The 70,680-nt window shown below is 36.2% G+C and overlaps 8 protein-coding genes across 14 annotated transcripts in view; 3 read left to right on the top strand and 5 right to left on the bottom strand.

Moving 5' to 3' along the window:
• The window catches only part of LOC114733331 (aspartyl protease family protein 1), a 3,797-nt gene extending 3,288 nt beyond the window's left edge, over positions 1-509 (bottom strand). Inside the window, exon 1 of the mRNA XM_028920775.1 lies at positions 1-509. This exon is cut by the window's left edge and continues 99 nt beyond it. Coding sequence (XP_028776608.1) covers positions 1-209 — 209 coding nt within the window. The 5' untranslated portion in view covers positions 210-509.
• Positions 510-3,871: 3,362 nt separating this feature from the next.
• On the bottom strand, positions 3,872-4,717 carry LOC114733332 (uncharacterized). The gene is made up of 2 exons (XM_028920776.1): positions 4,641-4,717; positions 3,872-4,519 (listed from the first exon to the last, which is right to left on the bottom strand). The coding sequence occupies exons 1-2, from the start codon at positions 4,641-4,643 to the stop codon at positions 4,199-4,201; spliced, it is 324 nt and encodes a 107-aa protein (XP_028776609.1). The 5' UTR covers positions 4,644-4,717; the 3' UTR covers positions 3,872-4,198.
• Positions 4,718-8,160: 3,443 nt separating this feature from the next.
• LOC114733322 (phospholipase D delta) lies at positions 8,161-14,329 on the bottom strand. Its single transcript, XM_028920767.1, has 10 exons — positions 13,258-14,329; positions 12,988-13,104; positions 12,411-12,605; positions 11,117-11,422; positions 10,931-10,999; positions 10,574-10,721; positions 10,286-10,434; positions 9,973-10,125; positions 9,337-9,537; positions 8,161-8,626 (listed from the first exon to the last, which is right to left on the bottom strand). Exons 1-10 carry the CDS (start codon positions 14,170-14,172, stop codon positions 8,330-8,332), a joined length of 2,550 nt encoding a protein of 849 aa, XP_028776600.1. The 5' UTR covers positions 14,173-14,329; the 3' UTR covers positions 8,161-8,329.
• Positions 14,330-23,080: 8,751 nt separating this feature from the next.
• LOC114733327 (uncharacterized) lies at positions 23,081-25,476 on the bottom strand. Its single transcript, XM_028920772.1, has 3 exons — positions 25,124-25,476; positions 23,424-25,013; positions 23,081-23,309 (listed from the first exon to the last, which is right to left on the bottom strand). The coding sequence occupies exons 1-3, from the start codon at positions 25,474-25,476 to the stop codon at positions 23,081-23,083; spliced, it is 2,172 nt and encodes a 723-aa protein (XP_028776605.1).
• A 2,877-nt stretch (positions 25,477-28,353) lies between these two features.
• On the bottom strand, positions 28,354-36,723 carry LOC114733323 (DNA-directed RNA polymerase II subunit 1). The gene is given in 16 exon segments (XM_028920768.1): positions 28,354-28,995; positions 29,099-29,152; positions 29,351-29,422; positions 29,709-29,935; positions 29,937-31,969; positions 31,972-32,788; positions 32,879-33,137; positions 33,471-33,757; positions 33,847-34,182; positions 34,266-34,407; positions 34,498-34,718; positions 34,851-35,012; positions 35,177-35,335; positions 35,416-35,715; positions 36,224-36,487; positions 36,640-36,723. Coding segments are annotated over 16 exon segments (5,520 nt in total). The 3' UTR covers positions 28,354-28,892.
• A 2,708-nt stretch (positions 36,724-39,431) lies between these two features.
• LOC114733352 (protein DECREASED SIZE EXCLUSION LIMIT 1) lies at positions 39,432-45,173 on the top strand. 4 transcript variants are annotated; one of them, XM_028920812.1, is made up of 13 exons: positions 39,432-39,778; positions 40,075-40,160; positions 40,301-40,372; positions 40,491-40,547; positions 40,803-41,011; positions 41,534-41,586; positions 41,694-41,787; positions 42,088-42,154; positions 42,725-42,807; positions 42,887-42,978; positions 43,771-43,877; positions 44,628-44,691; positions 44,803-45,173. In XM_028920812.1, the coding sequence occupies exons 2-13, from the start codon at positions 40,135-40,137 to the stop codon at positions 44,905-44,907; spliced, it is 1,029 nt and encodes a 342-aa protein (XP_028776645.1). In that variant the 5' UTR covers positions 39,432-39,778; positions 40,075-40,134; the 3' UTR covers positions 44,908-45,173. The 4 variants fall into 4 exon arrangements, with proteins under 4 accessions (XP_028776645.1, XP_028776642.1, XP_028776644.1 ...); XM_028920809.1 differs by having other exon boundaries at positions 39,432-39,932; positions 40,075-40,137; XM_028920811.1 differs by lacking the exon at positions 39,432-39,778 and adding an exon at positions 39,847-39,932.
• Positions 45,174-46,084: 911 nt separating this feature from the next.
• Positions 46,085-61,674, top strand: LOC114733333 (ATP-dependent DNA helicase homolog RECG, chloroplastic). 4 transcript variants are annotated; one of them, XM_028920779.1, is made up of 19 exons: positions 46,098-46,694; positions 46,816-46,869; positions 47,372-47,505; positions 47,594-47,720; positions 49,055-49,358; positions 49,440-49,606; positions 49,705-49,817; positions 50,793-51,027; positions 51,909-52,072; positions 53,457-53,538; positions 54,497-54,586; positions 54,950-55,183; positions 55,853-55,924; positions 56,498-56,650; positions 56,726-56,869; positions 57,330-57,494; positions 58,606-58,689; positions 59,457-60,029; positions 61,318-61,674. In XM_028920779.1, exons 2-19 carry the CDS (start codon positions 46,831-46,833, stop codon positions 61,408-61,410), a joined length of 2,973 nt encoding a protein of 990 aa, XP_028776612.1. In that variant the 5' UTR covers positions 46,098-46,694; positions 46,816-46,830; the 3' UTR covers positions 61,411-61,674. The 4 variants fall into 4 exon arrangements, with proteins under 4 accessions (XP_028776613.1, XP_028776612.1, XP_028776610.1 ...); XM_028920777.1 differs by having other exon boundaries at positions 49,055-49,606; XM_028920778.1 differs by having other exon boundaries at positions 46,099-46,694; positions 47,403-47,505; positions 49,055-49,606.
• A 5,004-nt stretch (positions 61,675-66,678) lies between these two features.
• Positions 66,679-70,143, top strand: LOC114733334 (homeobox-leucine zipper protein ATHB-17-like). The gene is made up of 4 exons (XM_028920781.1): positions 66,679-66,911; positions 67,402-67,580; positions 67,878-67,957; positions 69,707-70,143. Exons 1-4 carry the CDS (start codon positions 66,821-66,823, stop codon positions 69,963-69,965), a joined length of 609 nt encoding a protein of 202 aa, XP_028776614.1. The 5' UTR covers positions 66,679-66,820; the 3' UTR covers positions 69,966-70,143.
• The last annotated feature ends 537 nt before the right edge of the window (positions 70,144-70,680 follow it).

Genomic DNA, 70,680 nt, shown 5'->3' with positions numbered 1-70,680 from the left:
CGATTAGCCAGCTTCGCGTAGTACTCTAAAGTCCCCTTCTCAGGCCAGCCATCCTCCGGAGAGAGCTTTCCAGCGCTGGTCTCCGACCACTTCTTGACAGGCTCGGAGAAACGGTGGTGCATCGTGAAAGTGAAGATGCGAGCATGGCAGCAAGCATAGAAGCTCCAAAATGAAAGCAAGACAAGGATCGTTCTACCCAATATAATCATTTTTTCGTCAATGAGAGAGCCAAAACGGCAAAATGACCGAAATCGAGACCATAGATCTTGGAAGAGAACGCGAATTAAGTTCAACTAAAGAGAATTAGGGTTTGGCGTATGAGGATTTCGCACAAAAAGAGAGGATCTTGGGATCTTGAGAGTGAGCGGGCGTAAGATCTTTTAAGTGCTCCACCGTGAAGAACAGTGAGGAGTCAAGCTAGCGTTGCGTAGGCAGGTATCTTCAACGCGAACACGTGCGTGGACCCCAACGCTTCTTTTTTGACAGTTGATAACGGTCGGCGGCTTGGCGGGCATCAGGGTTACATTACCGTTGTCTTTTCCGGATTCCTTTTGATTTATCGATACGCGGCATTCCCGTCCAGGCTAGGCTATGGGTGTGTTTGGATTAGCGGTGGAGAAGTAATTTTTTTTTTAATCTCACTTTTACAAAAATCAGATTAGATAAAAGCAACTTCTTTGAACTTATTGTATAAATCCGTTTTAGTCACAGAAGTCAGATTGTAAAAATGTGATTCCAAACACATCCCAAATAAAAAAAACTCGTTTTGCCAGTAAAGAAGTCAGTTTGAAGGTCCAGATGTGATTTCAAACACACCCTATGTTTGCCTTCATCCTGGGGTTCAAAAACGTGGTTTTCTCGGAAGTGAAACCTCGTTTTGGACCACAAATCACAAATATACAGATTGGTATAAACTTGTACTTACCATATAAATGGTATACAAAGTAAATGGTATACAAACATTGGGTCTGTTTTTTTTTTTTTAATACTTACCGTATACATGGTAAGGAAATTAATTATTTTAAATTTTACAACATGATTATAGATAATAAAATTAAGTAAATTTTCAACATTAAAAATGTATCTTGATTGAAAATTCTCTTAATATTTGCAATTAATAAGGGTGTATTAGGCAAAATATCATAAGTTTAGAAAATAAAATGAATTAAAATTGTATATTTATATATCAAAATGAATGGAGATAATACTCTCTGCAGTGTTTTTGTTGTCCTGCGCGTCCTAGTCAAAATAAAAATGGGATTTGGTAAATAGTAAAAGACTGTGAGACTGTAAATATAGGTGCATCTAAATTTACAAGTCCTGGGACATATAGGGCTGAAGTTATCCTGCCTTAAAAACCTTCCCGGCAGACAATTTGCCATTGTTACCCTACTGGTGATAATCAAACAATGATTTGTTTCCCTGGAAATATTTGCAGGGGTAGATTCTATTTAAAAAGAAAAAAAAAAAGAATACTTTTATTCTTTTAATACACCCATTCATTGATCTTGATGAGGATAACAATTGGCTCATGATGAGAAAAATTATTCTACACAAAAATACATTCAAACTCTACTCAGCTCACGGTATATACATATCAGCACTCGAATAATATGCTAATTATTATTCTCTACAAAAATATTTAAAAAAAAAACATATCTTGATCCCTCTCAATTGGTATATCCTTTGCAAGTGTGTTCTTCTTCCTTAAAACAACTCCGGTGGATCCTTATCTACTGCACAAAGTATGAGAATGAGCCATATTTTTCATGGCTTAATGTAAATAATACAACTGGTTATAGATTTTATATTGATATATTGACAGCTGATCAGTTTCCGCCACTTTCGAGAATATCAGATCTTAGTTGGAGATCAGGCAGAGGTAAATGCATATTTATCAGAGAGTTTGGTGCGTGAAAATGATGAGATAATGTCCATTTGATGAAGAAACTCAACGTCATGAATCAATGGGTTTTCTGTTCTGCGTGGTGGGGAGCCTGAGTAACAAGAAGGTAAGCATCCTGTACTGCACAGTAATTCCTTTTCATTTGAATTCTGCAGAAACATATATGGATTTTCATTTTATTATATCCATAAATAATTCCCCTGTTTTCTTATGTTCATTAAATTCTTTTAGGATATATAATTGATGATCATTTTGATGATTAATCTAATCTAATCTAAACAAGAACCTTTTCTGAGATCATGTTAAGAACTCCACTTTCTGTCTTGGCATTTGCCTGGCTGGTAAAGAAAGAAGACAAAATCAGAATCATACCCACTGAAGAATTATGAAAGACAAATCTCAGTGCTAAGATATGTGAGTAACCATCAAGTAGTTAAAAGAAGCCAGAAAAATTATACTTTTGATTGCAGTTTCACACTTATGAACAATATTGCTTGCATATTGACCTTGTGCCTATCTTTTCCCTTTTTACTATCTGAATTTGAATTGTGTAATCTATATCCACGGCCCAAAAAAAAATAAAAACCTAGTTGATTGAAATGAGAAGGAACAAACCTGTGTGTGGTGCATCTGAGGGGTTTGAGGAACTCAGGAATTGCAGGAGAAAGCTTTCTGGGTTTAGGGCAGAGGGGTTTATCACATTCATATCCTTTTGATCCAAGCTCTTCTTTCTCTGTACTTGAACCACAGAGATTGCTTTTGACAGCTTGACGATGCATGTTATATTTCTCTCGTACGTGTGTGTATATGTATATATATGTATGTATGTGTATATACCTTGCTAGCTAGTTTACAATAGGCTAAAGAAAAAGCTCGATCTCTAATCAATTTATTAGCCACACACCGATGGATATTCATTAGAGATCAGAAGTTGATTTATATAAGAGGGGCATGTTCAAGTTTCAAGTGGGGAAGAAGAAGAGAGTGATGTGTAATTTTCTTGGCTGAGAGTGGATATAGCTTTTCTCTTTGACGACCATGTGGCACTCATTTCCTTATTCTTCTCCATTTCTCGTGTTTTCCCTATATTTATTTCATCCATTACTCCATTCCAACTTCCCTTTTCTCATTTCAACATGTTTTTTCTTTTTTATAATTTTGAGTTCTTAAACTGCAAAGATAAAATTATAAACCAAATTGAAATATAAATACCAAAAAAATAATTTTCTATTAATAAATACTCGTAATCGTTTACATGCATGCGTGTCAAATTTCCAAGGGTGTTTGGATAACCATTATTGACTACAAGATCTGTGAATTTCACAAGCAGAATCACAGGGGTGTTTGGAGGAGAGACTAGGTCAAATATTTGCCTTGCCTCATAATGCGGCCCAATTTTCTTATTCACGACTTGGCCCAACCCAAGTTGATACTGTTCTCGATTGGGCCGATTTAGGCTCTTTTTGGGCCATCGAGCAGATTCAGAGTAGTGCTAGGTTTTATGGTCTTATCATTAAAAAAAACTTGTAAATTTCAATTATAAACATTTTTTTTACTTTAATTCTCAACTTAATTACGTGAAACCGTATGTGTAAATCTTCTATTTTAATCCATCCCTTTACCATCATAAGGTATATTTGCTAAGTTTTTATATTTTAATCTATAAAACATTTTATGAAATGTTAAGGTAAGAATAACTAATATGTTTTTTCTCGAAATACTCTTAACAAATAAAAAAAGTATTACCTCCAATTCTAATTATAAGATCTTATTTATAATATATAAATAAGGTCTTATAATTAGGACCAGAGCTAGTATTTGACTTTAAGTTGTGTGGATGTGGTATGATTGAGAGAGAGATCAGAGGAGAGAGAGACCATGAGACCAAAGAACTAAATGAATGAGTTGGTATGATTTTATTGAACAGTGCATACGTGATGGACATGCTGTAACGTGAATCTATCCTTTAAAACTTTATTTTACTCTATAAAACTTTCAGAAAATATATACAATTACGTTCTCCCTCATCAGGCACACTTAAAGTCTGGCCTGGAAGACGCGATCACACGCGCGCACAAAGTCATTCACGAGCAATCGAGCATTAATAAATCACATACCTAGCTAAGTGCAAACTCAGATATGTTAATCCCACTATACATATATATATATATATATATATATATATATATATGCTGCTTCACAACTTTTGCTAGCTCTCATCACGCGTGGCAACGCCCCATATGTATACATATGTCTTAACAATTCTTCGCTCTCTTCTCATTAGGGGTTGCCTTAGTTTGAACCTGTGAGCCACAACATGGGTTGCTGGTGAATCATCTCCGTTATGTTCATCAAGTGATGGCCCCAGTGCAGCCGGTGTACTACCTCCACCACCTGCAAAGGCTGAGGCTGAGCATCGCCCCCATGCTCCTGAATGATCTCCACCGCCTCGATAGGGTGAGCAACCCCGTGATGTCGGTGAAGGATCTCGCGATGATCACGGTGGTTCCGGTGGATAAGCTTGGCCGCCGAGATAAGGTGAGCTGTGCATAGAAGGCCGACGACAAGAGGAGTCATCACGATCACGAGAGCCACCATGATCACCGGGATAGCCTTATCATCAAGACAAGAAAGAGAGTGAGTAAAAATCAGGTACAGAAGGAAATAATTATAGTACTACTAAATTCAGCATATTTGAGATATATGTACGATACGAGAGGGTCTCAAAACTTACCATAGTCACCGGAGTTTTTCAAGAGAATGGCTAGGTTTTGGAACTGTGAGATATCAGTTTCTGTCTGTGACTGAAATATAATGAAGTTCACCAATATAATACGTGTATATTAACATTAATTGCTCGTTGGTGGGGTTAGGTGGCACAGTAGGGTGAGTTTTTATTCCATTGCACATGCACAATAAAGCAGCGCTTACTCCTCACTTCCTATATATGAATAGCTATAAAATCGAGACATTATGATCTTTGACTTGATAACCCTATCAAATAACTGTTTCCTAGGAGAAACTCCGAGAGGATTTAAGTTCAATGTACGTTCAGTAGAAAGAGAGTTTTTCTACCCTTAGTACAGTTCATCACCTCATTAAATTGATTATATAAATATATAATTTTACTTCTAATATTATTGTATATGCTGTACTCTTGAAAAGTTATTGACTTTTAATATAGAGTTAATAAGATTTAAAATTTTTTTTTAATTCTTATAAAATAGTCAATGTTGGAAATAACTTATAGGTAGGATTATATAAAAGTATATAATAATTTTTTATAGGAGAGCAAGTTGATGATGATGGATTGAATGTGCAGATTTTTAAAGTTCATGAACTCATTTGTATCTCAATCTTTAAATTTTAACTTGGTATAACTCAATCTTTAAATTTTAACTTGTTCTAACTTAGCCCATAAACTTTTACTTAATGTAACCCAATCCTATGATCATTTAAAATTTTAATCCACTAGTTTCATAAAATATATAATTTTCTACAATACAGAAACTAAATTTTTAATTGATTTAAATTATATAGAGACTAAGTTACATTGAATGAAGGTTTAAAAATCTGATTTATAAACACGCCAAAATCATAAAAATTGAGTTGCATTTAATTAAAGTTTAAAAACTGAGTTATATTAATAATGAGATGTGCCATGAGTAGACAAATGGAGAGAGAGGTACCACAATATAGTTGGAAGTTGGAAGTAAATGCTGATGAAGTTGTCAAGTTGTTGAGAAGTACATATAGACAGGCGATACATGTGAAATGTCCGCCTGGGACATGACTGGGGATAATTAGTGATGAATTTTGCTATTTATGAGCATAAAAAGGAACTGTTTAAGTCAACCAGGGAAGGAAATTGTCTCATCACCCCCTCCATCTAAAGTACAGTGTGTGTGTGTATGCAAGTTGCAAACTTGCAACCAGCTTTTCGAAGTAACTGAGTGAGAATCTTGATTGACGTGGTAGTTGACTTTTATTTTTCCTCATTTATAAATCAAAATTTTCGCGTAAATAAATAATTTTATCATTTATTTATTGTTACATAAATTTTGTTTTTAAGAAATACATTGTACATTAAACAAGAATAAAATTAAAAAGTAGTCAACTTTTAAGATAACCCTAAAGTTAATGACCTTTATATAGGTTTTTTCCTAATGAAATACTTTATTGGAAGTGATTTATATGATACAATTGAATTGAATGATTGATTAAATATTGTATCAAAAAAGATAATAATAAAGCAAATACGCAATAATGTCAACAAATGTAATCTGTAATTTTCTCTAAATCTTGCGGTGATGAATTAAAGCATAATCAGATGTAATACTCCTCTTATCTTATTTATACAGTAAAAAGAAAAAAATATTTTTTTAATTCTATTTATATGGATGTACAAAATTACCCTTTATTTATTGTTATATTGATTTTATTTACATGAGGTATAATGTATTCTTCCAGTCTTAAATATAATACCCTTTTTGTATTGTAAATTACACTACAAAAGGGATCTTATATTTAGGACCAGAAGAGTATATTAAATAGGGATAAAGTTAAAAAGTTGTTGAATTTTAAATAAGAGTTAATGAAGTTTAAAGTTTTTCTAAGTCTGTGTAAAATATATTGAAAGTGACTTATAAATCAGATTAGAAAAATATTTAATAACCATTTATGTAATTAATGAGCAGTTTTAGATGAGAAATAATATCATGAAAGTTACACATAACAAGATTAGATGCCTGCTCATTCCGTGGAAAAATGGACATATATGGCCCACGCATGGTCCCCATCATTTATAGTCATGCCCTTCTTTTTTTTTTCCCTCTTTGGCCAACTTGTGCCGAAATTGAAACCATCTAAATCTAACTTCGGTTATCTATATTTAAAGCTTTTAATTTATATTTTTGGATAACAAATTCATTTTTTTCACATAGATTGCACATAAGCATCCATTCAAAATAGTTGCAACCAGTCAAATTCATATAGTTTTAATTTTTGACGAATAAAATTTCTAATTAAGCAGGTATTTTTTAATCAAAATTTCCTTAATTTTATATGAATTAAAATAAAAAAATTAAAAATTTAAAGTAAGATAATATTAAATATAAACTATCCAATTTTAAGGCAATTCAGATTTTGTGATTATTACCAATGAGCACCTAAACTCATTCTTAAATAATGAGTTCATTATTTAAAAAATATAAGTTAAAAACTTTAATTTTAAACCATAAAAACGGTGTGTTAGATTTCTAGCCCTAGTTCCACCTTATAGTCTTTTTTATTTTTAAAAAAATCTATAATCCTCTAATTATCATTGAAAACACAAATCATTAGCAATAAATTAAAGTATATTTTTAGTTTTTTTTAACCCTAAATAATGTTTTAATTTAGTTAGTTTCATCCTTTCAATCTGAGAATCATTAACAAAAAATGATCTTAATAAATCTTGAATGTGGATAAATCATTCTTAAATATTAACATTTTAAATTTATTTTTTAAAACAACCATAATTGTTTAAAAAACACCATTTAAAACAAACAATATTAAGATTAAATGACTAAAAATATTTTTTTAAAAATTAAATTATCAAAATTGAAATTTTATGTAAAGCTAAAAGAATAAAACAACAAACTTTTAAATGTTAAAACAAAAAACAATAATTTTATCGGCATTAAATCGAAAGATCTTCCAACCAATATTTTTCTGTGAACCAAAAAGTTTACCAGTATCACGGATGAATCGAGATGAATTAACAATTAAAATCCCATCCATCAATGCTCACCCTGTCTGGTCTTGCCGGGACCACCTAATGCAATATTCGACTGAAATTCAGGACAATTTTTTTTTTCAAAAAAAAAAATCCCAATCTTCATACATAACTTGTATTTTAAACAAAGTCAATACAAGATGAATCCAGTCTTCGCCCCATATGCCTATGGTTTAGGAAATTATAAATGATGAAATTTTGATCTATAATCTATAATTAAAGACATTTGTTTCAAACTAAACTGTTAAGATATACTTCAATGTTCTCAGCTCAATATTCATAACATAGACAACTACTCACCACCCCCCCCCCCGGGGTTCAGGGTGCTTTAAGAGAGAGTAAAACAGCCATGGACTGGTTAGATACCCACGTACTCCAATCAGACAATAAAAGAAAAGAATATATTACTACTATAAAATTATGGAAAAATAATTGACAGTATTTTTTTGGGGGGGGGGGGAGGGGAAGATACGGCCAATGAAAAACTCTACACATTATATCATGCCAGTGTCATCTCTGTCTATGAATGACTACCAGGTTAGAGATTCACGTTGAAAAATAAGAACTTATTCACCCCCTTTCTCCCTCATTCCTCTTTGCCATTTACCAATCTGAAGCAATCATTTATGAACAAGAACTCTAGAAAACTATGTTGTTAGAATATCAGGAATTCTAGGGAAATGAGATCCCATAACTTTCCCGCCAACGTCCACAAAAGCCTCATATTCCGGCAAAGGGCTGACCTTCCCATCAGCATCTACTTGTACAGGATACTTCAAAATATGTCCCTGCAATAATGAGAAGTTTTCTGACGCGTATCTTCTCCAATTCTCTTCCGCAGTGGAGTTCACCTTACGCACACATTCCAAACTCTCTGGTTCTTCAAAATCTGAGTCTAACAACCCAAGATGCTCCGCCCACAGTGACATTCTGTAACCATAAATCTGCAGCCACCAAAAACATGAATTCATCCATCTCATACTATGCAACACAGAACTGAAGGCACGATATGGTGTGGACACAAGGTTTTAACTACTACAAGGTGAGGCCCCATGTATTGTAGATGTAAGGAACGAGGCACACTCTTCAAAACTTGTGAACAGTAAAGTTTGTTCCAGATTTTTTATTTTATTTTTGAGATTAATGATATTGATACATGAATTTAGAAAAGTCATGTCAAATACAATAAGTATTCATTCTTAAAAAAATCAGTACTTCGTCGATCTCATGAAAAGGAACATCATATGGTAAGGTGTTGGAGATTCCAGGTTGACCTTTGAGGCATCAAATAATCACCTATTCTCCACTCATGGATGAAGGAAGGACATGTTCCAGATATACCAATATCATGAAAAATGAGAGAAATCCAGGGTTATAACAATGAAAAGTCCACCCAGCCAAGATCTTATTTTTGCTCATCTATAACGTCATCCAGTAATTTAGTAAATCAGAGAAAGTAATCATTCAGTACAAGATAAAGGTGGATCCCAGCTTTGCTTGTGTATAACATAATATGTATGTACTATGATTTTCATAAATTGAGGAAACGTGGTTATTTGGTATGAGTTATGTGATTTTTAGGTCATTGATGAGGCGTGCAATTTGTAACTAGTAAAAGAAGGGGTCAGAAAAAATATCTTTGCCAAACACAAACCTGACCACGTGGATGTCTTTTCCTAGCAAACCACGTGTGATGAGGTTGATATGCACCCATAACTATCTCAGTATCTTTTGTGCCAGCCATAGACCTTTGATTTATATTAGCAGATCCCACCATAACATACTCATCATCAACAATCATCCCCTTAGCATGCACATAAATCATAAATCGGTGATACTTATGTGAATCGGAGACCTGATAATAAAAATTTGATTACAGTTAGTTCTTGAACTGCAACAAAATTTAAGTTTGTTAACTAAACAAGGATTTCACCATGTCATGCACCTTCATATAACCAAGTAAAAATTATTTGACAAGCATGCCAAGGACATAGCTGCTGAATGCAGTAACCAAGCCCATTGAAAACTAGCATATTTATGCCAGAGCTCCTTCTTCGTAAAAGCATAACCACAGTGAAAACAAAATCTAGCACCCTTTACAGCCAAATTTGGGAAAAGATGCATGCTGGGTGAAATCAAAAGAAGTAAATGCATTTGTCCTTTTTTCATATCGTGAAAACCAATGACATATGGTTAACATATCTAAGAACTTCATCTTCAGGAGAAGAAAGAAAAAGTCATCATGTGCTTAGTGCATTGACTAGATGAACATTGTGTTTGAAATAATTACCAAAGCACCGTTTGAACTGGAGTTCTCTTCATGGAATTCTTCCCGGTTTCCAAGGCAATAGAAGTTGAGGTAATCTTGTGGATGCAAATCAACAAGTTGCATTGATTTCAATTCTCTTGCAACAACATCATACATCATTTTCATTGTCTGGCTCTGAATACAGCAAAGGTAGAGCTGAGAATACATAATTGCCATTGCCTATCGCTGTTAATTTTAAGATCTTTAAAGCATTATACACTTCATGCTTGTATACACCATAGAATTCCATCTTTGGACAAGTTTCTAAACTTTACACCTCATGTAGTCGTAATACCTGCCAAAAGAGGATTTCTTGCATTGCTGCTGAATTAGGGTCACCCTCTGGCCACATTGGTAAAACAATATACACTGCAAATCTCTCCTTGGCTCTGATTTTACTAGCAATTTTGAGTGCCAGTTCCATTGGGATGAGATTATCAGCTCCTGCAAATATGACAACATATGACTAGGCAACAATTAAAATCAAGTAATACAGACAAAAAATTTAAACTGCTAGAAATGGCTAAGCTGTGTTTTAAAAGAAAGAAGCACCATAGACAACCATTGTACATTTTAAGACTACCTGCATCCTTATAAGATGGCCAAGCATAAGATGATCCAAGAAAATATTGGTTTTCAATATAGATAAAGTGTTGAGCAGATCTGATCGCTTGAATATATCCTGTTTGAATGCTTTTATCTATTATTAAATTTTTAGCGCAGGTAAGATTCTGCATCAAAATAAACTCGTTAGAAGCTGTGGTACATGATTCATATCACTCTAGTACCTAATATATTAAACTTCATATATAGGTCCCTAAACTGGATATACAGGTCTTTATCACAAGCAAGTGATAGAGAGTACTTGAGTAAGAATATTTTCAGTTATCTGTACAATAGGATGAGTTTGAAAGGAAAGAAATGGCAGTAATACGTAAACCTGGGACTGAGCAATATCGACCCTTTTGGGAAACCCTTTCAGAGATCCTGAGTCGATGGAGCGGAATATCTGTAAAATCATATAACTGAATAAGAATTGGGAAGTGTGTTAAAAACGAAAGATCCCCCAAAACAAAAACTGATTAACTTACTGTAACATAAATCAGCCAAACTAGTGTTTTCTAACCTGAACGTGCCAGTTATCAGTATCATCTTCGCTGTTGACCCATAGTAGAGGATTATCTCCTGGAACAGTTGTGCTACCATCCTTTGATCGAGGCAAGGAAGGACTTAATATCCATGAGATGCGTTCTATTTTCAGCAAAGCATCATCATGCCAATGGGAAGCCTTTTTGAAAAGTATTCCAAACTCTTTCCACTTTGTTGCTTTTCTCCAACGCTGCTCAAAATTAAGAAGAACATCATATGCGGCAGGCCCATCGATCCTGCAATGCAAATCATGCCATGGTTGCCTAGGAGCCCTTGTTCCAGCCTATCAAAAACATAATATATATAAGCCGCCACCATAAATTGAATGATATAAAAAAAAATTTTTTGAGAGAAAAATTAAAAATTCAGTTTATTAGGATCATATAAAACACTATGGCCAATGCATGCTAATTACAAAAAATGACTGTAAAATAGAATAAAACTTTTTGCAGAGTATGATAATGTCTAGGCAATAGAAAGTATTAGGCTATAAGGTAATATCAAACAGTACTGCATAATTGGAGATAACATTTATGAAAAGTGCACAACTCATTCCTTCCCACTCTCTCCTCTGATCAAGACCTACACAGCTGACATCTCAAACTGTTCTATTGCTTCATTTATTTAGAGAGAAAAAAACTAGAAGAAGAAGAAGGTTAAGTTACGAATTTCAATTTAGATTTGCATTTGAGAAATAGGATATAATTCACAACTTCCACGTTCCAGCGGTGGTCAAAATATGAATAATGGAGTGTAAAAACAATTTTTGTGCAATATAATCAGTGTAGGCAGTCCAGCTAGTAACTAGGGGTTTGCTGCTACGCTGTGGATAGCCGTAACACAAATTCTATTGAGAAGTCTATATACTTATTCACCAAAACATAGATAATGGAGAGTTTGGACTACACCTTTCTTACTTTCTAAATGCTACCTCCGGTCCTTAATATAAAAACTAATTTAACATTCAATTTAGTCCTAAATACAAGATCCCAATTCACTTTGTCTCTCATATTTGTTCATTTTTTCCAAAATAGTCTTTGTAGTAGTTTCATATATTAAAGATTCCATCAAATGATAGTTCTAACTAATACACATGATTAACAAGGTATTCTAAGAAAGATAACACCTATTTATTATAAATAACTAACTAAACAAACTTTCTTAATCTACTCAAATTAGTCAACTAACTCTTGTATTAAAGACTGGAGGTCGTAGAAGAAATATATGTAATGCTCAATGTATAAATATGTCCAACTGGGCTGACAACTTACTGAAAATGTAGGATTGTGAAAATCACCCGAAAATATAGTATCAAGATCACGAAATAGTCGATGCTCAGGTGTGTCATAGCGACCATCACATAGATCAAGCCCTCCTAGAAAAGCAGTTATCTTACGGTTATTACCAAAAGCCTGTGTGTCCACGAGGACGCATTTTTGGTGATGTGTGAAAATAGTTCCAACAACCTGTATGAATTCACACAAGCAATTATACAAAGTGTCTCTAAAGACGATTTAACAAAGATCGCTAATGAATTAAAGATATTAGCAAGTAGAGAAGTGAATAGGAATGTCAGAGTAAAAGAACATATTTTTGTCAAAACAGAGAACGAGTGAGTAGAAGGAAAATTTGAGATACATTCTCCATAAACCAGTTTACATTTACAAATACAGGGAATTTAAAAACCACAAAGAAATGGAAAATTGACACCTGAAAAAATTAGCTCATAAATCTTACTTTCACACCATATGCAGGAGATATTAAGTTTAAGCAACTAAGGAATTAATATCGTACAAAGTAAACCAAAAATAAAAGGTAAATCAAATTACTGAACGTCGAAACCATTACTTGTTGCTTCATGTAACTCAATTTGCTGCTAGCATACCGAGGTGCCAGAACACACATAATAGAAGAATGTTTAAAAAATTTCCTGGTTTCTTCATCATGTGTCTGCATTACTCCAGCCTGCACTGAAAGCTCGATTAACTTAGGACTCAATTCAAAAGTACTTCAGTACACTCGCTCAAATATGAACTAGCAAATAAAAGAAACACAAAAAATGCACTTTAAAATGGTATAACGTCTTATCAAAATTGAATTTGCGGGTCAGAGTCTCACCGACTTGAAGAACAACTTGTCATGGGAAGTCTTATCATCCCAAATCAGCAAGAGAACTCGCACCCCTTCTTCAGATTTGTATTTGAGCAGTTCTCCGAGAGTTAAATCCCCACCTCGTGGCAAAGGCCTGCTAGGTTCCCTCACAATCCTTACTTTGTGGTAGATTGACCAACCCACGAGATAAACCATATGATGAGCCTCAGATATAGCATAACAAATATCCTCCCAACATGTTCCATGCTTGTAAACCTCTCCCCCCTCTAGCTTTATCTCAGGTAGGATGCCATTAGGAACATGGGCATCTTGGTACAACCTCACCGAGCTTCCCTTCCGCAGAGGAAAATACGTTTGCATCACGCCCTTGTGTTCTGGATCAGCCGCAATGCCTCGTCGGTACAACAAGTTCTCTTCCACGGCTACGAACTTCATTTCTATACGAAGAGCAGTGTCTGGCTTGGTAGGCTTACCGGAAGAACCAAGAATGGGGAACCATCCGGCGATAAACTCACCGGAGGCAATTCTATGTGCAGGAATATTCACAGTTCCCACAACCTGAGCACCAAATACGTCGTCGTCTTTGACTCGAAATTCCAAATGCTCCACGGGGTGCGCCAAGGGGATACTGAACCGCTCGTTCCACTGAGGGTTCGGCATATTCTTTATCACACGCGTGCGAGCAACAGTAGACTGCGGCACCGAGACGGTGACGTATGAGTCGCTAGTGATAATCCTCCGGCGACGGCGGGTCTTCACGTCGTCAACGGAATGGAACTTGACAGTGTCACAGGCGGTGACACAACGGCGGAAATGCTGAGAGAAAACATCCATGTTGGGCAAGTTTCGAGCCTCAAAGATGGTCAAGTCCAGGTCGCCGTGAAGATAAATTATCCCCGTCTCGCCGCCGTTCTCCGACATTGTTCTGGCGCAGTTTGATTCAAACACTGAACCGATAACCAAAACGAAACCACGTGGGATTCTAAATGCTGACAAACGCTGTGAATGCGGTTTCTGGGTTCCGGATTACATCGCTTCCACGTCGCGGGCACGTTGCGCCTCGGTGGCGCCATCACTCGTTTTTGAGGATTTTTTAAAAACTTATCTGCCGGTTTCGATGCACAGTATTTATTTAAATTTTTTAATACCGCATTTTATTTTTGTGACGTTACATGAAAGAATTAGTCTTCTTTTTTTTTTTTTACTACGTAAGCTGTGAATTTATGTGTCTGAAAATTTTTTTAATTCCTTTTAGATATAATCCTGATAAAAGGAAAAAGTTAAGTTGCCATGATGATATTCTTTTTTATTTCACACGAATTTATAATTAAATATTATTATTTTTAATATAACAATCAGTGGACTAATTTGAATATATTAAAAAAATAATTAAGTTAGTTATTTATAATAAATAAGTATTATTTTTTGTAAAATATTCTTACTAATCAAATGTAATGGCTACAACTATAATTATTACAAAGACTACCTTAAAAAAAAGATAAATATGAGAAACAAAGTGGATTAAGGTGTTATATTTAGGACCAAAATAAAAATCAAATGAGTTCTTATATTAAAGATCAGAGGTAATAGTATTTTAAAAATAAAACATATGTGAAAAACTTGACATAATGAATATAAGAAACTTGATATAAGTAGTACCTGATAAATAAAGATATTTTGCAAAAAAATTGTTTATTAGAAGTTAGGGAAATTCATTCAATAAGATTATTTCTAGAAGCATATTTTTAAATACATAATTCTGAATTATGTATTATGATATACTCCTCCAATTTTTAATGTAAGATCTAATTAATTAATTTAAATATATTAAAAATATTAATTAAATTAGTTAATATAATATATATTTTTCTAAAATATCCTAAACATCTTTTTAATTTTTTATCCTCTTCTCTTATTTAATTATTATTAATAAAACATTTAACTTAAGAAAAAGTTAATAATTATATAAATAGATTTTATATTTAAAATTAATATTAACTTTTTAAAACAGAAAGAGAATTCTATTAAAAGGACAGAGAGCTTTATCCTACTATCCTATCAGCCGCACAAAACCACAGAGGCGACAAAACCCTACTACCAAGTACCAAATATATTTAAGGGAAAATTTCACTGTAGGACCGCAGAAGACAAAAAATTTCAAAGAGCCCCCAAAACATTCTGAAATCTCACTGCAGGACCAAGGGGCCAATCTGATATTAATTCCACAAGTGAAATGACGCCACTGCCCCTCATTTTACTTCCGCTGAAATTTGAAAATAAGGCGAAAAAGCGACGGTCAAAAGTCCTCCCGCTCTCTCTCTATATGCGAACGTAACCCGTGTGCGAAAAGTGTTCCCTCTCCCGCTCTGCGAACGTGCAACCACTCTGGGAAAACTGCTGCGTCTCTCGGTCTGCGAACGTGCTACCACTCTACGAAAAATCTGCCCTCTCCCGACTGCGAACGTGCTACCTCTGTGGGAAGATTCCTGCCTCTCGCAATCTGCGAAAAGTGTTCGACGTGGCCCCCAAAAATTCTATCAGCTTCAATCTGCGGGTTCGTGGTAATCACTAGAAGCGGAAGGAGAATAAGAAGAGGCCGACAAAGGAGGAAACTTGCAAGGCTATCGACAAAGAAGGAAGAAGCAGGGCGAGAAGAAGTCACTGATTTCCATTTGGTAAGCTTCGCGGTCCCCGTTAAATGCAGTAGATTTCTTGCATTTTGTTTTCATGGTAGGTTAAGGAGGAATGACCCACTGAAAGGTGGGTGTGTTTGGTAATGACATTTAGGTTCTAACCCAGGAATGATTACCAATGTGTCACATAGTGTTCGGCCATTTCCCTGACTGCCCTTTAGCAAATGCTCCTGATTTAGTGAGCGAACGCTTGTGAGTGTAGCATGAAGAGTTTGTGTGGGGGCTAAATAAGAAAGTTATTAATTATTTAGGGAAAAATTAGTGTTGGTAGTTAACTGCATTGCTATAGTGTTTGTAGGCATTTTGCAGGAATAAGGAAAAGAATTGGGAGGGGCAAATGTTGTCGTATGGATTAGGCAAATGAGTTTGTTTTGTTTGGTTTATCCCGTTGATCGTTGGAATGTGAGATTTTGTGGGCTAACAATGGGAGTTAGTCAATTGACGTGAAGAATTAGTTGACTAACCAGTTGCATGTGACAACCTCATGTGTGCATATATCTGTCAACTTAGGCAATTTACACGAAGAATCAGTAAATTACCAGCTATGTTTGTTGGAATCTGATTTGTAGTGGCCTCGCAAGGAAAATTAGGAAATTGACACGAGGAATTAGGGGTTTATCCAGTTAGCTTATGTCAAACAGTTTTCATGTTTCCGGGAATCTGTCAAGTTAGGAAATTTACATGGAGAATCAGTAAATTACCCAGAAAGTTTGTGGGAAATTGGTGTGCAGTTGCCTGACAGGGAAAATTAGGCAATTGACACCACGAGTGAGCTGGATTTCCACTTAGCTTATGTGTAACTGTTTGATGCGTGGTGGACTGAGAAAGTTAGGAAATTTACCTCGAAAATTAGTTAATTAACCACCTCTGCTGCATAATTGCATGTTTGTGGGAATGTGGTTTGCAGCGGCCTCACAGGGAAAATTAGGTGATTGAGACGAGCAATTAGGTGAATTTGCACTTAGCTTCTGTTTAAGTGGTTGATGTGTGGTGGACTCTGGAAGTTAGGGAATTTACATGAAAAATCAGTAAAGTAACAACTGGCAATTCAAAATTTCATGTTTGTTGGCATGTGATCCGTAGCGGGCCTCACAGGAGGAATTAGTCAATTGACACGAGGATTTAGGGGATTATCCGCGCAGCTCCTGTCTGACGGTTTCATATTTTTGTTGAATCTGTCAAGTTAGGAAATTTACATGGAGAATCAGTAAATTACCCACAAAGTTTGTGGGAAATTGGTGTGCAGTTGACTGACAGGGAAAATTAGGCAATTGACACCACGAGTGAGCTGGATTTCCACTTAGCTTATGTGTAACTGTTTGATGCGTGGTGGACTGAGAAAGTTAGGAAATTTACCTCGAAAATTAGTTAATTAACCACCTCTGCTGCATAATTGCATGTTTGTGGGAATGTGGTTTGCAGAGGCCTCACAGGGAAAATTAGGTGATTGAGACGAGCAATTAGGTGAATTTGCACTTAGCTTCTGTTTAAGTGGTTGATGTGTGGTGGACTCTGGAAGTTAGGGAATTTACATGAAAAATCAGTAAAGTAACAAAAACTCAATTCAAAATTTCATGTTTGTTGGCATGTGATCCGTAGCGGGCCTCACAGGAGGAATTAGTCAATTGACAAGAGGATTTAGGGGATTATCCGCGCAGCTCCTGTCTGACGGTTTCATATTTTTGTTGAATCTGTCAAGTTAGGAAATTTACATGGAGAATCAGTAAATTACCCACAAAGTTTGTGGGAAATTGGTGTGCAGTTGACTGACAGGGAAAATTAGGCAATAGACACCATGAGTGAGCTGGATTTCCACTTAGCTTATGTGTAACTGTTTGATGCGTGGTGGACTGAGAAAGTTAGGAAATTTACCTCGAAAATTAGTTAATTAACCACCTCTGCTGCATAATTGCATGTTTGTGGGAATGTGGTTTGCAGCGGCCTCACAGGGAAAATTAGGCAATTGACATGAGCAATTGGCAGAATTTTGACTGTTCGCCGGTGTAATTGTTTGATCTGTGTTGGAGTGTGAAAGTTAGGGAATTGACATGAAAAAGTAGTTAATTAACCACCTCTGTTGCATAATTTAATGTTAGTTGGAATCTGATATTTTGTGGCCTGACAATGAATGTTAGCTAATTTACACGAAGAATGGTGTCATTATCCAGTTAACCTGCATGTAACAATTTGATGTCCTGTCGTATGACAAGTTAAGGATTTAACAATAATAATTAGTGTGTATATAATTTCCGGGTTTATGTTACAAGAAATGTTTGGATGGTATGAATGTTGCTGTTTAATGTACTAACTAATGACTTTGTGATTATTGGATACAGGAAGAAGATGGGAAAAAAGGACGCACAAGTTACCGGCTGGAAAGTATTCAAGGGAGAATATTGGGAGCAAAAGAAGCAGGAGATGCATGGAAATATGGGAGCAATCATAGATGCGGCTTCAGCAATTTGGAGGGAGATGAGTGATGCTAACAGGGAGCCGTACAGGAAGAAGGAGGAACAGCTGATAGAGGAGAAGAAGAAGAAGGAGAAATATGTGTCCCCATTTTCTACTCGGTGCTCCCCCACAAAATTCAAGGAAGTGGCAAAGTTTATAAATGGCAAAGAAAATTTAAAGCGCAAGGTAGAAGAAATGGGGTTTGGTCATCTTCTTGGTATTACTTTGAATAAGTTGCCCAGAGATTTATGTCTGGAGTTGATTCATGCATATGACCCCCCAAGTAAACAAATTACCATAAGGGGGAAGACAAAGAAGGTCACGTGTACAGATGTTAGGAGGGTTCTTGGGTTACCAGATAAGGGCTCCAAAGTGAAGTTGGATGGCTTCAAGGATGAAGTAAATGAGCTGAAGAAGGACTATACTCCACTGACATATTCTCAAATTGCGGAGAAGATAAAGAGTGATGAAGAAGATGGAAACTTTGAATTCTATTTTGTTCTTTTCACAGTGGGCACTCTTCTTTGTCCCACGGGAAGTGCAAGTGTGAGTGACAAGGTGCTAAAAGTAATGGCCTGCACAGAAAATAACTGGAAAAAATTTGACTGGGCTTCCTTTGTGCTTGACGAGCTCAGTGAGGAAATTAAACGGTACAATAGGAGCAGTAAGGAAGGACAGACCGAGAGTGCCAGAGTCGTCGGAGGGTGCATCTACTTTTTATTGGTACTTGCATATTTCCTTACAAAATATGGCCTGTTGGATATGCTTTGAACATTAAACTGTTGATGTATTATGTAATTTGAGTTTTGAGTCATATTTTTTCTTTCTCTGCAGTTGCACTTCCTGCAAAGGTTCCCTCTACAGGGAGGTGAACCAAAAGACAAAGACGCCGTCACACATTGGGATGATAAGGCTGTGAAGAGGAGAATTGATGCGGAAAAGGAGAGTCGACATGGCATTTTCTACAGTCCACCCGCTGCTGAAGTGAATGAGTCAACACAACCGGGGAGCAGTACAAGTTTCCATCATCCGGTGAGTAATACCAATGTGATAATGTCTGTTGGTGAGACTTAATATCTGTTTGATGACATACATTTACAATGTGCAGGACATTAAGGAGTTTTGGCTCAATTTCAACACCACATTGAACAATGAGATGACCAAGATTCAAAACTTAGTTTGTGATGAATTAGTTAAGCTGGAAAATAAACTTCTTAACCGGGGAGGCAATGAAGAAGAAGGAAAAGAACACCACACTGAGGAGGATGAAAATGAGCGGCCACAACATGATGAAGTTATGACTGTAGAGAGCGGAGAAACACATGAAAGTGGTGACAAATTGCATGATGATGAACAGCAAGAAGAAGAAGAAGAAGAAGAAGAGGAAGATGAAGACGAGAACGACAATGTGAGAGAAGATGAAGCTGCAGATAAGGATACTGAAGATGAACAGGCAGCTCAAACGGAAGAAGGGAAAATGGTGGGCAAAGCAGTGCAGCTACCCACAAGGAGGTCAAGTAGACGTAAAGTCCCAGCAGTTAAATCTCCTTACATGTCTACTTATGGCAGAAAGGTGAAAATGAGTGAGAGGGATGCATTTTATACTGTGTGTACTGAGTGGTGTCAACCAGATGAGGCTCAAGAGTAAGTATAGTCAGTTATTATGGAAAAGACAGCCTGTGAATAATACTACTATGCAACACTGACTACTTATTTTCACTTTCATATTTGTTGTAGGGTCATGGTAGATATGTTTGGGCATTTGGCAACACGATCAGACCTACAAGCACTGGGTCCCAGAAGGTGGATAAGCAACAGGGTACGTGCACCTATTCAAGTTACATCAAAGTGGCCATATATGGAATGTGCCACAATTTTAATTTAATTTTCCTGCTCCTTTATTCTACAGATCATGACTCTGATTGCCCACACCTTGAACGCTGACCAACATGAGAGTGCCTCTGCGGTTAAAAGACACATATTTGATGCAGATTTCACGGTTAGTGCTATCCCCTGTTAATGGATCAATGCTTTAAATTGTGCAATAAAGTTATCGATACAGTTTCTTCACTGACAATTTGCATTGCTGTGCAATTTGCTGTTGTGATAGGCAAGGATGGTGCAGCAACACACAGCATGGCAAGTGGACAAACACCTGAAAGAACTACTTCCCCAACACGTGGGATACAATTTGGCTGAATGTGAATACATATTTGCACCTGTTGTGTTTGCACTGCATTGGTTTTGCTTTGTGTTTGAACCGAGCACACTAAAGTTTTATGTGCTGGACTCTCTGCGTGGTGGTGAGGATACAATGAAGCACCAAAAGAAGAAGAATAAGTCTGATCCAGCATTAAAGGGGCAGCAAATGATGGCGCAAACTTTTGTAAGTGGTGTAATTATTCTGCTACTTTTGTGTTGGACAACCATAGTATCCCCTGTGTGATAATCATCTGTAATTGTGTAGAGGGCACACTTCATTGAAATACTAAGGAGAGTGAAGCCTGAGCTGGAGGGGTTGGCCAACCCAGATTCAAACAATGACATCTTGTATCCCACGGTTCATGTTCAAGACAATACGTGAGTCTTTTGTTCACTGAAAGTTATTTGTCATAAATTATAATCGACATACATAAGGCAGCATAGTGATGTGTTCATTTTTTCAGTGATGATTGTGGGGTTCATGTCATCACATATCTAAGAGAGTGGCCCAACCCACAAGAGAAGGATGGAGTTCTATTCACCATGCCTTATTATACAGCAGTAGGTGTTGAATTATATATTAATGACATCATGCATTTGTGTCAACTTACTGAGAACAGTTGTTGTTGTCCCATAGGATCAATACACATCTATACGGTGTGAGCTATTGTGGTGGCTCGTGACGCATCAAAGAAACATCAAGTCAGATGCTGTTACCAAACACCTTGACCACATTAACAGACAACGCAAGAGAAAGCGATGACTGATCAAATTCCTACCTTGTAGTTTTTGCTGATAAGCACTGTAATTGTTGTTGTGAACACTTATGCGGACTAAAATGTTGTGCATACAAACGATGTTAATGAAGACTGTTTTGATGGATTCATATTATCACTACTTGTTTACTTTCATTAGATGTACGGTTAACAACACAAATTAGGGAATTTGCACCAAAAAAACAGGAATTAACACCAAATGTTCGTCCATTTCCAACTGAACAACCTACATCAGGGATTAGACCTTTGCACGAACGATTAGACAATTTGCAAGAGAGACAAATAAGTTAACAACAGAAATTAGAGCATTCACAAGTGTCGTTCATCTGCTGAACAACGTGTCCTCTTAAATATGCAAGTGCCCTCCTTCACCTGAATAAGGTGTCCATTTCCATGAGGAACTAGGGAATTTGCTACTCCGATACATATATTCACAACTGTAATCAGTCCATTTACATGTGCCGTCCTTGACCTGAACAGGGTGCGCATTTGCAAGGGGAACTAGGCAATTTGCTAAACACATACCTATATTCACACGTGGAATCAGTCCGTTCACATGTCGACTGGTCCAGCTGAAGCATGTGTCCGTGAGGGAACAAGTGCGGGAGAGCGCATTTGCAAGGGGAACTAGCCTATTTATAAAATACATACCTATATTCACACGTGGAATCCGTCCGTTCATATTGGCAAGGGGGACTAGCTAATTTGCAAGACACATACTTGGCTTCACATGTGGACTGATTCACCTGATGCATGCGTCTTCCTTAAGTGTGGGACAGCCCATTTACACGTGGGACTAGACAATTCGCACCATACATGCATATTTTCACAACTATAAATAATCCATTTGCATCTGACCTACTCGTACTGAAGGAGGTGTCCGTGGGTGAACAGCTGTGCAAGGGCCCATTTGCAAATGAGATTTGACAATTTGCCACATACATACATATATTTACAACTAAAAATAGTCCATTTGCATGCGGACTGATTCACCTGGAGAAGCTGTCCAAGTATGGTTTCTTATACCATTTGCAAGTGACATTAGACAATTGGCAACATACATATATATATTCACAACTGTAATCAGTCCATTTACATATGACGACCTTCACCCGAAGAAGCTGTCCGTCAGTGGACAGGCAGGGGAATCTCCGTTTGCAAGTGAGATTACACAATTTGCAACATACATACAAATATTTACAACTAAAAATAGTCCATTTGCATGCGGACTGATTCACCTGGAGAAGCTGTCCAAGTATGGTTTCTTATACCATTTGCAAGTGACATTAGACAATTGGCAACATACATATGTATATATTCACAACTGTAATCAGTCCATTTACATATGACGACCTTCACCCGAAGAAGCTGTCCGTCAGTGGACAGGCAGGGGAATCTCCGTTTGCAAGTGACATTACACAATTTGCAACATACATACAAATATTTACAACTAAAAATAGTCCATTCGCATGTGGACAGATTACAGCCTAACATATCCTGCGACAGCTATAGTCACCTACTGTCATGAAATTTTTCAACTATTGACACCACTATACAAAATATAATCGAACCCACCACCAAAAAATCAAAATGGGTTGTCATAGCTACTTCCCCAACAACTCAACAACTACATAGTGGGGCTCATTTATGTACAAAAGTAGCTGTGTGTTGAACCAAAAAAATAAAAGACCATTTTCAGCAACAAAGTCACCCAGGGTTCGGGTTAGTGCAAATCTTTCTAGTGTGACCAGCTTCACCACATCCTGAGCAATGATACGCTTTCTTCTGCTGGAATTGTGATTCAATCCTCCTACCTCTGGGTCTTCCAGCACGCCGAGTTGTCAATGGTGGTTGTAGGAAGATGGTGGACGAGTAATCTTCATATCGAAGGGAATCTGGCCTAGGGATGTCATGGGTCTCAACTGGAATCATGAGTCTGCCATAAATTTTCTTTTGGGCTGAGAGTAAAAAGCAATCCTCGACATATGCATATATATTACCATATACCTTCTTGATTGCAGCACACGCATGTGGGCAAGGTAGTCCTGACATTTGCCAACCTTTGCAGGTACATTCACGTAACACAAGATTTACCCGCACATCTAGGTTTCCCCATCTGACCCTAAAATTGTTCATTCCATAATTTTGCACATCCATTCTTTCTGATCTGGCCACATGATCCATCAACTTTTCCTCTATATTAGGTCCCACACCATTGCTCCAATTCGTCATGGCTTCTTTGCTGTGGTACATCTTGTTTGCCAATTTTTCCCTGTGCTCATGTATCAAGACAGCTATGTTGTGCTTCCTCTCACCAACAAGCCAAGCATTAAAGGATTCGGCTAGATTTGTTGTGATATTGTCCCACCTCTTGTAAGGAAATTTGCTTTGTGCCCAACGGTCAATGTCTCCATTTGTTTGAAGCCATTGTCCTAATTCTGGACAAAATGCCATTAGCTTTTCCATACTGCAATCAAAGTCTCTATCAAGTCTTGCGTATGCAATAGAATCAAGTAATTTTAGTGCAACTTCCTTTGTCTGTCCGCTGGTCCTCCTCTTTCCCCTGGTTATCTTCAAAAACTCAGCACTGTAATTCTCCTTCACATGACGGTAGCAAAAAGCATGTCGATCTCCTCCAAACACGGCTTGCACTGCACCTTTTATTGAGTTGTGTCTATCCGATACTATTGTCACTTCTAATGAGCCCGTAATATCCTTTATGTTACCAAGAAACCATGCCCAGTCATCAAGCGTCTCACCTCCAACAATCGCATATGCAAGTGGGAATAATTCATTATCCGCGTCATACGCTTGTGCTCCCAATAACGTTCCTTTGTACGGACCACTCAAGTGGCATCCATCCACATATAATACAGGTCTGCCACCTTTCAAAAACCCTTCTACACAGCAACCGTATGCAATAAATACAGCTTGAAATCTATTATCTGATGATGCAACCCACTTTGCTACCGTTTCTGGATCACTTTCCTTCAGCCTTTCACATATCCAAGGGATTAGCATATAAGACTCCTGCGGACAACCATGAATTTTTTCCAATGCTTTCTCTTTCGCCCTATATGCTTGTTGGTAGTTGAGCCTCAACCCATACTCTCTTTCCAAATCCCGTCTAATGTCATTTGGAGCTTTGTGCATGCAAGAAATCAACTCATCTATTATGACTGCTGAAGCAAGTTTGCACCTCTTTCTCTGAGGGACAACTAAGTTGTCTTGTGCATAATGCAAGTGTTCATAGTTAAATCTTCTCACAACTAGGAATCCATTATTCTCACCTACACCATATGCTGAAATTTCCCAGGGACAACCATCTACACAGCACTTCACAATCATCTTATGCCTATCATTCTTTACGTACCGGTAACCAAACTTGTGTGCAAGGCTATACTTATATAATGCCTCTCTAAAATGTTCAGCACTAACAAAGGTTTGCCCTCTTGACATCAACAAATCTGCCCACTTTGATGAATTCATCACCGCTATTGGGGTTGGCAACGTTTCCATACCTACACTTCCTATCAGTGTTGGCACATCTTGTACGGAAGATATGTTTATGTTGTCTGTGTCTAGATCCAATTCCATTGCAGATACTGACATTCCACAAGGGCCAACCAAATCATCTAACCTGCATAAACAAATACAGCTATTCAGTATTACAGTTCAATTTATCAAAATTGGACATATTCTTTCTTATCCTACACACAATCTTAATAAAACCAGTTGAGAACAACTTACTCTTGTACACTGTCCAGCTGTGACACTTGTGTGAAGTCTTTCTCATTCTCACAAACATAAACATGGCCACTACTATTGTTGTACTCAATTACTTGTCCAACACCAATATCGTCAACAAGATCCAAGAATGTATCCCGGTCAAAGCTAACTGTGTACTTCATTTTATATTCACGAGTCCCTGGCCACACATCATGAGCTACCATGCATTGTAGTTCTTCATATGTCATCCCTTCTCTAATCAATCTTCCAGTAATGATGCCCCCTTCATAAATGAATTTCCCTTCTGAGGTCTTTACAAAGTGCCCTCTAACATGAAAGATGCAAAATACTTGTTTCCTACTACTGCTAGCCATTTATCCTCTGCTGCTGCACATCATTCAAGTATGACACAACGTACGTTTACATCAGCAATTTGACAATTGACAACAAGAATTAGTATTTTCACAACATTATATTGCTTTTTCTCGCACACAATCAGAATTACCAAATTTACCATCGTACTATGTATTTTCACCATTCCTCTGCGCGTCTACCTGTCATATAACCCATTCCAGGCCACACACCCATTTCCCTTTCTTTTTCGCCTACCTATGTTCCTTCAGCAGTGCATTATTCTCAATATGCACCCACTTTTGAAAACATCACAAACACCACATCTTTAACAACTTAAAACAGCATCAGCATGAATTTCTCAAACCATAAAACCGTAAGATTTGCAACTCACTCCCAACCTACATGCCCATGCACTTAAATACTCATTTCTTCCTCATTCACCCATCACAACCCACCTGTGCTAACCGAATCACACCAACAAAACCGAAATTTTAACAACAAAATCTTACCTCCCACGCCAACCTGACGCTACTTCCAGAGAACACGCAACACTGTAGGGCACACTTGCGACTTCTCTCTCTTGCACCAACTCTAGCTTGGAGTCCGAAAGACGGCGGAGGGACGGACCGCAAAAGTGAAGCTCCGCCACTGCGTTTTCTCAGCTCATGGTTGTCAGCTATCTCCCTTCCGCACCGGCGCGCTGCATGGGAGAGGCAGGAAATAACGCCATCTCCTCCCTTTCCGTCTTTCTTCCGTCTTTTACACCCGCTGATAATATGTCTCATTTTCGGAGGAAATAAGTCTTCATTAGGGGCAGTGGCGTCATTTCGCTTGTGGAATTAATATCAGATTGGCCCCTTGGTCCTGCAGTGAGATTTCAGAATGTTTTGGGGGCTCTTTGAAATTTTTTGTCTTCTGCGGTCCTACAGTGAAATTTTCCCTATATTTAACGTTGTTACGTTTTCAATATTTGAACTGGAGACGTACACCACCAGATAGCTTTTCTCATTATTCTAATTGATTTCACAGTTTTTTTTTTTTTACTTTCTTTATCTCTCACGTTCATGACTCTTATTAGAATATGGGTATTTTTTTAAAAAAATAATATTATAATTTTTTGCATAATAATAACAAGTATCTAATTTAACTAATTATTTTAATTTATATGAATTAGTTACCTAAGTTTTATACTTATCAACTCATCAAGCAACAAATACTCCACTTATTCATTGATACTTGCTAATGGGGGGAATGAACCCGAATAATATTTATAGGGTGTTTGGATAGAGTCAAAATTATAATTTTAAAAATGTTTTTACAATGTACGAAGTAAATATATGAAGGAGTTTGTCTCGTTTTGCGAAAAAATATTTTTAAAAAGTACTTTTGGGTACTTCCAAACACCTCTTTATTTCAAACTTGTCAGATGTGTTGAGATGATCGCTAAAATTTTTTTTTTTAGGTGAAAAGAAGCCATTGAAATTGAATATTAAAGTTCAAGAACAGTAGCTAACTGCAAACCAACAAAAACAAATCAAGGACACGAGAAATTGGCACAAACAGACAGGAGTTAAAGCACTAGGGATTAGGAGTTAAATAAGCCACTGAAGGAAGCTCTATCAAATACAACCCAGCTGAGCATCTAAAATCTAAATACGGAACAGAAGCTTTTTTGTCCTCTGGATTATCACTTATATCCAATATGAAATTTAATAAATAAGCTTGTGAATGGTGCGCATTTTTATATATTACCCCTTCCATCTAATCATGAAGAGCAGATTTTAACGGTTGTGATGCTTCGTAATTAGTAATAATTAATAATATTTTTAAAAATACCCTTGAAAGATAAATAAAAAGGCTTGGCCTTTTCGACGGATCAATGTACAATCTTTCCCCTGCAGCTTGGTAAGATGGAAATGATGGGCATTTATGAAAGGTATAAGTGAAAAAAAAAATGAAATCAATTTTCAGACACAAATTAATTAATATTATTTGCTTTTTTAGTATACAAAAGTTTAGGTGAGTTAGGTCCTAGGACCTCACTAGAACCCGGACATGCTTTCGAGCTTAGAGAACGCTTACAAAGATATTCTTCCGGTCCTTAATATAAGACCTATTTAACTATTTTGATTAGATTAAAGAAGTTAGGTAAGTTAGTTAATTATAAGAAATGTAACACGTTTTTTCTAAAATATTATAATCATCTTTTTTAATACCCTCTCTTCCTCTTTTACTTAATTATGGTTGAGAGAGTATCCATAGGAGTAATTTAGAGAATATTGATAAATATAAAAAACGAGTCTTATATTTAGGACTAAAACCAACTCAACAATTGGGTCATATATTAAGGACCGGAGGAGTACTTACAGATCACTCACCAACAAAGTCTTCATATCGGCAGTGGGATTCGAATTCATGACTTTGTGAATTATGAACTGACTTCTTACTAACTAGATATTTTTCTCTGTTCGCGTGGGCGTGGGCCGAATGAAACCAATTTTTTTGTTTTTGGGCCTTAATAGTGGAAAACTTAGATTGAGTTCCAACTTCCAAAGGACCGGTGGAATAAAATGATTATTTATTTTTCATTTTCCATTCATGCGGTGTCCCACTTAATTTCATGTTCGCACACGCATGCAGGTTTTTATTATGCATGATGACGCATTTAACTGTAATTAATTAAAATACTGATAGATCCATAAAAAGTTCGCGTTAAAAAAGTTCCCATGCTAAAAAATATTGTCAACATAAATTTATCATGTTATTATCTAAAAGATAATATTTACATCAACTTTCTTACATTCATTATGTGTCTTATTTTTTAAAATATTAACATTCAATTTAACATTTTTTTTTTTTTTGGGGGGGCCAAGTTAACATACTGGTCTTATGGCGGCTAAAATCAGCAACAAAATATTGTCCTTTTAGGTGAAACTGATAAATATACAACATTCAATTTTGTTACAGATACAGCAAAACTCTCATTCAGCTACACATTTAAACCTTGCACTGACAATACTGTAATTATTCAGCGAGTACTAGTACACACTTCTGTCCGCACTCACATATTATAGGATCAAACAGACAAGTATGCATAGCAGCATGGGTCGCTTAGTCAGTAAAAATGTTGCCCAAAAATAAAAATGCCCTGATCAACGTGATATTTCCCAGCAACCAATGCTAAAGTAACATTATCATGCTCATCCCCTGAGGCTAAAGCTTGACAACATGGGAATGAAACATCCCAAAGGAACCCAGCAAGGCTTCAGTGTTCAATCCGCTGCGAGTGGCCTAAAGTGGCTTTTTAACATTGACAATTGCCAATTAGTCATGATATCTACATTCAACTGCAAATTGACCAATGATAATGAAACAAAATTCATAACTCAGTCAGTCAAATCTCACTTCAACACAGCTCTCTGAAGCAATTTATACCTCAGCGACTACTCCGATCATCCTTGTCACTAGTCTGGGGAGTGTACTGGCTGGTAGATGAAGGCGAGTACCCAGGTTGACTTGGTGAGTAGCCAGTACTGGGACTGCAGATTATCCCATAAAATCAACGTTATAAATCAATCATTTAATAGTTCTATATACCTGCGTGATCGTGACATTTGAAGAACAAAGTACAGAAATGCTCACCTGAATTGGGGAGAACTTGGGCTATAGTCCGGGCTTACACCAGAATTATATGGGCTAAAAAAGACAAAAACATGCATTGTTAAACATCAGATTTTGAACTAACCAACTCTCTTGTTTTCATGGCAGATTAAAGAGGGGTCTCGAACACCACCCTTGTTCTCAATACAGAGAATGCAGGATAAATAGCAACTTTCGTGTAGAATAATAAGCCAAATGCTTCAAAAACACAGATCATAAATGGAGTTAGCATACCTGCTAGGGCTGTATGTTGGGCTAGATGGTGAATAAGACGGAGATGTTGGCGAATATGATGGTGACGTGGGGCTGGATCAAACAAGAAGTTAGACAAACTACTCGGTGGAAAGCTCTAACACAGGATGCATTAGCAATTGATTTACATTTTATGATTTTTTTTTTTTGGGGGGGGGGGGGATACAGCATGGAAGAAAGGAAGGAAATGAAAAAAAATCAGTCAAATGGCTAACAATCAAACAACTAGAAAACAAGAGAAAAACCAATCATGTCATAGAATCGAGTCATCCTGCTATCCCTACAAGTTCTATTTAAACCACTCAGTATGAAATACTATATAAATCCAAAGATGGCTCACCTGTAATTTGGGGATGTAGGACTGTATGGACTTGACGGAGATATCCTTGGACTGCTTGGGGAATAAGCCAGTGACGGGCTGTATCTTGCTGACTGTGGATTGTAACTAGGGGAAGTGGGGCTATAACTTGGTGAGGTCGGACTGTAACTAGGTGATGTTGGACTGTAGCCAGGAGATGTGGGGCTATATGCTGGCGAAGTAGGGCTGTAGAGGGTGATGTGGGCTGTAGGAGGGTGATGTTGGGCTGTAGGATGGTGATGTTGGGCTGTACGATGGAGATGTTGGGCTGTACGATGGAGATGTTGGGCTGTATGAAGGTGAGGTAGGGCTGTACGCAGGGGAAGTGGGGCTGTAAGCTGGGGAGGTGGGGCTGTAGGCTGGGGAGGTGGGGCTGTAGCTTGGTGAGGTGGGGCTGTAGCTTGGTGAGGTGGGGCTGTAGCTTGGAGAGGTGGGGCTGTAGCTTGGAGAGGTGGGCGAATAAGAAGGGCTTGTAGGTGAATATGCAGGACTAGTTGGGCTATATCCTGGAGAGCTAGGACTGTAAGTAGGAGAGGTGGGACTGTAACCAGGTGACGTGGGACTATAACCAGGTGACGTGGGACTGTAGCCAGGTGACGTGGGACTGTAGCCAGGTGAGGATGGACTGTAACCTGGTGAGGATGGACTGTAACCAGGAGAAGAAGCTGGGGAGAATGCCATTCCACCAACATAAGGAGAAAACTGTGCATCAGTAGTAGGTGACAACCTCAGATTGGGACTCAACAAATAACTTGGTGACATCATGCCTTCATGATAAGGAGTTCCTGAGAAAGGCGATCTTGCAGGTGTCATGCCAAAATCAAGACCTTCCATGTAACTAGGTAGCTGGAGCTCAATAGCATTCTTCAGCATCTCGTCATTGAGATACAAGGCACAGCTTCCAGTTCCAATGGGGGCAAGCTGGCCTAACATAATATTTTCAGTGACACCCCTCAAGTAATCAGACTCGGCATATACTGCAGCATCAAGGAGAATATCCACCGTCTCTTCAAATGAGCACCTCATCATTGGTCCAGTGTCATTCCGATTAATGCCATGACGAGTTATTGCCATCAAATGGCCCCGATAAGTCATGGTATCACAAAGAATGGCCAGATGCCGGTAATTGACATAAGAGCCATCAAAAGATATTACAACACGTAACTCATCCAGAAGAGCACGACGAACTGCTTCAATACCTAGAACTTCAATCACTTCAATTAAGTGATTGCTTGTGGTCCTTGACGCATCAACATCTTCATGACACATCACAGCTAAAAGGTTGACACCTTCGGTATCAAGCATCCACTCATCATAAGGCCTGAAACCTTGTCCATCATCAAACTTCTGAATTTTAGTGTTTTTAATGAAAACTTTGTTAATGTCTGGGATGCCTCGTAAAGCCATTTCAGTCAGCATGTTGCTCTCTATTTTCTTCAGAAATACATCATCTTCAGCAGATTCATCCTGAATTTCTCCCTTGGAAGCTTCATCATTCATAATCCGGATGCGAAGTATAAGTTTTTCAGCATTGTCATCATTAAATATACAAGTTAAATCATCGTCAAATTCAAGGTTGATCTTTTCAGCAATGTCAGCCATGCTCAACTTCTTATCCACCATCATTTCACGATTTAATTCTATGCGAAGCAACCAAGGAGATATTTTCTCAGGGGAAACTTCTTCATCTGGCATTTCATAGTAGGATTTCACAAAATCAATATCCTCTTCGATAATTGTGCTCATTGGGTCTGGATCATACCATACTTCTGTGGCTTGCGTAACACTCCTAAGAGTAGTATATTCCAAGGCACATTGAACATTCTTTGCCTTCTCTTTAGTCTTATTGACCTCGGGTTTCAAGTAGACAGAGAGGGAAGGTGTTTTGATTCTCTTTGCTACATTAATGATTTCCCTCAACCTAGGAACACCAAGAGTAACGTTCTTCGCACTGACACCAGCATAGTGAAAGGTGTTCAGTGTCATTTGAGTGGCTGGCTCACCAATAGATTGAGCTGCAACACAACCGATCATTTCTCCAGGGGCTACAAGAGACTGTAAGAATCGAGACTCAATTTCCCCCACAACCCACTCAAATGCCTCACGAGAAAGCCTGTATTCTGCTAAGACCCTCTTACTAGCAAAAGTGCTACGGAGAAGAATGTTGAACAGGAGAGTTGCATTCTTTTGAGCTTCTTGACTCAAGAGATCTTCACCAGGAACAACCTTCAATCTCTCTTGAGCTTATCAATGGCTTCAACAATTTCCATAGGATGCATATCTGAAGGCCTTCGGAAATCCACCTTAAATGTCTTCTGAGCATTCCAGATCAGCCTCTTCAGATTAACAGGCAGAGGCAAAGAACTATCACCAGTAGTTGCTATCTCAGTTGCAAGCTGGTGTCTATCTGTTTCAAGCTTTTGAACTTCAGCCTCAAACACATTCCGGAATTCTCTTATGGTTTTCAAATCTTCTACAGGTTCTTCAAGCATATAATTAGGCTTCCAGTTTTCATCATCAAACTCATACCTGAAAGACTTGTCAAATTCTGACTTTTTCATTTTTAATGAATCCAACTTCTGTGTTTCTATCCAAACAGCATCCATACCATCTTCTCCATACAGAAATTGAATAACATCTCCCAATGAGTTCCTAACTGTACCATCATATTTAACCATAATATCCTCCATAGCCTTTACAAGTCTCCTCTGAATGTACCCAGTTTCAGAGGTCTTAACAGCAGTATCAATAAGACCTTCCCTCCCACCCATGGCATGAAAGAAGAACTCTTGAGGGGTTAGCCCACGAAGGTATGAGTTCTCCACAAAGCCACGGCTTTCAGGTCCATAATCATCCTTTGTAAAATGGGGCAATGTCCGGTCTATGAACCCATATGGTATCCGCTTGCCCTCAACATTCTGCTGGCCCACACAAGCAGTCATCTGAGATATGTTAATGAAACTTCCTTTTGAACCAGCTGTAACCATTGCTTTCAGATTATTGCTCTCAGACAAACTTTTCTGTGCACTATTTCCAGCATCATCACGAGCTTTATTCAGCGTCTAAGAGCATTCCACGGAGAATTAAAGAACATTAGGCTCAACAAAAGAAACAAGAAAATTTAATAAGGCAGTGCAATACAATGTGAGCACCTGGTTCACTCTATTTTCAAAGGATTCCATCATTGTTCGTCCAGGTTCAGCCTCCAACTTCTTGTCCTGTGCATCCCTAATAAGCCTTTTCACCTCCTCCTTAGCATTTGCAATAGTCTGATTAATAGTCTCCATAGTTGCCGCATCCGCAATGGTATCACCAATTCCAATGGTAAAACCATTCTGCAAAAGCCAGTAGTTAACAAGCCACTGAGTATGACCAAGGAATTTACGAGCAGCATCAGGGCCAACCTCCTCCCTATATTCAAAGCAGACAGTCAGTAAACAGAAGGAAGAATACAGGAAGATTTCACTGAAACAACCACTGCAAACCACACAAACTTCAACATTACTTCTACAAAAAACATTCCATGATACAACCAACAATCCTATTGGAAGATGGGCTTTCATCAACAGTCAACACCCCCAAACTCATAAAAAATGTTACCTGGGAAGTTCACCCAAAAAAAAAAAAATGTTTTCTCATTTCAAAAGAGGCCGTAGTTGTAGATATAGTCTTATTTGTTGTTGTATTCAGAAATAATTAAAGGTATAAATGCTATAGCAGTAATTACATACAGAAATTACATACCAAATGACATGTATAAGACTGCCAGTAGATGTTCCAAGCGTCTTTTTGCAAAGAGTTCCAGTAAGTAATTCCCCTTTCTCTATTCTGACAACCGTATCACCAGGAGTTACAAACCCAGTTTCCCCCTCTTGGTGCCAGCTTGAATATCTAATGAGATTTATTTGTTTTGGTATGATGAGATTAAAAACTTGCTTTCCAGTCCACAATGGTTCTGGCTTCAGTATTGCTGGAGCTGGGACCTTCCCATCAAAATCTTCCCACCACATCAAAATGTTCATAAAAACATCCTACAAAGAGTAGCTTTTAACATCTCCTGAATGGATCATACAATAACGATCAAGTAAAATGAAACAATAGAGAGTTGTCTAAATCAAACCTTTGTTATGAAGGTATCTCTCTTAGTGATTTTTCTGCATCCTAAAAGTGTATCTTGGACGATTCCCATGACTGGCCTATTCGACTGAGGTGACACAATGCACTTAGGCACCATCATGAGCTCCAACACCTCAGCTCTGGTTTCAAATGACTGAGGAACATGCATATTCATTTCATCCCCATCAAAATCAGCATTATATGGTGAAGTAACAGACAAGTTCAGCCGGAAAGTAGAATAAGGCATGATTTTGATTCTGTGCCCCATGATAGACATCTTATGAAGACTAGGCTGCCGGTTGAATAGGACAAAGTCTCCATCATTCAAATGACGCTCCACCTAAAATCACATCCTTAAAAGTTGTAAGAAAACAGCGAGAGCAAAATTTAATTTAAAAATTAGCCATAGTTCCAAAACAATGCCTTGTATCCAAGCTCCAAATGGTGATCACTACTTTTCTTCAAATATCGAAGATCAAGCCTTTGTCCATCATCTCGAATGATGTACTTGGCACCAGTTTTTCCAGGCGGAGGATGGGGTCCATATTCCACGAGTTCCTTCAACCTGTTTTTTTTTTTTTAATTCCCAATAAATTTTAGTCAAGAACTATAAAGGTTAAATATGTGTCAAGCAACAACAATCATATAATTTAACCTTTCAATGTTATAAGGAGTCACTGTCTCAGGGTATGTAAGATTTAGAGCAATACTCCACGGCACTCCCAATTCATCAATGTTAATTGTCGGATCTGGTGTAATTACTGTTCGTGCAGAAAAATCTACTCTCTTCCCCATCAAGTTACCCCTAATCCGGCCTTCTTTTGCCTTAAGCCTGCTACATATTGATTTGATAGGCCTACCTGATCTTTGTGTAGCCTATAAGAAAACACACATTGAATTTAAAAAAGAATATATCACCCCCATACATTGTAAAATACAACAAAGGTTCAAGTTAGCATAAAATGTACCACTAATCAGAAATAAATGCCTATGAATAAACAATTATACCCTTGGCAGCCCAGGCAATTCATTATCAAAATATGTAGCGATGTGAAACTGCAGCAACTGGGCAAACTCAGAAATGATATGTGCAGGCGATCCATTTCTCTCCTGTCTCTTCAAATTCTCATTGTGCCTGATGATCATCGCCAGCTGATGAGTCAAATCATCCTACAGAAGACAGAGAAATAGTCAGCATCAACAGATTGCAGAAAAAATTACAGTTGGCCAGTAAATGTCATCAGTAATCACTGGCAGTAGCCAGCAGGCAAAGAAAATCAACGACAACAAAAAACACTGTTGATTTTGTTTCTAAAAAAAAAAAAGTTACTTGCCTCACTCCTAGAGGAAGTGTCCATCATTACAGAAGGTCTCACAGGTGGTGGAGGAATTGGAAGAACTTGTAAAATCATCCAATCAGGACGGGCATACTTAGGATCCAAACCCAACAATTGGCAGTCTTCATCACTAATCCTTTTCAAAACACCAAGAACCTTCAACAGATTCAACAAGTCGTTATCAACACATATTCTGCAGCAATGGACCTATAAGCTCTATAGGTTCAAATCATTACCCGTTCTGCGGTAAGAGTCTGTTTCCTTTCCACAGGTTCAGGAAGTTGTTCCTGGTCATCACTTTTCTTCCTTTGAGCCTTGTACTCCGCAATCATTTTCATACCCTCAATGGTGAGCTTTGGTTGTTGGGCACCACAGCCACCACGACTTTTTTTAACTGGTTTCTCAGCGTCTTGAGCATGAACATCAATCTCATCACCACCTTCACATTTGGTTTTGTTTTTACACGCATCCAAAATCTTTTTCAGCCTATTTTTGGGATTCCTTATCCTCAAAGCTTGCTTAAATTTATGATCTTCCTATAGAATAAACAACCAAATTAAGACTTGCAGCATGGTTAACAGTTTTCTGCACTTAAAACAGAGAAGATCAAATAAGAAAACACAACAAAATCCTGTCACGATGAAAGTCCAATCAACAAAAACATCAACAGTTATATTATAGTGCCATAAACCATCCATGAAGAATCAACCGACCCAAAGGAAAGACAACAACTTAAACTTCCATGATCAAGCGTGAGAAGAAGAAAAAAATGGGCTTCCTAAGTGGATGCTTGTCCAGCAGCTTCATACAAAAATGACGTGTTCGGCCAACAAAATAACGATGTACTTGATGCACATGACTAAGAGCTGACAAACATGGAAACGACCTCAGATGTGTTCGACGATATAAGTCTAATTTGCTGACATTTTGTGCAGTAAACACTAAGTGCAGATCGAGAATCTTTTATGGAATTCAAATTCCCATCCAAAAATATAAAGTAGCTGTACCAAATCCGCTTGATACTTCGCGAAGGAAAGCAATTACCTCATCGGCTAGAATCTTAGAGCAGTTGAAGCAAACGCAACGCATAATAGTGAGCACAGTCTTTATGAACCCAATATGAAACATAGGCTTCGCAAGCTCCAGGTGCCCAAAGTGGCCCGGGCACTCGGCCATGTTCGCTGTACAGGTTTCGCACTTCATCTTCCTATCAATGGTACCAAGCCGAGGGTCACTCAATCCTCCAATCTTCGGCTTGCCCCTCTCCGTTGTCTCTCCATGTTCAATCTGCACTACAGACATTTGTCTCTGCGCAAACCAAACCAAGTAACAATAAGTTCAGAAACTTCCTTTACAACCACACAAATCAATCAAGAACTGAGGCCTAGTGAAAAATTCTAATTCTCATTTCCATCGGTTTCCAAGAAAACTTGAGAAGTAGATATAGTAGCGAGAATTACGATCTCATCGGGGCTGAGTATGCCGAACTGAACCAAACGAACTTTAGCGACCTCAGCCGGCGAGTATGGGAACCGTATATCCATGGCGGTGTTGATCGAGAAGGAAATCTATCAGTTAGGGTTTGGGGGGAAATGCTTAAAATTAAGCTCAAAACTAAATATCGCCAACACTTTTCTATTGGGTTTTTGGATTATTGGTAGTTGTAGTGCTTTAAAGTTTCCCACGCTTTCTCAGTTTAAGCAGCTTCGAAGGGATCGGCTGCTAATCCCTCCCCGAGAGAAATTCTCCTCAGGACGAAGAAACAAGATCTGACGCCCTAGCGTCTAATTTATAGGCGAAAACCCGCGCACCCGACCTTTACGAGGGCTATCGTACGCCGTACGCGCGCTTGCCGAAAGCCACACGTGGACAAATGAATTTTTCGGAAATTTTTACATCTCATATGCGAGATAGTGATTGTGTCAGGATTTCATACTATCCTAATTGTAAGTCTACAAACAAAAATCTTATCATTAGAATTAGAATTAGAGGTAGTATTAATTTTTATTTTTATTTTTTAATATTTATTTTAATCGTAAATATAAGATCCTAAATCTATTTTATCTCTCATACTTACTTTTTTTTGTTAAAATAGTCTTTGTAGTAATTATATATGTTAAAATTTTTATCAAATAGTAATTCTAACTAATATATATTATTAGCAAAAATATTTTACAGAAGACAATACATGTTTATTGTAAATAACTAGCTTTAAAAAATATTTTAATCTGTTCAAATTAGTTAACTGATTTTTATATTTTATATTAAGGTGTATTTGTCAATTTTAATGCACTCATCATCTTATTTTCTCCTTTCTTTCACTCGCTCCCTTTATAAATAAAGGTTTTCTAAAAATAAGTTATACTCTTTCAGTTCTTAATATAAAACTCATTTAACTAATTTGATTAGATTAATGAAGTTAGGTAAGTTAGTTAATTATAAGAAATGTGACACGTTTTTCCTAAAATATTATGATTATTTTTCTTAATACCCCATTCTTCTTCTACTTGATTATAGTTGGGGAGTATCCATAAGGGTAATTTAAGAAAATTGATAAATATAAGAGATGGGTCTTATGTTTAGGACCAAAACTAACTCAATAATTGAGTCATATATTAAAGGCCAGCGGAGTATTTTTAATATGTTCCTTATATTTAACCAGCTTTTAATACAGGTAATTTAATTATTTGTATATTATTAAAAAGATTATAAAATATATAAGACAGTACTATATCTTATCCTTGATATAACATCTATTTAGTTAATTTTAGTATATTAAAAAAATCAGCTAAATTAGTTATTTGTTAAAAATATGTATTGATTTCTAAAATACCTTCTCAAATAGTTTGTATTGAAATTGTCTCTTGATTTGGGTTAGTTTAAAAAATAAATGATAAGTATGAAATACAAAATGAATTGAGATCTTATATTTATGATTAAGCTTAATTACATACTAGCTCTTATATTATATTAGGAATTAGAGGTGCTGTTATGGATAGTTATAGGAAGCCTTTTGATCCCATGCATCTATTTGTTACCCCTTGAATGGGCTTGAGCTCTATTTCCTATTCCCTCTTCGCGGATGAATGCTCTTATTCGCTGTAAGAGCAGCTTGTAGCCTTGTGGACCCTTTTGGTGAGTCTTGACAGCTTGATCACTGCAGCTCTTGATCAACTCGCGAGGCTCTTCTGATCTTTTGGTCTCGTCACCCCATATCCAAAGGTAATAATAAGGGAGAAAAATTTGAAGATAACTCGAACTCTTTTTAATGAGACTTTAAAACTCCGTCGTTAAAGCATTATGTTATAAGTTATGGTAGAGCCACCATTTCCATGTTGCTTCACTATCCTTAAGTACTCTCCCACAATTCTCACGTTCATGTGTTCCTAGGTGATGGCAGAACCAACTTAATTAACGTTTGAGCTTATTTGTTTACCTTCAAACAGTTGTAGATATTACAGGGAAATGAGTTTTTTTTTTTTTCCCAGTCTGATTGGATAATTAAAATGGGATTCCTTCTGCTCCCCTTGAGAAATTCTTTATATTCGAAAATGACAATTGGTATTGTCTCCAGAACACGGTCGGCCATTAAGCATATCTATGATGTTCAGATAATTGAGATGTCCACTTGCATTGTAACTGTCATAACTGTTTTTAGGTGTCATAGCAATTTGAAACTTTAGAAACGTGTCTAAATTTACATTGATCCTGTGCGCCATGGAGATGACTAGCATAAATTCCTAAGACATCTAAGATAAGTTTCTCTTAGATAGGTTTAAAATTCTTTTTAAATTTTTTAATTTCAAATTCTGCATCAAACATTTGATCCTGTGCGCCATAAATTTCTTTTATTAATGTAGATAAGTTTCAAATTCTTTTTATTAGAAATCTAAGACATCTCTTCCATTATAAATTCAATTGCAACAAAAAAAAAAAGGATGGTACAGAATTTGAAACTTCTAGATGTCAAGTTTATTATATAAAAAGAAAAATCTCCCAAAAAAACCTCTTATTACATTTGAAAAACAAATGACACCACATTTTTATAATAATTTTTTTATTTTGAATTTTGAAATTCAAGAGGTATTTTGGGGAGGGGATTTTCTACTTTCTTATTAAAATTTAAGCTGAGAAATTATTTCTACCTTATGCTTTTCTTAGAATATAATACAATAAATAATGTCCTCCAGAGGACCCAGGTCTCTTTCTTAACGTCTTAATTCACGCGGCTCTATCGATGAAAACTTGATGTATCGAAATCCTTTCTCCCGGCAAAACTCAAAGGCTTCACAGGTTGCATCATTGCATGCATCTCTGCGATCGTCTTTTGAAGCTGTCTTCGTTACAGTTTCTAATTATACCCTACCTACTGCCGCTTCTGGAAGTAACAGCGACCTTGGGTTCTCTCCTCCTCTAGACTTTGCCCTTGCTCACTAGTGATTTTGCAAACGAACTAAAAGCGCTGCAGCAGCAAGCACAGGTCACGGTCACTGGCACGGCACTGCGCACTACGCACCTGTCACAGTCGTTTGACTTGATAAGAGGATGAAGCTCAGCATGTCACAAGGAGAAGCTGTTCGCCACTTCCAGTAGTTAATTGTAGGCGCTGCTGAGCCTTTTAGGTTATATTTGGACGAGAAAGTGAAAGAATGAACAAAAGGCCGCCACCAGATCCTGTGGCCGTATTGCGAGGCCACCGTGCTTCTGTTATGGACATTTGTTTTCATCCATTTAAATCCATATTATTCTCTGGGTAGACAATTTGATTTTTATATAATTATTGATGATTGGTATTGATTGTACTAGACATTGGTATCCGTGACTGTTTTATTTAATTGTTTACCTATATAATTAGTTTGGCTCAACCAGTGGCTTGGTTGTCTTCTTGCCTGCAGTTCTGCTGATGGTGAACTTCGGATTTGGGATACCATTCAACATCGAACTTTGTCATCTGCATGGTATCCATTTCTTCAATTTTTTGGTAATTCAGCCTTTGTAATCATTTTGCTTCCTAATCATGTAAAGAACCTTCCCTTTCCCCCTTTTTGTTTCGGGAATCTTGGATTTGTCTTCCGAGTTCTCCAATTGTACAAATAATTTAGATGCAATACCAAATGGCAGGATACACAGTGCCGCCCATGGGATAATTGCTTTGGCTAGTAGCGCATCCCTTGGAACCAATAAATTTCTGAGGTGCTTACCTTCATTCCGCACTTTGCCATTCTATAGTTTTCATTAAATAGTTTGTGGGAATTCGTTTGCTCATTTTATTGAGTTTCATTTTGATTGAAGTTATTCTATGTACGTTTAGCCAGGGTAGGGATGGAACTGTGAAACTATGGGATATTGGTGATGGTGGTTTGTCCAGGTACACAACCATATCGATGAAGTTGTTCTTTGTTCTTTTCTTTTGATTGCTTTACATTCTGTGAGATTTCGGTTTTAAATTTCATACTTGCTGGCATCCTACATTATCAACTGTTAACGCTGAATAAACTCTTTTTGACTTTGAACATGACTCGACCTCTTTTTCCCGAATAATAGTAATAGTTGTTATAAACAAACCAATTACCGACTTGTTCTTACTTATCATTTAACCCCTCCGTATTTAACTCCGTCGCAGGATTCCACATCTTACAATCAAGACAAACTCTTACCATTTTTGCAAGCTTTCCTTAGTGAAGAAGCCCATCACTTGGTCTAAATCTAAAGAAGAGAATGCGTCAAGAGATTGCCTCAGAATGGAGCTAAAGGGAAATTCTGATACTGAAAATCTGGAACTTAGAAGAGAAGAGACTCCGTCCAACCATGGTAGTTCTGAAAGCTCTGAAGGTCGGTAAATTTAGTTTTGATAAGGTTTTCAGACTACTCTCTCTCTCTCTCTCTCTCTCTCTCTATATATATATATATATATTTGCAGTTCTCCCCTCTGGTATTAGGATTATTTCTATTGCTTATGATATTTTTTATGTAATAAATAGGTGAAAGGGAAGTTAGTTAAGGGGTTAATGGGTAAGTTCGTTAATTGGGTATTAATGATTATGGCCTATAAAAGGGCACGAGATAATCAACTTTTGGAATAATAGACTTGAGCCTCTTTCTCTGTTTCTCTCTTCCTCTCTCTCGTCTATCTATCCATCTCTTTCTCCCTATTTCCCTTTGTTTTTCTCTCTTTCCCCCTCTTTACTATCTTTTCCATACATCAATATTAGATTGACATCACATCACATAATTGTGATGTCAGAGTAGAACTACACATGTATCTGTTGGCTTCATATTGATGTTCGGGTTTAAAACAATTATTTCAGTACTTGTTTGGAATCTGTTGATTGATGAAAACCTCATTGTTTTCAGGTAAAGCATGTCCTGAAGAATATGTGGCTTTATCGGGGGAGCAGCCTTCTGAGGTTGGTGGGCACCTGATTTAAGCATACCAGTGTTTATTTTTGTTGATGTATTCTTGTTGGAAAAATTCTGGTGTCCTTGATGCTTGTTAATTCTCTCTGCTGTGAAGGTTGAAATTTGGGACCTCAAGTCTGCAAAGAAGTTCGCACAACTACCTTCAAACATTCCTAGTAGCTCCTCAAATGTCTGTGATAAAAACAGAGGTTCATTTCTGCTCTTTATGATGTCTGAGCTTAGTTTCCCAAACGCCATCTTTTTCGGAAATTTGCATTGCTCAGGTTATCCCGTAATTTTATATCCATGCAATTCTCACTCTATCAGTCAAGTAGACTGTCCATTGCCCCTTGCATATTTACTTGTCTTCATAACAGACAAGCACCGATTTTTTATTGACGTCAACATATATGTGCTATGTTATTTATTAATATTTTCGTCTATTTTTATTACGTTGCTTTTCTCCCCCTTTTTTTGGCTTTAAAAACTAAACGTTCAGTGTTTTACAGGGATGTGCATGGCGCTTCAATTATTTTTACCTTCTGAATCTCAAGGATTTCTGAATGTCTTGGCTGGGTATAGTGTTCCCCATAAAGCTTGGATATGTAGTATTGATTTATAAATTTAACAATATTGCCAAACTATTCTAGATGTGGAGTATGTTTTGAGTCTTTGATGTCTCACTATATGCCACATAATTTGTGCTTTTGGCATTTATCTGTAATCAAGTTCCTGTTGGAGCAGTTATTTTTGCTTGTCTTATTTTTTTAAAACTATTGTTTACCAAGTATCGTACCCAAACATCACCTTAGCCTGTATTCTATTTATCCCTGGGATGTAAAAGCACATGACCTACTGTAAATTTGTGCCAATCAGCTATAGATTTGATTCATCCTTGCCAGCTGAAATTATTCCTCAAATCGGTGAATTGCATCTTTAGTCTCATTAGGACCGTCTTTTTTTAACCGTGCCTATATTTGTTTGATCAATGTTTCAATTCCCTGTGAAAATTGTTAGGATCATTAGTATCAGGACTTCTCTGTTTCTGGTATCTGTAATTTTATAGACCATTTCTTCGTCATTTGATTGATTAATTCCTTTTATAGCATGACTGTCTCCTCTAATATCATATTTTGGATGTGATAGATATGAAGATGGTTCCATGCTTTGGTGGGACGTACGGAATCCTGGAACTCCTGTAACCCCTGTGAAGTTCCATTCTGAACCAGGTGTTGCCCCTAGCACCACTGAACTTTGTGTAATCATTTTGTCGACTAAAATTTCTTACGTTGCTTGTCTTTTGTGCAGTTCTTAGTGTTTGTATTGATGGGTTTTGCAAGGGAGGTATATCTGGAGCTGCAGATGACAAAATTGTAATGTATAGCTTGGAGCATTCTACGGTAATTTTGTTTATCATATAACTTCTCTTCCACTGAAACATCTCCCATCATATAAAATTTTCTTTTGCTTATTTGTTATGCATCTGTAAACTGTGTTGAAGAAAGCAGGTCACTTGTAACTTTGCCATGCCTTAGTGCTCTCTTTAGATCTTACCATAAGCCAATGAACATGTTTCAGTGATTGGCTGATGAGCATGGTTTAATGATGCCAAAATAGCTCTATCGTACTCTTCTCTATCTTTACCATTCAATTGCTTGCTCGTATCTTATTGTTAATGGAATGAGCAAACTGTTATGGCATCGGGAGAAAAAAAAAAAGTTAAAATTTACTGTTATAAAATCATTTGTTTTGTATTTTTAGAAGGTTTGATGTTAGTAGAGTCATGTTAATATTGCAATAGACTCCACAGATCGAGATCAGATTGGTGATATTCACTGTTGGAAGGCAAAACCCAGGTATTATTCCAAAAAGCACCAGGGGCAAAAAGTCCAAGGCTCATGTTATAATCCAGTTTCAACTTGGATGTCAATTTATTGAAATTTTTAACTGGTCATTTTCTAGGTTCTTATAAAAAAACTGTGAGATTAACAAGGGATTCAAGATATATACTGTAAACAAATGGTAAACAAACATAATGAAATGAGTGGGGATGGTCAATAATGAGTTTTTGTGAAGCTGGGTATGTGAACAAAGAATTACTGATTGCTTGATTGTATCTTCTGATAGTTTTTCAGTTTGCAGCTCACAACTTATGAACCATGTTTTCTTTTTATGTAATATATTGTCTTAAGGGTACGTGTATGGTCAAGAGAGAAATCAACTTGGAGCGACCTGGAATATCAGGCACCTCAATCAGACCGGACGGAAAACTTGCTGCCACTGCTGGCTGGGACCATAGGTTGTAAATGCGTTACTGGTTTTCTGCTAGTGTTTAATCTATACTTACTATTAAGTGCAAACTCTTCAGTTAATCTATCAGAATTTGGCATGCTTTCTTCATTACTCTATACTTACTCTTAAGTGCAAACCAAAAGCTTTTACATCGCCGGCGAACATCTATTGATTTGTAGTTGAAATTTGAAATTATAACATGTGCAGTTTTCTTTATATGGAGTAGGGTATTTTGACATGCTAAAGTTTTGAGCAAAAACGGTAATGTGATCCTTTCCATATGCTGTGTGAAGAAAAAATTCTTTTGTTTTTGTTTTGTTTTTTTGTTTTTTAATATCCTTGATGGGATGTTTAATTTTACTTCATTCTAGAGACTCCTGCTGAAGGTGGATCAGAATAAGTTAGTTTTCATATCCATGCATTTTATGATTCACGAGGAAAATAGGTCAGGTTTCATGTGCCATGAGTTAAATTCTTGTGGGAAAAATATATGGTTTGAAGTAGAGATTGTAGAATTTCTTATTTTCATTGCTATAAAGTGAGGTCGTTAGATTTGCTTGGAAATATGAACATCCGCATCAGGTAAATTACAAAAGTATTTGTAACCAAAAAAAAGAAAAATTACAGAAGTATTGACGTCAAACCAGAGGCCTTTCCTGCCACCCCTCTCCCTTCTAACCCTGAATGCAATTTGCATATATATGTGCAATGTAAGACCCGCTGTATAACTGTACTATGTATTTCATCTTATTGGCAGAGTGAGGATATATAATTATCGCAAAGGAAATGCTTTGGCAATATTGAAGTATCATCATGCCACGGTATGTTAGTTGTTTCATACACCTGATTTATCTCTTAATACTTTGGCGTCAGAGAACTACTTGTCTGCCTTGACATATAACTCCCATGACATGTGGTTATTCATCTTGCAGTGCAATGCTGTCACTTATTCATCTGATTCCAAAATCATGGCCTCTGCTTCAGAGGACGCAACAGTGGCACTATGGGAACTTTACCCTCCTCAAAATAGAAACTAACTAGTGTGAAAGGTTTCATGCGTTGTACATAACTTAAGCCGTAGTATCCATGAATTTTAAGTCATTTCTCCTATAGATTTTATATATTAGTATTAATATTGATGGTTTCTAAGTTATTTCTCCTTCATTTTTGTTTAGTACTTTATCTTGGTCATGAAACAAGTGGTTCGATTTTAAGGATTTTTTTTTTTTGGGACCAAAAGATGTCAAGGATTTGAATGGTAGGTGATTACTGAGATTGAGTGATGCCTTTCCTCGGTTATCAATTGTTGGAATTTGCCCTATTAAGCAATGTTGTTACGGTTGGCCATTCGATCAATTATCCCCTCATAATATACCCCCAGTCTTCCACCTTCCTCAAAGGTTCAACACTTCAACCTATGACTAGAAACATCGCGAGTGGCAATGCATGATACTAATAGAATTTTAGCTACATAATTGTTATATGGACTCTTTTTGCATCGTGCTTAACGTAGAATATCAGTTTTATTGTATATCGCACTATTTGCGAAATCGAACTGTACAATGTTTTCGGAAACATGTTTATTATCTTCTTTTTTTTTTCCCCCTCCCGTAAGGTCAATGCTACTACGGGATTTAGTGTAATGATAACTACTCAGTGGTTAATTGAAATAGTAAATTATTTTAGTAACAGTTGAAGTGATAATTATACAAGTTGACGAGTGAACTGCAACATTATAAATTATAAATGTATAAGAAGCCATTTTGTGAATACATAAGAAGCCTTCGGTCCGGGAAAAAAAAAATACATAAGAAGCCCGATAACTTAGCTATAATTTATTTTTCTTTGATTCTTTTTTACCATTTTTTCTTTTTAGTTTTTATGCAACACATCATATATATTTTCATTTTTTTAATACTTCCTTGTCCAATTATTTTCAACCCTTTTTTTCTCTTGCACTTTTTTCTTTAGCTTTTATCAATTTTCAATTTTTTAATAAATTATATTTCATTAACGCACTATTTATCTCATGTATCGTGTTGGATAAATATCTAACTTGCATTAAAGAAAAGAAAGACGTTGATCATGAGGCCGGTAGAAATGTGTTCATTAATTGTTTTTGCAAACAGTAAAAGGAATAGAGTTCATGAACTAATTGAATCCTCCAACATTTTTTCTGGAATCACCGTGAGTTTGTTATGCTTGTCCAATTTGCCGATACCTCCTCAAGTATTGGATGCTGGTATATGTTTGACATCATGACATTTCGCGGAATTTTTTTCTGCAGCAAAAAATAGCGACTCCAGAAATTTAAATAAGATGATGATTCAAAAACAATGGAAGATAAGTGGGGGAAAACACGATTTCTTTCCGGTGAGCTTATGAGTATTAGTAAGGACATGAAATGGGACAGATGCAAGGGAACATCCTTACATCAAAAGAAAAGGGTTCGTGTAAAGCTGATCTGATTTCTTTGGGCCTGAAGACTGGCCATTTTCGGCCGGACTCGAATTCCGATACAGCTGGTTTTGCCAGTTGAGCTACTATCGTCTCCGAACTTCACTGGTGGACGGGGTGGTCTTCGAAAAATTTTGTAGAGACCAGTGCTGCTGGTTAGGACCGCCGTTGCTTTCCCGGAAGCAGGAGTCCGGCGTCGATGAGTACTGTCTCGAACTATATCAATTGAGAGCGCCAGTTGTGCTTCAGAAGCAGCAACCGCCAGTAAAGAATACTTTTTTGACATAGTTCTTAACAGCAAGACGGTTTAGTGTATGTTTTAGTTGTAAGCGGCTGAGGCTTCAATAGGCTTCATTATTACATGCTGGTATAGCCACTCTATTAGCAATGCTTTTAATCACATGTTAGCAATGTCTTTTATCTTCTATGCTAACTGTTATCTCCACCTTGTTTGAGGACCTTTTTTTTTTTTTTTTCCCACCTTGCAGTGAACTTTTAAGGACATGACATTGACAAGCTCGGCTGCACAATCATGTGTTCTGGTATGCTTGGAAATCATTTCTCCAACTTTTCCCCCCCTAGAATTATGTTGAGTGTACGCTCCCTATCCCAAGTAAAATTTTTTGTTATTTGGGTGAAGGGCCTAGACAAGAGTTCTATGGGTTTCTTTTTGTTATTTTTGCCTTTTACGTATCTCGACTATAATTCGTTCATTGCAATCTTCACCTTTTCGTCATAGTGTGGGTTAAGCTTATTGTTTGATTTATGTAGATTAAGTTTGGTTTTGTGCATGTAGCTAATTGATATAGGACCATACCTTAGTTCATTGGCCAAAGCCAATCCAACAGGGTGAGGATGTGTTTTCCAATTTGTCTTTTGACAACAATAACAGGCCTTATCCTTTTAGATGACATTAGCGACATGGATTGCATGACTTTGTCTTTAATGTCTTTTTAAAATGAGTATTTAGCATTACCATCAGTGTTTAATAATATGTCTCTTCTGTATTTGGATAAGACAGACAATTTGATATTTGACTCGTAGTTTTACTTTGTATTTGAACACATGTCCGAAGTCACGGCGGCGCCTTTTCAGTGTTTTAGTGGAAAGCAACTGAGAGGCCTTGTGATATTCCAAGGTGTGCGAGGACATTGGGGCTGTTTGAATAGGAGGATGAGGTACTTTGCATGATTCTGCTTTCAGTTCGAGATTTTGATAATGGAAAATTTTTTATTTTCTTCAAATCAGAATGCTTTAATTTTGCAGATGTAATTATTTTCTCCCATCCAAATTGTCAAAAATGTGCAATCGATTAAAGCACAGGTTTGCAGAGAAGCTGCTGCTGGACATTGAAGGACCTGGTTCAAGAAGTAGCTCAAAGTTTCATAACAAGGTAGATGGATGCTTGTGTACTTTGATACCTGTGTTATTTCTGGGATCTTGGGATAGGGGGACCAGACAAGTAAATTTGCTTATTTCACTTGCTTTCTGTAGATTTTCAACTCTGCTTCATTTAGGTGAGGACATGAAAGTTTATGTTTGTTTGAGCTTTTTTGAAGCTTGCAGAGACACTGATGAGAAAACTGACTGTCATCATGTCCTCATTTCATTTTATCAAAAAGAGCAGTGAAGCACTGAACTTGAATTTAGTTGTCCCTCTTCTTTCAGTGGAAAGTAGGATTTGGACTTTATGTTCTTGTTGAGTTATTCATCTAAATCCTATCCTCCATCTGGGTTATTCCTGTAAACACCACTTTTAGATCTTTATTTTCTTTTTATTGAAATTTTTTTTTGGGGGGGGGGGTTATTCTCGTCTTGTTGACCTCCTTTGGGGCCCAAGGTTTCCTCTGAGGTCTACGGTTCAATTTGAGTTGTTGTACCTATTAAAATTGATACAATGCTGCGGGTGCAATGATCCCCCAAGACTCTCTTCCCTTATGTGTTGGTTATTGTTTCTTCTCAAATTCTGAAACTATCAGTGATGTCTAGAGTAACTGCTAAATATTTGTGGTGAAGTTTGGTAATTTTGGTCTGTCCAGGAAGTTTGGAGAAATTTCTGATACACTTGACAGGAGTAAAGATGGCAAGATTCTTTGATAGTGTAAATGTTTGCTAACATTAGATGGGTCCTTTGGTTGAAGAAAAATGCCAGAGGTTTTAAGGACAGATCATAAACTTTTGTCCTTACTAGCCATAACCCTCTTCCTGTTGCTCAGCTCAGCTTATGGCTACTTTAAGATTGTCTGTTTCCCAGACCTGGTGATGGACATGTGGCCTTTTCTTGGATTTTTTTTTTTAATCTGTTCCCTTTTTTTTTGGTTTCTTTTTATCACATCCTCTGTTCTTGTACTTCATTCTCCAATCTAATCCAATCATATATATATATTGTAAAAAATGATGATGATTATGATCTACGCTCTCTATTTCAATTCCAGTTGGACAAAGTGTTCCCTGCAATATGAACACTCAAACAAGAAGTTCACCATGGTCCTTTACTAGTTCTAGAGATTTGAGTAATCAAGCTTAGGCCTAAATTATTTCCCAATCTGAGCTTGTTTGCATGTATTGAACTGTTTATACCTGAGCTCCGCTAGTAGGGCAGCTATTGTGAGGCAAGCATGAACGCTCAGAGATCTTGCACAGCTTTGCTCTGTTTCAGTCTATATTTGATTGGTTGTAGTTTTCTATAATGAAACTAACCTTATATATGATTCATCGTAAATATAGGTATCTGTTGTCATGGATTATGACCTTCCTGATGGAAATGAGAAAGGTGAAAAGAAATCTGAAATGAATCTTAAAGGTGAAGTAGATGAGGTGGACATCTCCATGGTATGTAAAAGATTTCCATCAATCATTTTGGGTCGTGCTTCTCAAGTGGCTTTGTATGATGGGACCACGTCTCTCCCTGAAATTACAAGCATTCTAGAAACAGTGGATTTAGAGCAGTATTTTTCTAATTCTTCTGAGGCAAGGTGGGTGCAAAATCCGGTCTCTGAAGCTCAGCCTTCTGCATATGCCAATCATTCGGGTGTAAAATCTTCTTCCGTAAGAAAAGAAGATTCTTATACTTGTCCTTTATCACCTCATTCAACATCTTCAATATATGAAGAAAAATTGGATCATCCAGTCACCAAGGAGAATTCTTGTGGGAAAGCGGGGTTGCAGTCCCACTTCAACCTTACACCCAATGAGTTATTTCTTGACAAGTCCATTAATTGTATACCTGGATTAAGTAAGAGAAATTGCCAGCAGCTAGAAAACTGTGGCTTTCACACGGTGAGTTCCCAGAAATACTTGGATTTTGAAAGACGTTCTTTGGATTCCAATTTCAAAAATTGGTTTGGATGCTCGTTGATACTCTTTTTTTCATGTAGTTACGGAAATTGCTACACCATTTTCCACGAACATATGCTGATCTACAGAATGCACATTCTCAAATTACTGATGGGCAGTATTTGATTTTTGTTGGAAAAATCTTATCTTCAAGGTAGCCTCTTTTTTTTTTTTTTTAATTTCTTATTTTTCTTGACTAGATATATTCATACTTAGCTTTTTCTTTTAACCTAGGTTTTAAGTGACGTACTTGTATGAGGGGGGGGGTGATATGCTTAAATATGGTTAAAGTAACTTGACTTTGCCATCATGCACATAGTGAAACGGGTATTTATGCAACACACCGAGGTTTATTGCAAAAATTATTCAATAACTGATGGTGCTTAATATGGCAAGTATAGATGTCGTGGTTAATGAATTGCATGATTTGCTTACCCATCAAATGATATAAATGACCTAGAGGTACGTATGCTGTCATTCAATTTTTTGTGCTTGCGGAAGCTTGGCACTTGTAAATATTTTCATAGACTTAATTTTGTTAACTGTAGACAACAATCCCTCAACGCATGAAAGGTCCAATTTGGCCTATTAAGGTCACTGATCGCTTTTGTATCTTTCTTCTCTCTTAATTCAAATTCATTTATATAAAGGAAAAAACGGTGTTATAAGGAAATTTTTCACAACAACAACAATAAAAACCTTAACCAATCAACCACATGGATCGCCCAACGCCAGCCATTGTTTTCTGTTAGAGAAATTTTTTCCAATAAGCCATTAACTGAGATATCTCAAATAGTGATGAAATTTTTGTGTTTTAAATTTATATATTTTGTGTAAACCTTGTGAATATGCAAGTATAAGCCTAACCAAGTTGTTGTGATGGCTTCCTAAAATTTCCCTTCCTGCTTTTTCTAGCATGGTAAGATGACCTGTACCTTTTCATTTGAATTTTTATATTTCTCCAACCAATCTTTATTTGCATTTTATGATTTTCTGTGTGCCCATGTACACCTCATCACATGCACAGTCTATATGTCCATTTATCTATGTGGATCCAATTATTTAGGATATTGGGTGGTCTAACATGTCTGTGTTAACCTCTTGACAAGATTTAGTATTTTCATTGCAGGGGAGTCAAAGCTAGTTTTTCCTTTTCATTTCTTGAGGTGGTTGTGGAATGTCAGGTTGTGGTTAGTGAATCAGCTATGCAACATGTGACAGGCAATATTACTGACAATGGGAAAGAGACAGTTTATTTGCATCTGAAGAAATTTTTCCGTGGCACTCGTTTTACCTGTAAGCCTTTTTTAAATAGTCTTGCTGAGAAGTATCAAAAAGGAGATTTAGCATGTGTGAGTGGCAAGGTGAGTTTCTTGCTTTCCCCCCATGGTTCTGTGTTTTGCAATAGTCCAGTGTGGAGGAATTGGTTTTTTCTTACATTGACAGCTACATCATAGATGCCATTTCTGAAGTTGATAATATTTTTGGATAGAAACACAATGTGAAGCAGGCAGCTGTATCTAATTCTGTTCTATGAGTTTATCAAGACTTGGTTGGGCACAATCAACAGCAGACTTGCTTAGAAATATTTGGATTTAGTTATGGTTTAATTACTCCATTGATTCTTATAGTTTTGCGCATTTTTTATTAGTTAGTATATATAACTTAGAGGTTTCCGTTGGTCCCCTATAATGTTAAGAGTGCGAAAACTTAGTAGAAGAGAAGATTTAGAGATTCTGCAATTCTCAGAGTTGTTTTTCAAATGATGCTACGATTATATAGGAGAGAAGTGGGAGTGAAAAACACTAATTCAATCCCTTGAAATCAGAAAACAGGCTTTCCTAGTTACTAACTATCCATTGAGTCTTGTAGAGGGAAAGATCTAGGAAGTCTAGCTGGGGGGTTTGAGATTTCCAACACTGAAGTTTGTAACTGGGTCCTTCCTACTGGTCCTCTCCACAACAAACCTTGATGTGGATGACCAACTGAACTGGCCTAGCTGACATAATATTTTGTTAGCCGCATCATCTTGAAATTACTAGAAATAAATTGAAAATCAAGTAAGCTAAAGTACATTATGTATTTTCCTTTCTTTGTTGTTTTAATAGACAGAGTTTGTTGGCATTTGTTGTATTTAAATTCGTGCTTGCATTAGCAAAAGCCTTTCCATTAGTTATCAATGATTTCTTTCTTATTTGTTTCATACATTTTCTTATGGTTGCATTTGGTTGTTCTTTTAAAAAAGGTGAGGACTATGCGTGCTAAAAATCATTATGAGATGAGAGATTATAATCTTGATGTGCTTGATGATGGCAACGATTCATCCTTCTGTGCTAAAGAAAGGCCATATCCAATCTACCCTTCCAAAGGAGGTTTGAACCCAGATTTTCTCAGGGATATCATTGCAAGGTATGCACTTCAAACCCTTGCTTGTATTAATCTGCATGCAACCTGCCAATTTTTTCAATTTTTAACATATGAAATGTGCTATATGACCCTTCAATTTGAGTTATAATCAATAATAATGCCCAACTTCATGGATATTCTGATTTGTTTAACCTGTTCTATGTTGTTATGCCATTTTCAACTCGAGACAATTGTGTTATTGGAACAACCAGCTGATTCGCAACTGCACATTTCTTGTCCAAATGGTGGGATGCCCATACAGCACTTATTTTCCCTCATGCTAACTCTAAAATCTATTTCCCAGGGTTGGATTTTTTCGCCAGATTGCTGGTTTCTTTAAGCAACCCGGGGTAGAAGTAGAATTTCCTTCTGGTTTAGTGTAGCTATTCTGATGGAGATTTTTTTTTTTTTAAAATATAGGCTATTCGTTGTCTTTGTATTTACTCTTCGCATAATGATGTCACTCTTAACTTTTGTGTTATTCGGTTGTCCCTTGGTATTTCCATTTTTCAGGAATTTTAAGTTAAAGATATGTTCTATACTTATTGTTCCTTTGACTTCTAGATCTCATACTTCTCCCTTTTAATTCAGGTGGGATGATTTGGTCTCTTGATCGTTCTGGTTTTCTTCCTTGTATCTGTTTTAATTTTTGACTTCTGATGAAACCAACTGTGCTCTTCATAAGCCAAATTGGAAGCTTAAGGCTCTTTTGTAGGTCAAGTCTTTTACCGGGGACAATCACTCTATAGGATAAGTGCCAATCAATGTATACGTGCGTCATGAATCATGTGTGTCCCTAAATCTAAATCTCTTGATGAACACCTTTTTATATGTTATTGGGTAGCTGTCTTTCTTATAGAATAAGCTGCTACATATTTTTTCCCATTAGCAAAGAGTGAACCTTCTAACCTATGAACTGTTTTCTTGACAAATTACAATGGTTTTGGCAAGGAGTTCAAAATGATATGGTAGTATTGTAGTTCTATGGTACCCTTAGTTGGAAAGGAACACTTGCATTTTTAAATTGGCATGCTTAAATTTGCGTTGCAGCATGATATGGCTCTCTAATCTTCTTGAAAAAGTAGTGATGGTTTCAAGTGTATCCTGACATGACAAACTACTCAAAAAATGCAAAAAAGAAGGGGGAGGGGGTAACCTGATCCTTGCTAAATAAACCTTATATTTCTCTAGATCAAACATCATATTTTTGACATGTTAATGGGGAAACTTTCCGTGCACATATGGCTCATGCTTTTTTTTTTTAAAAAAAAATTTGTCCTCTAGTGTCTAATAAGAAATGTGAAGGGTTATATTAATATTCTTTCGTTAAGATAATAAGTAAATGCCATATATAATTTATGATTTTCTTTTATTTTATTTCTTCCAGAGGCTTACAGGCCTTGCCTGTCAATATTGATCCAATACCTCAAGAAATCACTCAGGAATTTGGTTTATTAAGTCTTCATGATGTAAGTATTTTTATGTCTGCCATTCGTTTTTTCATTGCTCCATAGTCCCTACTTTCCATATTGGTGTTTTAAACTGAACTAAAAATTCCACTATGCATGCCTCTGCCTTTTGCAGTATCAGGAAACTTCATGGAAATAGAGAAGTATTTACTATAGGCGCACCCTGATTATTAAGGATGTAGATGCATAGGGGAGTGGATGTCGCCTCTATTTACATTGATAATATTGAAAATTAGTTTCTTCTTCTTCTTTACTATTCTCAAACACCTCTTTCAATCTGTTCTCTTGTTTGTTGGATTGTCCTTCCCTCTTTGTGTGTTGTAGATCAAGGATAGATGTATCTCTGGATTTTGGTAAGCATCCAAAATTTCATCCGAGGGGATTGTACTGATAGAACATATGAAGAACCATAAAAGTATTAGTGATTTTTGGTCATTCATCTGTATTATTATTTACAAGCAAGATTTATATGAAATAAGAATAAAATGATTAATTGTCATAATTGGGCCATTGCTTTAAGCTTTTACGTTAATTAATGCTTTGACAAGGTGGTTAAGCCTACAGAACCAAGCAATATAGGGATTGTCTTAAAAGCCATCAGTCTTATTATTCATATATATGGTCGAAGTGTTGTATTGTTGAATTTTAAGAACGAGGTAGCTATCAACCACATTTTAAGTCCAGAAACCTTTCACATGAAAAGGCATCATAAAATCATTGAGGCTGTTATTGTGCCCTTGTTTGATAGCTTAAGATTTTTGAAAGGACCTTTAAATTTATGAGCTTCAAGTATTATGTGAAAGCCTGAAAATGGGTTTAATACTCAACACATTCCCTTGTGCAAAGCATGGGGAAAAAAAACTAGCTCTCAACTACCTTCTTTAGTCTAGGTAGAACTATCGTGTGTTTCTGCATATTATCACTTGAAAATTCAATTTTCTGTATGTTAATAATATAGGCATATACTGGGATTCACAAACCAAAGGATATCACTGAAGCTGATTTGGCTCGCAAGAGGCTTATATTTGATGAATTTTTTTACCTGCAGGTGAGGTGAACACTTTCTAATTTCTCTTACATTCTCATCTGTCTAATATTCTATTCATATTTTTTTTCAGCATGTTACTTAATTCACTCTTGTTTGTTTACCCTATTCACACATCTAAAGGAATGTCTTTCAGTTAGGGATTTTAACATTATCGCACACCACTGACCCTTTCTCCATATATTGATGATTTCCTTTTGCAAAAATGCCTATGACTTCTGATGAATATATTGGATTCTCCTAACTTAAAATTGCTCCTCTTGTAAATCCCTAACTATGATGTTTTTCTTGCAATGAGTCATTGCTCTTTACATAAGTTCGTATCATTTGATAATTTAAACTATCTACATTGTCTTAACATTTCAGTTAGGCCGCTTATTCCAAATGCTTGAAGGTCTTGGTACAAAAATGGAAAAGGATGTATTGCTAGATAAGTATCGGAAAACAGAAGATAATGCTGGGTGTACAGAGACATGGTCATGTCTCACCAAAAAGTTTCTGGACGCACTTCCATATAGTCTTACAGCTGGTCAACTTCGTGCGGTTTCCGAAATTATTTGGGATCTGAAAAGGCCAGTCCCTATGAACCGACTACTGCAGGTTTGGATTTCACTGTCATTCTGTTCCTTTATTATCAAGCAGTAGGCTGTCTGTTTCTAGCCGTTTATTCCTTCTTGGTTCTCATACTTCCTGTTCATGAATGCAATGGGACTCAACTGAATTTTTCTTGTGTAAGTCCTGAAAGGCATTCTTCCCTCTTCTGCTATATGTGATCAGCTACTTAGATTGGGCTTTATTTGGCCCAAAGGATGGAATTCAACTTCATTCCTTACCTTTCAGTGAAGTATAAAAGCTTTCATTAAACTTGTCCATTTAAGTCTCGTTGTGTTTCCAGTGCAAGCCTCTTCAATTACAATAATGAGATTTGCCATAATCAGTAAATGATAGAATTATTATTGTCTTGCTTTTCTGTTTTGAGACTGCAAAACTAGCTAGATATCACACTTTCTATATACTGCTTTTTGATGTTGTATGGGTTTCTTTCTCTCTCTCTCTCTCTCTCGGTGGGGAATCTCTTTCATGTACTTTCTTCTAATCTCTTATAAAATTCATCATTTTCAAAGAAAATAGTTTAAATGCTGAAACTTATGTTTGAAAGCATGCGTTTTTTTTTTTTTTTTAAAATAATCTTTTTGTCTGTCTTGTCTCAATCTTCATAGATGGGCAAATATAAAATGTGCTCACCTCTAATTGGCATGTGACATACAGGGTGATGTTGGGTGCGGAAAAACTGTGGTAGCTTTTCTGGCTTGCATGGAGGTTATTGGTTCTGGATATCAAGTAAGCAATATTTATTTTGCGATGGAATCCTTTGTAAATCCAGTTTTAATTATATTTAGAAAACAGAACTGCACCTATATTCCTATGCAAAACTGGGGTAACAGGCTCTGGTGGATTGCAAAACAGAGATAGACATACAGGAAACAGCAACTGTGATAAAAGATTAAAAAAGGTGCTGGTTTTCTAGCTTTCAAGAGGCTAGAGGCTTTCTGTCCGGTTTTCTTGATGTCCTTCTTTCTCTGCTCCTCCCACTATATACTCCTCACTGGTCTGCAGAGTTAGCCGATTTGTCCTTTTACTCTGTAACCTGGCCCTTCTCTTTACTGAAATATTTGGGCCCTTAAGCTGGCTCAGTTTCTTTACTTCATCTTATGTGGGTCTGGCCTGGATGTGCCTTGGGCCCATCTTGTTATACTGTTCGTGTCTAATATGATTTTAGTAGTTTTTCATTGGAATCTTGAATGCGTAATGCATCATTGTCGTGATTGCTAGGATTGTTTATTGTTATTAAAATATTTATTCGTTGTTTTAGAATTAAATGCATAATAACATGTTTTGTTGTGTTGTATTTAGGCGGCGTTCATGGTTCCAACAGAGCTGCTTGCGATCCAGCATTACCAGCACTTGCTTAATTTGCTAGAGAATTTGGCTGAGGTTGAGCGCAGACCCACAGTCGCTTTACTCACAGGTTCAACCCCACTAAAACAGTCTCGGCTGATTCGTAAGGTGTGTGTGAATTCATATCACTTTCTTGCTCATAAGTCAAATTCTGATCAGTTTATTCAAATAATATTGTGGCAGGGTATCCAGACTGGAGAAATCTCGATTGTCATAGGAACTCACAGTTTAATATCAGAAAATGTGGAATTTTCTGCTTTACGTATTGCTGTAGTAGACGAGCAGCACCGTTTCGGTGTGATTCAAAGAGGAAGGTTTAACAGTAAGGTGGTCCTCTTATGTTTTTCATCTTTGATTTGGTTATATTGCGCATACAAACAAGCGCATGATCAAAGAACTTCCATAAGATGCTAAGAAGAGTGGAGATACAAAGAAAAAGGAAAACCAGACAATGTTCTTTAACAAGCAATGGTGTTAATTATGAACAAACCTATAATTACGGAGCTAAATATGTTGATCACTAGTTATTATTCCCCATGGACAACATTTAAAAAAGCTGTATAGTGACCTGCCATCTCAATATTTCTGCAGCTGCATTGATGTGGAGAGTAGTAGGGATCTGGGTTGAACGTTAAGTTTATACGCTCCTTGCCTCTGTAAATTGCATCTTTCATGCAGCCTACAATTAAAAATTTTCAAAATTAGCCTGTTCTTCACTGCATTTTATTCTCTCTCTCTTTTTTTTAAGTGGTGTAATATGTTGATCTCCCAACCTTCTATACTGCAGTTATATTACACTTCATCAGTTTCTCATATGGAAGATGCCAGTTCAAATGGATCCCCAAAGAGTGATAGTGATGTATACATGGCTCCTCATGTTCTTGCTATGTCTGCTACTCCCATCCCAAGGACACTTGCTCTTGCTTTATATGGTGATATGTCACTGACAGAGGTATTTAATATTTCCTGTCCTTGTGATTCAGATGATAGGCACCCTTTCCTCTTTTAAGTGGAGGTGAAACCTTTGAATTTATTATGTCAATAGTGAGACTTGATCCAATATTTTGTCACAATCTCTTCCAAGTTATTCGTTGTCCTGTGTATCTTTAGCTACCATGTACTGGTATTTATAGACAAGGTTTTATGTTTTTTGGATAAAATAAATTTGTTTTTACCCAAAAAAAAAAAAAAGGAGAGAAAAAACGAGTGGAGTATGAGATATTCTGTTATGGAAGAAAAAACTAACAAGGAACAGAAGACACAGAACACAAAATCTTAAACATGTAATAGAGCTGACCAAACTATCTGCATGTCCATAACGTCATGGGGAAGCCGCTGACATAAAACCTATCCCACAGGTTTTCAAGAGACAACATCTACGAGCATTCCGTTCAAGCACATGACAAAACAAAGTGAAGATAGCACATGGCTATCAAACCTTGTCAGCCTTTCGATGGATAAAATTTGTTAACATTACCAAGAGAATTTCTCTAATTTGAGAGGGCACACCCAATTTTTAACGAGGAGCCCATACGAATATTGAAAGCACTGCCCAACAATGTGAAACTAAATTAACAACAGTTTAAGCGCCAGACAGGTAGGAGATAGGGCTGTCTGCTCCACAAATTTACAGCACATCTTTAGCGGGAGTCCTATTAGGCACCAGCGTCCAGATGAACAACTAGGCCCTTGTAGGCATTTTTCATAGTTTTCTGTTAATCCCTTGAACCTCAGGATTTTTTCGGTCATAATGTTTCTGTTTGTCTATGCTTTGTCATTAACTGTTGCGAAGCCTTTAATAGCTTAACGTGAAACATTAGGGAGCAATTTGTGCTGCTTACAGTGTTTAGACAGATTTTTAGTGATGCATTTACTGTATCTCATCAATACAATTTTGAAGTTATCATCAATAGAGAAGGAAAAGTAAAAAGAGAAAATCTGAAGAATTAAATCTATGCTTTATTTTATTTATCCCTCTTTTGGTTTGTTTGTACAAACTTTCTCAATTTAGTGTGGAAAATGCTCTTCAATTGTTAACAGAGCTTTTTGGCTTCCAATCACAGATAACTGACTTGCCTCCTGGTAGAATTCCTGTTCAAACATACGCAATTGAAGGAAATGAAAATGGATATGAGTATGTCTACAAGGTGACAATTCTTAAAATCTTTGGGGAAAATGTGCTTAATTGTTGCTTTCTCATCCTTTCTGGAGGCTCTCTGTTATTTTCTTACCTTTGTTCTTGGTAATTGACAAACAGTTTAATACTTTAGGTGACTAATGTTTAGTGATGGACATAGGCTTCGATCTTCTTTTGTGTGGCATGTAATCAATATCTCCTTTATATGCATGATCAGGCACTCATTCCATACGCTGAAAATCAGATGCTTTAGTATTGGGAATCCACTTTTCTTTCCATTTTGATAAATATGTTTTATTTGTGGTAGCAACATTTTTAATGAAATAGGAAGAATATGCAAGCCCTTATATGTGTTCTTTTAACTTCTCATTTTTAATGAATTAAAATCATATAATGCATTAAACTGTTCTAATCTGATATTACACAATTTTCTGCGAACTGATAGTAAACAATTGAAGTGGCTGCTCTAGAATTAAACTGATTCTTACGAGGACATGAGATCAACTGTTGTTTCGGCAAACATACGCAATCGCCATATTAGATTTTGAGAACTTAAGTAGAATTCTTCATGTAGGTTATTGCACTAGACCCACCCGTGTTCACACATGCTCCTTCCAATTTTTCCCTCTGCATTTGTGAATCCTGAGTTAAAGTTTTAAGTATAATTGCTTGTAAGATATAAGATGTTGAGTTTAAATAAATAAGTGATTTATAATTTTATTATGTGGAGCCTTTTTTAATTTATGATGATGCCAATTGTTTCATATATTATGACAGATGATGATGGATGAGTTGGAAGACAGGGGGAAAGTATATCTTGTTTACCCAATTATCGAACTTTCTGAGCAGCTACCACAGCTTCGTGCAGCTTCTGCAGATCTAGAAGTCATATCACGTCGGTTTCAAGGATACAACTGTGGTTTATTACATGGGAAAATGAAAAGTGATGAAAAAGAGGAAGCATTGAGAAGGTTTAGGACTGGAGAAATGCATATCCTGCTTTCCACACAAGTAATTGAGATTGGTGTTGATGTTCCTGATGCATCTATGATGGTTGTCATGAATGCTGAGAGATTTGGGATTGCTCAGTTGCACCAACTTAGAGGACGAGTTGGACGTGGGGCAAGGAAATCTAAATGTATACTAATAGCATCTGCTGCTGGTAGCCTTAACCGATTGAAAGTACTTGAGCGCTCATCAGATGGCTTTTACCTTGCTAAAATGGACCTTTTATCACGGGGACCTGGTGACTTGCTTGGAAAGAAACAATCAGGACATCTTCCAGAGTTTCCTATCGCTAGATTGGAAGTTGATGGGAATATCTTACAAGATTCGCACCTTGCTGCACTGGTAAATTTCTTAACATCCCCCAAGCGTTATTAAGTTTTCTGTCTGGTTTATATGGTCGCATCTTTTGGTAGGTTGTGGGCTTATTAGTTGTTGGTTTAATATCAATTGAATATGACAACTGTAAAAAGATGATCTCTTAAAGATGCTGACGCTTGGTTGACTGCTGCTGATGATTGTGATTTACTGTTAGCAACAGTTTAACTAACGACCTAGTAGACTGCTTTACTTTCAATCTTCACAAATTGATTATAGCTTTAGGATTGTAAGCTTGGAAATTTTCAACAACAGCCATCTGATGATTGCTCCAGCGCTTCGGTTAAAGTAACCTACTGGCAGCTGATGTTGTTAGTATTATTACAGATCTCCTAAACCGCAGTTGAAAATTATCAAACTTATTTTGGTGCTACTGACTAGGAGCATTGAATAGCTTTTTCACATAGTATAGGATTATTTAACTATATTCTCGAGTACATATCCTATTCTTTTATAGAAGCTAAGGAACCCGGTCCTAACTCTCCATTCCAAAATTCGAACTCTGGAACTCGTGTATCCTTTTCAAGGAGATGTGATTTTGGGGTGATAGGGCGCGTCAACTTTACTATTCTGGGCATCTGGCGGTTCTTTGCTCAAGTGTGTTTCACTATCTGCGTGTTTAACTCATGGGTTAGCTACTGTAAAAACAGTTTCAACAGCCGACATCATGCTATGCTTAAAGCTCCCGTTATATGTCCAGAGGACAGTGATTACGGAATAGCTAGTTAGAATACTAAGAAAGCAACTAGGAAGTAAAGCATACGGGGATGAATAGAATACTAAACATTCAACTGATTGGCCAAACAGTTTGAAGAAAATCCAGTTGGTTTTCTCAAGGACAAAGAATGCAAGGAGTTTGAAACCGGTTTGTGTTAATGAACTTCATGTACAGCCATTGTTGACTTTGATCTGAAGCTTGAAGTTATTCTCTCTTTTTCACTGTATATGAGTATCAAACTGATGATAAACTGACCTGGATAAGTGAAAATTCCATGCTAACATGCTGCCTAATTTGGAATACCACAGTACATGCTTTTTGCAGCTGTAAGAAATTTTACTCGTGAATGAGTTTAGAGTTGTCTGCTGCTAACATCTATTTAGCGATAACATTATTTCTTTACAATTGGTGTGATCGCTTTTACAAGCATGAACTTTTAGTTCTCCGAAATCTGATTCCTTGCTTGGCAGACCGTAAGTTGCATGACCGGTGTTTAAGTCCACAAGATGGGCCTCACTTTGTTATGTTTGCATGCAGAAAATTCTAAGCACTTCCCATGATTTGGAGCAGTTCCCTGCGCTTAAACTGGAGCTTAGCATGAGACAGCCACTTTGCCTGCTCGGCGATTGAGCCTACATTTTGAATTTAGAAATTTGTGATTATCATAATATGTGATTGGATTTGATGGGTTCTTTTTGTGTTTTACTATGATTTAGGCTTTAGCCTTTAGGCGATGTAGTTTACTTGTAAATTTGATCATGTACTGCTGTACTGACTTTTTGTGTTAGTTTTAACGAGCTCCAACCCAAAGCCAGACAAGTTTCTTTTTTTTTTTTGACCAGACAGACAAGTTTCTTAAAGTAACAATCTGAAGCTGGACTGCGTTAATGTGCACCTGTGTATTCTCTTTTGCCCTTTTCTTCAGCCATGGTACATCTTTGTCTTTAGCAGAATTTGCGCAAGTTAAATTCTGTGAAAGCTTACACTTCTGAACAAGTTTCCTTGGTTCGATAATGCAGTCTAGGGACATGTACATTTAGTTGGCCCTATGCATGATTTCGCAGGTCTTTTACTGTTTCAATTACAAATCAATAATTGGAAGAAGGTCAACTACACGCTGAACCTTTTGTTGCGCTTCAGATGCTTATGTATGACGCTAGAAAACCAACATACCTGTATGATGAAACGAACAGGGAAGGTAAGCTGTCAAAATTATACTATAGTCCGGTCAAAAAAAAAAAATTATACTATAGACTTTATTTATAATCTACAAATGAAGTCTTGTAATTAGAATCAGAGGTCGTAGATTAAAATTTAATCAGCCTTAACAACTTTAAAATTATGTTGTTACTTTACTCATATTTTCAAGGGAGAATTTATATGAAATTTCTAAAAAAGAATATAAATGCTATAAAGTCTCAAAAGCCTGTAATAATAAGTTTTAAAATAGAAAAATAACTGTTTATGTATTATTGAGACTTATTGATAATTATTTTTTTAAAATCTTGTTTTAATTCTCCCTATTTTTAATCATTCATGGTGGAGGTGCTCCATGTGCACTTCTTTTTTGGTTTTTACACTATCAAATAGATAATGATACGCTGAAAAGAATGTAAAAGGGTTATTAATTAAGAGTGCACATGGTATACATCTCTAAGGGGAAAATAATTGAAATAATTAAACAAATTTTATTTACTGGAATGATACTAAACAATCCTTTTGTTACTAAGAATAACCATAAAAAAAAAAAAAGAATTTGTGCAGTAAAGTCAAGTTATACGATAATCATCAGAAAGAGAAGAGAGATGTTAATGAGAATTGCTACAGGTTACCAAGAGATGAAATGAGAGCGATTAGAGGGGACAGGGGTGGCAGAGTTATGTTTGGCAGTCCCCTACTAAGTGGTCAAAATGTGGGATCCACCTCTCCCCGTGTTCTCTGTATTGTCCCCTTCCCTTTTTTTTTTTTTGGCCATTTTGCCTTGGTTCCGCCCATAATCATTTTTCTGCTTTTTAACTTTTGACTTTTTAGAAAAATCTTACCTCTTGTTCTTACAGGGTTATCATTCCCTTAATATCAATTTCCCCAAGATACTTCTTATGTTCCCCCACTGTGTTTAGTTTTAATCCCCAGAATGAAATATGCTTTCTATCCTTTTTTTTTCCCCGATAAGCCATAAATATTCAAATTACATAACTTAAAAATTGGGCTAAAAATGAAAATGAGTAAGGGAAAATTGAGAGAAAATGAGCAGAAAAGATAACAGAAACACGTAATTAATTGGAGATATAAGTTTAAAAAAAGTACATTAAATTTCGGACATCTTCAAAATATACCTTATAAAAGTAATCAGACCCATTCAAAAAGTTATATTTTATGGGGGAAAAAATCGAAGGGCGTACTTTATAGGATAAAAGGATTTTGATGCGATTATAAGTTGTGGAGGTTTTATTTTTATAAAAAACACAGATTTCATTTTATAACAAAGTTAGAATACAAACTTTGTACGGGCAAGAATAATTACAAATACAAAAGGAGAAAATAAAAGTGTTACGCATTAAAGACAAAAAATGATTAATATATTAAATCATAATTAGGGTCGCACAATAATATAGAGCATAAAATTTATAATGAATCACATTATTTTATAAATTTTGAAGAGTGTAACTCTTTTCATAACTTTTTTGTAACACTAAAAGAATATTTAAAACATTTAATTTAAGGGAATTGCAAAAATAAAGATAAATTCATGATGCAACCAGGCTGCGCTGAAGAGCCCCACGTGATCTAATATAAGAGTGCCCGGTGGAGCATTATGATGACTAAAAAATACTACATCCTTCTTTAATATAAGAACTAGTTAACTAATTTGAATAGATTAAAAAAATTAGTTAAGTTAGTTTTTTATAATAAATAAATATTATTTTTCCTAAAATATCCTTACTAATCAAGTAGTATGTTAGCTAAAATTACTATTATTACAAAGATTACTTTGAAAAAAATAAATATGAGAGACAAAGTGGATTAGAATTTTATATTTAAGACAAAAAATTCAAACGAGCTCTTATATTAAAGATCAGAAGTAGTATTAATATAGTTAATTTGACTTCTAATTTGATTTTAAATATAAGACCCATATCTCATTTGTCCCTCATATTTATTTATTTTTTTAAAAGTAGTCTATGTAGTAGTTTCACATGTTAAATATTTTGTCAAATGATAGTTTTAACTAATATATATGACTAGTATATATATTAAGAAAGACAACACTTATTTATTACAAATAAATAACTTAATAAATTTTTTTAATTTACTCAAACTAGTAAATTAGTTTTTATATCAAGAATTAGAGGTAATAGTATGTTTTGTAAGAAAATAAATTGTTAAAAAGAGACCTGAAAGTTTTGATTTCTTAATTCAATCCTTACTTTACAGAAATCACAACTTTCCTCATTTTTTTATTTTCCCCTTAACCTCAACATGTGATTGTTTTGGAGTCATGCGTCATAATGTTTCAGAATTGTATAAACTTGTTAAAGTTTATAATTACTATTTACGCAATGCAAGCATAATGAGAGCATATTTTGAGAAACGATGCGTCTCATTGTTGCAGTCCTTCCTAATGATTTCTGAGACAATTTTGTCCGAAATTTTCCACCTTGTTTATCAAAAAATATATTAAAAAAATTAAAAATTTATTGCATAATTAATATATCTTTAATATAAGATATACTTAACTAATTTGGTAAATTAACAAAAATAGTTAAATTAATTATTTATCAAAACTATGTGTTAGTTTTCCTAAAATTCTTGCTCAAATCATTTAAATTGAAACTATTCTTTAATATGAGCTCTTTTAACGTGTGTAAATAATATGATTAGTTTGGATAAATAATGGAATCAAAATGAATTGAGTCATGTATTTAAAATCAACTTCAATCTCTTACAAGCTCATACTTTTAAGGACGAAAAGTAATGGTAGAAGTATAGTTAGGCTGTCGGAGGATATCATTGAATCTATGTGTGTGTGTTTGTACGTTGGTGGTAATATGATCACTAATGTGAAAAACTGAAAAGGCGATCCTTACTATATTGTATAGAAACTACCTTTTTATTTCATTAGATTTCAAAAAAAAAAATCATAATTGTGTGCAGATGATGATGATAATAATAATAATAATAATATCTTTCTTAATCAAGATAAGTTAGATGTAACATGTAGGTGGATACTTCTGCATAAAATATTAATTATTTTATCATACAGATTAAAAAAAAAAAAGATTCACAGATTTACCATTCGAAACATGCTTTATATGTTTTAACTTAAACCAATGGATGTTCAAGACATCATTTGCTACTGAGATTTTACATAAACAGATTTTATGTAAATAGATTATATACATATATATAATATAATCACTATATTCAGGAAGAAGTAGGCCTGCAGAAACAAAGCAAGAACTCTCTCTTATTTTAATCCACTTTGTAACGATTAATATTTATAAATAGCACGACAATTATATATATAAACATACTGGTGATATTAATTAACAGTTATTGGTCTCGTTATTTTTACAGAGTTTTAATATTTTTCAACATCATTATCAATAAAGGGGGATTAGGTTATACAGGTGTTTGAGCACCCTATGATGGACCTCATTTAGGTTTTCTTCGATTCAACCAAATGAATACGAAAGTGTTTTAATTGGAGACCTCGTATGCATGGTACTAACATTTTTTTAATTAAAAAATTTAGAGCCAGACATGCAAAATAATAATAATAATAATTAATTTCTTGCCCCTGCAGAGAAGTCTTTTTATTCCCCAACCCCTACAGAGACGTCTGAAGTGGAAATGTTGACCAGAAAAAAAGAAGCTGGAAAGTGAAAAGCTGAAAAGCATGTACAATTGTAGTTAGTAACGTGTTTGCTTGGGTGTGGGGGCAACCAAGTGTTGGTTATGAAGGCAGAGGCAGAAAGTGGCCAAATAATTTCATTTCCTCGCCTCTTTTAATAACTTTACTTCTTCCCTCTGCAACATACTATAAATAACAAATAAATTTATATTATAAAGTTAGTTACAATTTAATAAAAATTAATAAATATGCAAAAATAGTATAACTTATTTTCAAAAACACATTTATTTATGAAAAGCAAGTGAGTGGATGAGAAATTGAGCAAATAAGATAACTAATGAAGCAATAATTAAAGGTAACAAATATTAAAAATAGCTAAACTTAATATGTTTGGTATTTTATGTTTATGTCAAGTTTTAGTTCAGTCTCTTAAGATTAGTCCCATCTAACAGAAAATATTGACTCAGTAAATTTAAATATAATTACACACTAACAAAATATACTTTAAATTTTAATTTTTTTATAAAGGAAATAGAAATTTAAAATATGCTTTAATAAATTATAAAGATGTTATTATTTTGCGAAGAAGTTTATATATGGCATGCGTATTTTTTGAGTAGAGTGTAGAAAGTAGTTTGCTCCTAAATAAATTCTGTATTTATATAATATTCACAATTTTTTAATATTAATTCACATTAGATTTCAGAATTGGATTATTGATAACTTATGGGTGGTCATTATCTTTTCTGCCACGTGACACCCATCAACGGGTCACATACTGTTCTTTGACTTTGACTTTGACGACCCCGGTCAGAAACCCTAATTAAAACTCTTTAATGGCATAATTCTCTAGAGCCTCAACCCTTAAAAATAAGACCGAGCTTTTCAATTAAATTTCTCAGGTTCATTTATAGGCTACTAATTGTTAATCAATGCGAGCCCTCTCTGTTTATTTGACTTTTCTATCTCCACCTTTTTTTATTTCGCATATAAGATATGTCATGGATCCTCTGCTGCTTTCTTATACATCTTTTCCTTCACATATGTGGATCTCATTGTCTCCTTCTGTTTGTCGCTTTACCTTTTAGAGAGAGATCTCCTTCTTCTCCATCACCATCTTTTTCATCCTCTTCAGAAGATTTTGCTTTATATATATAGATATAGCTGGGGTCGATCATATCTTCCATGGCGGTTACACCTAGAAGCACTTCCAGCTTGGAATTGACCATATCTGTCCCTGGCTTTGCTTCTTCTGCTCCTCTTCCTTCATCTGCAGGTAATCGTCTTTGATTTATGCAGACATACTTCCCCCCCCCCCCCAAAAAAAAAAAATCCTTAATTTGATGCGGTAGTATTAGTTGTTGTCTTTGATCTTCCCTTTGGTTTTTTTCATTCACTTCCGACGATCATTTCACAAGATATATACGAAGTGATTCCTTTTCTCAGGATTTTTTTGTGATTTTGTAAGAAAACAAAGGGTGCGATCGTATACAGACAACAAGGTTAAATTCTTTCATGACTGTTGTTAGAGGTCCGGTGCTGTCTTTTCTCTTTTTTGTAGGAGGTTATTCTTGAAAAATATTTATCCTTTATAGGAGGATCACACCTCAGAGATTATATTCTCGAACGGTATTAATATACTGTTGATAATCTTTTTGTTTTTTTTTTTCCTTTTGCAATTGAAACTTTTGGAAGTACATGCGTAGTGAATAAGCAAAAAGAAAAGTTGGAAGATATAAACAAATAAGGTGGGTGTTAATTTGCAGTGAGAGAGTTGGACATGAACCAACTACCGTCATCAGAAGAGGAATGGATAACAATGGAAGAAGAAGAAGAAAGCAGTAATGGGGGAGGAGGAGGTCCTCCTCGTAAGAAACTTCGTCTCACCAAGGAACAGTCTCGTCTTCTCGAGGACAGCTTCAGACAAAACCACACTCTGAACCCAGTAACTCTCTCTCTCTCTCTCTCTATATATATATATATATATAAGGAAGTGTTAGCATGACAAAAAATACACGTCTCATCAACTACATAGGAGTATTCTTGAGTGCGATCCTTAGAAACATTGATCCCAGTGATAGTCTCGTTGGTTTTATGAACACTTTACTGTTTGAAAAAATACAATTTTTCTGATATTTTGAATACGGGATCGATCAAGTTAGAACATTTAAGATTTGATTTGTTGGTTATGATGAGAAAAGCTGATGTTTTGTGGTTGGGGTTGGGGTTGTTGGTTATGCAGAAGCAGAAGGAATCATTGGCAAAGCAGTTGAATCTGAGAGCCAGGCAGGTGGAGGTATGGTTCCAGAACCGTAGGGCCAGGTATCTCATGTAACCCTAACTGATAAATTAGCCTATATATACCGCCTAATACGCACAGTTTTATTAAATTATAATGAGACATGATTAAAAGATTTCAAACGTTCGTTTCTGATACAGTACTAGTAAATACTAATACTGATGGAGTAGTATAACTGATGATAACCTGATCATTTTAATCTACAAGCCTTTGAATGTTAATAATTCCCAGTTAGGAAAGTAAAGGAGAGAGCTGTTTCAGAAGCATGAGATTTGCTTGTGAAAACACGCATAGAATTAATGAAGAGTTCAGAGGAAATTAAGGTACAGAAAGTGACTTGACTGGTGAGGGTATAGAGTGACATTTATTCATCTGCTCTATAGCATACTATACAAAACCAGAGTCTGCAGATATATATTATATAAGATGTTGTTTTGGCTGATGATATCTTTATTCAGTAACTTTAAATTGAATGAATCTTATTCTTGTGTGGGCATGCATTAATTTGATGGAAGAGAGTAATGAATGAAGGGAAGGAGGGGAAGGGGAGTAATTAGAGGAAGGTGGGGAGGGTGGAAGAACAAAATGATGAGGGATGTCCCTAAGAAAGAGGACAAGAGGCCTAATGATAGCAAGCTGACTGCATTTATGGGGTTTTGTTCAACCTCGTGTGCTTTCTTTGTCTCTCTTCCCTTTTTTTTTTTTTTATACTATTTCTCTCCACTCTTTACACCCCCCAAGTTCATGCATGTCTGTACTTTGCATTACTTTTTTTATAAAAATTGTATATCCATTAATCACAAGAGAATAAAGTCAAGGTTACGAATAAATAAAAGAGGTTTCTTTAATTAACATCTACCTTAATATAAGGGGTGTTTAGATAAAAACAAAACCATGATTTCAACAGTATTTTTACAATATACGAAGCAAATATGTGAAGGAATTTGTCTTTAAGAAAAAGTGCTTCTAAAAAGTGATTTTGAAGTTATCCAAAATTCCCTAAAAAAGATAGAATATGATCAAATATGCAATAATTCCTTTTTATCCTATGTAATAACTTGGCAAGCTGATCAGTCATGAAATTATTTTAAGTTTAGTCTACATTTTACATTGTATTCTTCCTTCTTACTACCTCTAATCCCGGTATTATTAAATCAATTTCAATCAGCTCGGGCCACATTAAGAACCAACATTTAACTTGTTAAATTTAGCTTAAAAGAGAAAGCATGGCATTCGAGAAAACACTGAATTAAAATTTTCTTCTCTTCCTTTTAATAATTTATAATAGGAGTAAAATTTCAAAAAAAAAAAAAAAAGAAGGTTAATTAATAATCCTTTTTTTAATTATTAGAGATTGTGAATTTATTTTAGAAGCTATTTACCATGAATTAATTTCGTTTCCCATAAATATATTAACAAGACATCACATCTCTTGTAATACTACTTCATGTATTCCTTAAACTGATTGAATTATATAACTGTTGTCTCCATAATCAAAAGTTTCCTCAAATCATAAGATCTGCGAAAACACATAAAAATTCTAACATACGATGGACGTCATGAAGTTCATCCTCACAAATCTATATATGTAGATAGTTAATAAAGTGTCTGGAAATGAGAATATAGCTTGGAAGAAAGGAAGTTGGAGTAACCCTAGAATCATGCACATATATATACAACACACACACACGTACATGCATGGAAGCCAAGTAAGGAGGAAGTAGAAAAGAGTAAAAGTTAAAGATGAAGATGTGGCTGTATGGTGCACGCAGGAGCAAGCTGAAGCAGACGGAGATGGAGTGCGAGTACCTGAAGAGATGGTTCGGATCGCTGAGTGAACAGAACAGAAGGCTGCACAAGGAAGTGGAGCAGCTCAGGGCCATGAAGGTGGGGCCACCCACCGTGATGTCCCCCCACGGCCGCCACCCACTTCCCGCCTCCACCCTCACCATGTGCCCTCGCTGCGAGAAGGTCACCACCACCTCCTCCCCCGACAAGGGACCCACCCTGTCTTCTTCTTTCACTCACTAGATGCCAAAAAGCACCCATTCTCTTCTCTCTTCTCTCTTCCCTCTTCTAAATGTTCATACCTTTCTATTCTTCCTCTTCTTCTTCTTCTTTTTCAAACAGAAAACAAAGCAGTGTTTTGGATGGTAGTGGGCATACTTTATTTGTATTTGCATTTTCCAGTCATCCATTCGGGCTTACATATTGCGATTCCGATGCCGCCATTGTATGAAGGATTTTTTCGAAGAAAAAATATAGCATAGTTAGATCATATGCGTAGCTAGCTCACAACACCGCATAAAAGTTATCCAAGTGAAAGCAATTTAAAAGTATGTATGAAAATTAATTCTTTAAGGAATTACCGTGTTTTCCCATATATAATATGGCTTATTATGAATTTTAGTTTGATATATATATATATATTCATCAGTTAGTAATTCATTCATCACCCATAAATCCCAAATGGATGCAGCAGAGGGATGAGTAAGCTTTGATTTGTCACTTGTACACGAGTTTTATGCTAAGGCCCAATACTAGAAGAAGATGAGAAGCCCGTTTACAAAAGTGATCGAAAAAATGGGCTATGGCATCGTAAGTGTTTGGTTTAAATGTTGGCCCAAACAAAAGCCATATTTCAAAGAAACATTGTCTAAGTGAAAAGGGCTTGAACAACTTAAATATCATATTCTGGGTTCGATTCTTAAAACAGTGTATATGAAAAAAAAATATTGTTGGGAGC

This window comes from Neltuma alba, unplaced genomic scaffold (assembly GCF_004799145.2).
Source record: "Neltuma alba isolate B1F8T4 unplaced genomic scaffold, ASM479914v2 tig00012994_pilon, whole genome shotgun sequence".
In the NCBI taxonomy this organism is placed as follows: domain Eukaryota; kingdom Viridiplantae; phylum Streptophyta; class Magnoliopsida; order Fabales; family Fabaceae; genus Neltuma; species Neltuma alba.
The sequence above is the reverse complement of the archived record's forward strand: the minus strand, read 5'-3'. Positions and strand labels throughout refer to the sequence as shown.

Coding starts and splice junctions, on each gene's coding strand:
- LOC114733334 (XM_028920781.1), top strand. CDS start 66,821: ATGGCGGTTACACCTAGAAGCACTTCCAGCTTGGAATTGACCATATCT. Junction 66,912..67,401: donor TCCTCTTCCTTCATCTGCAG/GTAATCGTCTTT, acceptor GTTAATTTGCAG/TGAGAGAGTTGGACATGAAC. Junction 67,958..69,706: donor TTCCAGAACCGTAGGGCCAG/GTATCTCATGTA, acceptor TGGTGCACGCAG/GAGCAAGCTGAAGCAGACGG.
- LOC114733322 (XM_028920767.1), bottom strand. CDS start 14,172: ATGTCGGAGAACGGCGGCGAGACGGGGATAATTTATCTTCACGGCGAC. Junction 10,722..10,930: donor TCGATATTGCTCAGTCCCAG/GTTTACGTATTA, acceptor ATTTTGATGCAG/AATCTTACCTGCGCTAAAAA. Junction 8,627..9,336: donor AAAGACATCCACGTGGTCAG/GTTTGTGTTTGG, acceptor TGGTGGCTGCAG/ATTTATGGTTACAGAATGTC.
- LOC114733327 (XM_028920772.1), bottom strand. CDS start 25,476: ATGGCTAGCAGTAGTAGGAAACAAGTATTTTGCATCTTTCATGTTAGA. Junction 25,014..25,123: donor CAGCTGGACAGTGTACAAGA/GTAAGTTGTTCT, acceptor TTGTTTATGCAG/GTTAGATGATTTGGTTGGCC. Junction 23,310..23,423: donor ACCTGCAAAGGTTGGCAAAT/GTCAGGACTACC, acceptor AATTTATGGCAG/ACTCATGATTCCAGTTGAGA.
- LOC114733352 (XM_028920809.1), top strand. CDS start 39,829: ATGAACAAAAGGCCGCCACCAGATCCTGTGGCCGTATTGCGAGGCCAC. Junction 41,788..42,087: donor TGTCTGTGATAAAAACAGAG/GTTCATTTCTGC, acceptor AGTGTTTTACAG/GGATGTGCATGGCGCTTCAA. Junction 44,692..44,802: donor TGAAGTATCATCATGCCACG/GTATGTTAGTTG, acceptor TTCATCTTGCAG/TGCAATGCTGTCACTTATTC.
- LOC114733333 (XM_028920777.1), top strand. CDS start 46,831: ATGACATTGACAAGCTCGGCTGCACAATCATGTGTTCTG. Junction 47,721..49,054: donor GCTCAAAGTTTCATAACAAG/GTAGATGGATGC, acceptor TCGTAAATATAG/GTATCTGTTGTCATGGATTA. Junction 55,925..56,497: donor TTATTGGTTCTGGATATCAA/GTAAGCAATATT, acceptor TGTTGTATTTAG/GCGGCGTTCATGGTTCCAAC.